This window comes from Bacillus rossius, chromosome 3, assembly GCF_032445375.1.
Source record: "Bacillus rossius redtenbacheri isolate Brsri chromosome 3, Brsri_v3, whole genome shotgun sequence".
Classification (NCBI taxonomy): Eukaryota; Metazoa; Arthropoda; class Insecta; order Phasmatodea; family Bacillidae; genus Bacillus; species Bacillus rossius.
In genome coordinates, this window is record NC_086332.1 from 7753199 (window position 1) to 7814146 (window position 60948).

General features: G+C 44.1%; 2 protein-coding genes across 6 annotated transcripts; both read right to left on the minus strand.

The window, feature by feature from the left end:
• Positions 1-3319: 3319 nt before the first annotated feature.
• LOC134530167 (uncharacterized oxidoreductase YjmC-like) lies at positions 3320-20694 on the minus strand. 2 transcript variants are annotated; one of them, XM_063364799.1, is made up of 9 exons: positions 20445-20694; positions 18220-18408; positions 13037-13098; positions 11140-11193; positions 9009-9107; positions 6821-7016; positions 6071-6231; positions 4684-4794; positions 3321-3716 (listed from the first exon to the last, which is right to left on the minus strand). In XM_063364799.1, the coding sequence occupies exons 1-9, from the start codon at positions 20677-20679 to the stop codon at positions 3669-3671; spliced, it is 1155 nt and encodes a 384-aa protein (XP_063220869.1). In that variant the 5' UTR covers positions 20680-20694; the 3' UTR covers positions 3321-3668. The 2 variants fall into 2 exon arrangements, with proteins under 2 accessions (XP_063220870.1, XP_063220869.1); XM_063364800.1 differs by lacking the exon at positions 11140-11193 and having other exon boundaries at positions 3320-3716.
• Positions 20695-23779: 3085 nt separating this feature from the next.
• LOC134530168 (uncharacterized oxidoreductase YjmC-like) lies at positions 23780-60660 on the minus strand. Of its 4 annotated transcripts, none has more exons than XM_063364803.1 (10): positions 60105-60660; positions 50592-50835; positions 35714-35902; positions 33440-33501; positions 33000-33053; positions 30836-30934; positions 27682-27877; positions 27310-27470; positions 24758-24868; positions 23780-24240 (listed from the first exon to the last, which is right to left on the minus strand). In XM_063364803.1, the coding sequence occupies exons 2-10, from the start codon at positions 50812-50814 to the stop codon at positions 24193-24195; spliced, it is 1143 nt and encodes a 380-aa protein (XP_063220873.1). In that variant the 5' UTR covers positions 50815-50835; positions 60105-60660; the 3' UTR covers positions 23780-24192. The 4 variants fall into 4 exon arrangements, with proteins under 4 accessions (XP_063220873.1, XP_063220874.1, XP_063220875.1 ...); XM_063364804.1 differs by having other exon boundaries at positions 50592-50755; positions 60105-60408; XM_063364805.1 differs by lacking the exon at positions 60105-60660 and adding an exon at positions 56925-57362 and having other exon boundaries at positions 50592-50755.
• Positions 60661-60948: the final 288 nt, after the last annotated feature.

Genomic DNA, 60948 nt, shown 5'->3' on the forward strand with positions numbered 1-60948 from the left:
ATATTCGTTTTATTGTATCGTTTTGTCAAAACAAGTGTATAACATTTCTTTTGTAACTTAATACCATTAAGTGAAGTTCCTGCCCGACAGCGTTGACTTTTTTTTTTGGCTGGCAAAACAGGCGACGCCGACTAAAAGATAGTTTGTTTTTTATTATTTTATTATTGTTAAATGCAGAACCCCTAACTCACAATTTAGAGTATTTTTGTATGTTAAATTAACGAAAATAAAAAAAACTATATTTTTTACGAAAAAAAATGCAAAAAAGAGTGAATGGCAGGAATAATTGTATTGTTGTGAAAATTGTTATTAATGATGCTTTACTTATGTAATCATAGGATTGTGAAAATTGTTTAGTTTGGATTTGTTAGGCTTGTAACTCAAATGTCAAGTATATAAAAATATTTTAGAAACACATTTAAACTTTTGCTTTTACAATACCATTGTGTACGAGATTTTTTTGTGTGTCGTACGAGAAGTTTCGCTCCTTGGTACGAGACATTGACATTTACAATCTGGCAACACTGGTGGTGAGAGCGGGAGTATCCTTCCGGAGCTCACAGAGGCCGGCAGCTTCCGTGCGACACGGGACCAGCATTTCTTATTTTCACTGATATGTAGTTTTCAATAGTTGTATAATTCCGTAAACCTTTTCTTCCAGTTCCGCGGAAGGCCTCGACTTACTGAGTGGTATGTAACCTAATTATTCAATACTCCAGGACGAGCGTTCGATGTGATACGTAAGTACTATGTGCGAACTGCGAGATGGTACGTCGGCGCTTCACACGATATCCTAGCCAATCGGCTAATTAGTTTCAGCCCGCACGGGGCAGCCAGTAGGCAACACATAACGAACAATCTTACTAACTCGTCAATTTCTGGGACAGTCCTAAGATTCATGTAGTGTCCACGGAGTTACGGGCATACGCGTTCTTAGCCCAGTGTACTACGTAATTATAATTGTGAAGCGTAATCTTGCTCAGGATTCTAGTGTGTTATGTTAGGGTTTGTTTTTGTAATCATCGCATCGTGTCTAAAGTGAATGACCTTACCAGGTAGTAAAATCGTGAGCCGCCACTGAGTGAGTGGTTGCGCGTGTGATGATTCGTTTCAGGACAACCGTTACGGCCAGGACAGGCAGCACTATGTACAGGGCTGTGCCAGAATAAAATAATAAGAAATCAGCATGTATTTTCTTGTTCTTTTCAGGCGTCCCGAGTGGCCGAAACAGCTCTGGGGACCCTACTGTGTCGAACCACTGTCTCTAGCCACAAGGCCGAACCTACCCTGAGATTCCGAACAATACTTAAGTCACTTAAATTCACATAGAGGTAGGGGGGCTAACGGAACGCACCCCTAGCCATGGCCCACCTGAGTCAGGCGAGCACCGGAGCAACAGGTAGAATCAAAGACCATGCCCTAATTAACCAGCCACCTCGAACCCAGTTAATTATAAATCAAACACAATTTAATGTACAGTCACTTTTTATTAAAAACCCCGTTCAAGGAAAGTGCGACGTAGGAGAGCCCGGGTCACTCACATGTGAATTTACGTCAATACAGTTAAGAGTGCGGCCTTCTGCCTAAATTAATTAGAGTATTGTGTAATGTAATTATGACCTCCCCATTTTTTTGTGTATAACTCGCCACTGGAGCAGTCAACAAATTACGAACAGTCTCCAGTATGACTTGTATTATTCAAACTTAATTAATGTAAACTTGTTAAATCTAATTCCTAGAGACTATCTGCAAATTAGGTTAACCTTTATTATTTAATGTATGAATTTAAAGCCACTTTCAATCACTTGTTAATTTAATAATTTCCCAATAACGGAACTTTAGGAACTTTGGCGCGAGAGAACGCTGAGGCCTCCCCTCGCGCCAAGGGCAAACGCCAGTACAGAGCGACTCGCGGACCGAGGCGGACGTGCGTCCCACGGGGAGTCCTCATCTTTTGTCTCCACTGAAATTCACTACTGGTAATTATAGTCATTCTTCAAAACCTTTTCGTACTTAAACTCCCCGTGTGCAACCGGTTCTTTTTACGGTGTAGGGCCCAACCCAGCCACTTAAACATAAACTCCTCGCACAAAGCATTACGCGGGGCAGTGCAGCATACGGCACGGGCCGACTCCCGCCACCATTGACTTTTGGATAATCACCGAGTACACAGGCACCAGTAACAACGACGTAAAGACTTGTAATAAATTTAATAGCGAGCCGCGGTCCACACAGGTGGATCCGGATATCGCCGTTGTACAATTTTCGGGATTGGCCGGCTCCAATCGACCTCCCTCTTAACCTCGACTGGCGTGAGGATTTAGGATTAGTGATGGCGCATCAGAGCGCCCAGTGTCAATTTAATGTAATTTTTTTAGGGAAATTTAATGTGCATCTTCTAACTGTAAACTGCAAGTGTAACTTTTTGATTAATTAAACGCCCACTCCGCACACTCCGTGCGCGACGTGTATACGACAGTGCAAAACCGAATCCGTGTATGTTATTGTGTGAACTTCCCTAACCCAGTCAGGAATCAGCGTGCTTTGCTGTGTAGGGCCCGTAACGTGTCAATAGCCAGGGATTCCTACAACCACGACCACCGCCGACGGTCCTTGCGGGCCACGCAGGGGCATTTGCACCCAATGACCCAACTCTTGGTTAGACATAGAGCTAGCCTGGCACCCTCCCGGATACACTTTCAGTAAAAAAACCAGCCGTCCTGCTAGGAACCCCGCCGGACCTCGAACACGAGAACCCGAACGACGGCACTACCTAATGATTTGCCAGAGTTAAGACACAGAATTGAAGACGCTACTGTCTCCATTACTCCGGACATGTTAACTAAAGCGTGGGAAGAAATGAATTTGTGCTGTATAATTAAAGGTGCACATATTGAACGTTTGTAAGAAAAACTAGGTTAGTTTAGCTTCCATTTAATTTATGATTTGTTGTAAATAGTCTATATTAAGCTGTTATTATATATTTTATATTAATACCATTGAAACTAGGACATTCTTTTATGAACATTCTGTAGAATTACATAGCAACTACATTCATGTTCTCGATTGTGTTATCAGAAATCTTACCCCTGCAGGCAGGGCTGAAGAGTGTAGTAAAGCAACTTGGCCAAACTCCCAAGACTGTTTTGTCAGAGCGTGGCTGGTGTGTTCCACAATGGCTGGTGGCTTCAAAATGTAATTGGAAGCAGTTAAAAAAAACAAAAAAACAGGGTTCTCCCTCCCCCTGATGGTATTTAAATAATTCGACACACAAGTTTTTAGTTTGTTTTAATAACTAAAAGTATTTTTTTTTAATATTTAAGTATGTAAATCTGGTGAACGATACATTTATTTGCAAAGGAAAATATATTCAAAAATAAAGCACTATACATAAAATAATATTATTTGTTCACACAGTTATAATTTCTCCTTTGCTTGAGTCCTTATTTGTTTATATGTGTAGTCATATATAATTCACTTAAATGTATAACCTGTTATTTTTTAAGTATTGTATTTGACACAGTTAGAAACTTTGTCATAGTAAAATTTCTTCAAATAACATGGTTTAATTTTTATAATAATAATAATAATTATTATAATTATTATAACAATAAAATACCAACAACTAAACAACATAAATATATACATTATCGACAAACTATTCAGTGTCAGTTCACTTTCATTGGTCGTATTCCCAGCGTCTCTGCTAGCACCGCCTGTAGATGAAAGAACATAGAATCTTATTTAAAATGTTCAACTTCAAATTATAAATATAAAACAACAGCTAAAATAATGTTTACTTAATACAAATCTCTAAAAAATTTGGGATAAGAATAAAAAGCAATGAAGTAAAAATGCACACAAGAATAACTTAGCTAGTTTTTTTTTAACTGTATAAACAACTCAAACTATAGCAAAAATGTGCACTCAAGAAAGGACAGAAAATAATTAACAAGCAATAAAGATTGGAAAAATAATTCTTATAAAATATGCATGAAAAAGTTAAAAACAATTGTTGGAATAATATAAAAACATCAAAAAAATTAGTATTAATGATCATCAACGGATATTAAACTTACGTAAGTGCATCTATTTTTCTATCTTTAATATAGTTTTGGGCTTAATGTGTAAAACGACTATATTTATGAGTTTAAAGTTTGTTTGTCAATAAGGCTGAATGTTGCACGGCTGTGCTGGGGGCTTAAAGAAACGGGGCCTTCAAGTTCACAGTGAACATCGAACCACTTGGGTATCTACTCGGTGCTCATAACTTCTCCCTCACGGAGTAACTCTTACACGATGATATGCCTCAGAGTGCGACTGGCCAGGTCTAGGCCTGATATATCAGAGGGATGACGTATCCTGTTTTTAGTCTGACTGTCTTGGAGCTTTACACTTCACACACTAGTTCAGACAAAACAACTTTTCACGCTATGAATTAAGTTTGAAAAAAAAAATATTAACTTGATCTTGGCTCGATTTAATATAATTTTTAAGTAAAATATATTTATTTATTTAAAACATACTTTATTCAGGACGTGATTCTCAGGCATTGCTGAAATGTAATGTTACTAGGTTCAGTACGTTGTGTTCTGTGCGATGATGAATCAATATGAAATAGAAATTGCTTTTATGAAGATACTGAAGTGGCCAGCCACTAATGCATAGAGAATGTGAACATACTGCTGCTGTTAGCTGGTTGTCATGGTAGAGTATACCGCCTTGTTCATCGACCATCTGATTGTGCATCCATTCTTTGTCTCCGGCAACCAGCACAGGCTTCTGCGGGTCAGTCTGGAAAATGTTAACAAAACCTTTTGTAAATAATTGGAGACACATTTACACTAACTGTTCATGTAAGGACATTAACGTTGAAACTATCATAGTCTAAGTAGTGTGTTCGTGACACACTGTGCACATACTATTAAAATGTTTTAAAATGGTTTTTAATTTTTTAAAAATTTTTGCAAGCAGTTCTGAAAATTCAGTAAGGATTATTGTTTCTGCCCAATGTTTAACTTTTGCCACACATTAACACAACCATAATCCTTGGCAGAATGGCAAGTGGATTATATATTTATATTCACTATAACTAGAATTAATAATAAAGCAAAGAAAGAACATTTCAATTAAATTTATTTAAAAATTTATAATTATTCAATTTTTTTCTATTTGTTTAGTGCTTATTTAACATGAGTCATCTTTTTGTAAGAGACCTTATATGTGTGTGTGTGTAATATACATTAGCTATACATATATTATATGTATGTGTGCGTATAAATATATAAAATATCCAGTTTTGTTTGAAAGAAAACTTCTATGAAGACTAAAATATATTTAGACTATAAACAAAGTTCATTACATGTTTGCCAATGCAAATTAACATTTAATGTACCTTATTTTTTTGGCCCTAGTGAAAAGAAAAATTAATTATTTTAATATTTTATTAATAATATAATTTTAAATCGACAGTTTGTAAAAGTAAACAAACATAACTGACAGATTTGTATGTCATATAGAAGAGTAAGAATTGGCTTATGAATGTGACAATTTTCTTCCGTGAATGAATAGGATGGGACCACAATAATAAATGCAACCATCACAAGAGACTAATATGAACTGAAAACCGTGTAGCTACTCACAACACAAATAAAACACCTTCCTGGTACAACCCACTGTTTCCTTTTCATGTCTTTCTTCTAGCCTACTGTTACGGTTGGTTTTCCTGCCTGCAACATAATGACGATTGTAACCAATGTTTTGCGAGTTAGCCCCCTGGGATGTGACACCACCGGCAGAACAGCGAGGCACTTCTGGTTGCCTACCCCTCAAGCATACTTCATACACAGCGACTCCAAGGTGCGGCTGAGGCGCGGAAGTGGAGGGTGAACCACGTTACTAGTCACCTGACCTCACCATACCCTGGAGGCGGGTAAGTGACTCCGTGTTCCTGGAGGGTTCTCCCACAAAGTAAACACCAGCCAGTGGCTGCGCTAGCGACACGTTCGGTGATGTCACAACACTCCAAAGGTGTGTCGGAAGCGGAAACCTGAAGGTGTGAGGTCCTCACCGGCTCCATGCCCCTGAGGTGCTGCAGCAGGTCGCTCATCCTGTCCTGGAAGCCGGGGGCGAAGCAGCCGGGGTCCAGGGCCACGAAGCTCTGGCCGAGGTCGGCCACTTTGGGGTTGTCCACCGGCGCCCACATGTGCACGTGCGGCCCGAACAGAGAACCTGCACCCACAACCTACTGCCTTGTCGCACTGGTCGTTTCCCCCTCATTCAACCCGTGGAAAACACAGGCAGTTGGAATCATTTTTCTACACATATATTTATGTTTTTGAAGTTATACTTCTTAAGGCACGTTATGAAAAAATGATTAGAATGAATTTTTATGTTGCACATGCACCATGCAACAGAATTATCACAGGGTGAAAAAAAAAGCTACTTACAAAAAAAACTAGGTTACATACAAATTAAAAATGATATGTATGTTTTTAAATCTACTAAATAATTAAAGTTAATGAATTAAAATAAATGTTCAGCTAATATATTGATTTTCATTACTAATTAAAATTTACCTCAATTTTTCTTTCCCCCAGATTTTCGTCAGTTTATTGTTATTCACTTTTCTTCGCTCCTTCACTGGCTCACTTGTACTATCTAATCAGGGGTCACCACCTAAGGAAACGTGGTTAGAATCCTACCAGATCGGGTTAGCAATTGTGAAACTTGGCAAACGCCCCCCCACAGTAACTAGTCTTCATTTTGTGGTCGAACGAAGGTAATTTGCGGAAGGCAGACGCACGCGGCGAGAGCTGACCTGAGAGAATCCCGCAGAAGGTCTCCACCATGAGCGAGAGACCGCTGCCCTTGTAGCCGGAGGTGCGCTCTTCCCCGCCGAGCGGCGAGAGACAGGCCGTCCTGATGGCCAGCCCCGGGTCCGTGGTGGGCCGACCGTCGGGTCCCTGGGCCCAGCCCTCCGGGATCGGCTCATTCTTCCTCAGCTGCATCTCTATCTGCAGCAGTCACACTGCGAGATCAGAGCAGCTTTGCGAAGCCGGGGCGAACCCCCTCCCTCACAGGATTTACACACCGAGAGAAAAAATTGTTTGCCTCAACAAAATATTTTGTTTGTATATGGCGAAATAAATATAATTTGTTAATTCAAGCAAATATTTTGTAGTAGGAAAGATTCTGTTGACCCAACAAAAAATTTTGTTTTCAACTCAACTCTATATTTGGTTAGGTGTAATAAATCATTTTTGTTACTTACCAAGTTTGGTTAAGCTAACAAAAGTATTTTGTTACAGCAAGTAAATATTTCTTTTGTCATATATAAACAAATATTTGTTTGATTCAAACAAACATTTTTCTCTGTGCAAGGAAAATAATCAAGCAAAGATTATTTTAGAAGAATTGATGTAATTGTGGGCTACTGTAATGTATTTCCTCGCCATTACAGCTTTTCCTGGCTCGTACACCGAAGCAACAGAAATAGAGTTCCAAAGTAGTCTGTATTTATTTTATGCCAGTTTTGCAAACGTGTTACTGTAAGCATGTCTTTCATTTTTCATACAAACGTAACATGTGTGTTTCCTGTATTTAATAACATTAATGAATGTGTAATTACAATCTGTTATAATGAAATCCTCAAATAATCGACAAAAGACCAAAGTATTAAAAAAAAAAACATTTAAAAGAAACAAAATTCTAAATGTTCAGTTTGCTTTCTTGAAGCAAAATATAACTTAAATTTATACTTGTAACAAGGGTTGGAGTTCTAAAAATATTCTATTCCCTGAGACTTGATTCTTTCAATTTTCTTTTAAAATTAAATTATATAGAAAACTTGTTCATACAAAATGAAATGATGGTTAAACGGGACCCTCTCCACAAGAACACAAGATCCGGGCTACGGGCCAAACACTGCACACAAGATATGTGCAAGCTGTGTGACCATTAGGTGACAGCTGTTGCAGCTTCACAAACAATAAATGCCCAAGTTTCTCAAATAAAAGTTTGGGAATTGTAATACCACACTTTGGTATTGTAAAGATGTAATTCTCTGACAGTATGATTAAAGGTATCACATTTGTTGTGCCTAACATGCCAGCCTCTTGATTTACTGAAATCTGTAAACCATGTCGTAAGTTTGACTACTGAAATATGTAGTCTACACTTACCTGAAGAGATCCAAGAAGATCGAAACATGGATGCTTACATTTCTGAACCTTGAGCAGCCTCACGGTATAGGTGCAGAATCTGGGTTGTAAAACCACATTCCCACGCATAGTCGTGAGTATCACACGGAGTGCATGCTCTAAATCAGCATCCTTTTGTGAACAACATCAATTGGCCTCCGGATCTCTTCAGGTAAGTGTAGACTACAGATTTCAGTAGTCAAACTTACGACATGGTTTACAGATTTCATTAAATCAAGAGGCTGGCGTGTTAGGCACAACAAATGTGATAACTTTGGTATTGGTTGGCTTTCTTCGAGGACAGCTTCACTTTTACGAGCGGGCAATCACCAGCACCAAGAGAAGCGCCACAACAACAAATAACACTGGGTCAGTTACGACTTTCGGTTGTCTTCTAATACACCCGGGAAGTGGAGGACGTCCCTGCAATGTCTGGCTGTCGTCGGATTTGAGGACGCAGGTTTCACCTATGTGGATACTGAACAACCTTTATGTTCGCAAAAAGCATGCTCCATCTCAATTTAATATTGCTAAGGTTAGAACAATGGGACTAAACTCTGAAAGAAACTGATGTTTATATTGAACAACTGTCACCAAACCTACATCAAATTCTTACACTGGCGTATGTTTTAATTCTAAACAGAGAAATGAGAAAAAATGAATTCAGCATAAGATTGAAAGTAGTCAGATGGTGAAAATACAATTTTTTTTCCTCCAAAATCTTATATAGTAAATCTTGTAGTACTTTAATTCAAGGAATTTCACATCTCCGAGTAATTATTCACTAATCCACGAGCATAGTCATACCTTGCCGATGGCCACTGCAGTAGTCGCCATGTCGAGCACGAAGCTGTCACCCTGGCTGGCCGGGGCGGCCACGGAGATTGGGTTCGTGCCGAGGGCAGCCTGGACAAAGTCATTATACGCCTTACAGTTACGTAAAAAGAGCAGGCGTAACTCAGTACGTGTGATAGAAGTGAAACTTCTTTGGCAATTCGAACCTCGACTTGTACGTATATCGTAAGAGGTAAAATGAGAGAGAGAGAGAGAGAAAGAAAGAGAGAGAAAGAGAGAGAGAAAAGACAAGTTTCTAAAAAAAAACTTAAAGTATTTAAAGGATCAAATAAAATCATTATAGTCAAAATATCAGTTAAATTTACGTATGTAGCATATTGCTCTCTTTACATCTCTTTGGCCAAGTACCTATTCTCTGTCCTTTATACATCGGACACATTTCTCAACAACCATTATAATCCTGCCTTAAAATTTTACTCTCTGTGCGCCCAAACAGGTTTTACTTCAAAAAACATTTATTGGAACAAATTAGAAATTTTCAACAAGAAAAAATGCAGGAAATATACAATTTGGTAATTTTAAGTATACCTACTAATTATTGTAATGGCAGTACGAGCGCAATCCAAATAAGCTTTAATTGCGATTCTACGGCGACACGTCTCCAAAAATGTCTCACTGTACGTAAGTGACATTGTGACACGAAGTACAATCATTAAGGATAAATTTGAAGCATTATTTTTATATATTATGTCTAAATCAATTTTATAAATTATTTACAATATCATGGTTTACATATTTACAATGTGATAGTTGATTAAATTATTTAAATAGTGGTAAATGTGCTGGTATAAAATGATAAATTAGGTCTTTAGAATATTTTTATGCTTTTTGTTACACATTAATAGAACTTACATAATCCTCCTACAATTACATGGTTCATAATGTATGCAACATAAACAACTTTCGAGGTAGAAATGTTTTCTCAAATCATTTTCGTCCCTGTCCCAGTCTTTCAGGACTGTTACAAACTTTAATACATCATGCTGGATGTGAAGCACTGCATTTTGAATGGCTTAACAAACTGCGTGTACTTTGAATCGCCTTACATAAGGGACTTCAGTGACCTTAATCGCTGAGGTTCGAGGATTATCCAATAAGAGTGGACGGTTCAATACCAACTATTTAATTGACGAGTCCCAAATGGTACCTATTGGCTCTGATCCCACTCTTGTTCCCGCAAATGACATCATGAGAGCTGTCCAGACTGAAAGTGAAGTATGCAAGCAGCAAGAAATGAATCTGTATACTTCACGTGTACTTTCAGGTAAAGAAACCTCAACATTTTGAAGAAAAAAATTTTGTAGGATATATTTGCTATCAAATTTCATTTAAGTCTCACAAAAAACATTTTCGTTTTATATTTTACTGCTATTAAAGAATTTAATGAAAAAAAAAAAAAATTTCAGCATGTTTATAAGAAAGTTTCAGCAAATACATGCACATACACATACATACATATCGTGACTACCGATCGAAGGTAGGATATCATAAAGTAAGTTGACGTAAAATCATGTCAGTGAAGAAAAATTACTAATTTATGTTATACACATTTTTGCAATAAAATTTATCTGTTGAAAAAAAAAAAAAATTAAAACCTGGCGGCTAGAAATGTTTGTATATTGTTGGTATCCTTTCGAGTTGCTCTAGTACACAACAAGAACAAGTGAAGTAAGCGAGGTCACAAACACCTAACTGAGCATTTGAATTCGGGAACGGCCACAGTTCACGTAAACCGTATGAATAACGGTGCGACATAGTATCCTATATTTTTTGTGAAATTGCCATTTTCACCATTACTTTGAGAAAATTCTTCGTCAGTTTTACCTTATGTAAATATTGTAGTGAAAAATTTATAAATAATCTTGGTTTGAAAAGAATTTTAGTAGTAAACTTTACTAAATTATCTCTAACACGCTGTAATAAAAAGAACATTAGTCACGTCTGTGGAAATGCCTTCTGGACTACATGAAACTGCAATAAAGAATGCCTTAACAACAGAATAATGTCCAGTTATTAGTCATCATAATTCAGTAAAACATCGCAGACTTGTAAAATAGTTACTAACTTATAAATGTTAACTTACTGATTTCGCTCTTGTGGGACTCATTACTGGAGAGGTGTTTGTGAAACTCATTCCCTGCAAAAACAAACTTCTGTCAACAGTTTCTACATGAATAAATAATTAAATAACTCAACACTCTCTTATAATCTACAGGCTGAAGAGCCCTGTGTAGACTGAGCTAAACACATAATAATATAAAGCTTGTAGGACATACACCTGAGAAATGGGAAATTTTGATTTTAAATTCCCATTGACTGGATAATCTCGGTTCATCAAGGCTACTCATCAGAAAAAAAAAAGATGCCAATCTTCAGCTTCATTTTGTGGGAAGTCAGGTAACACCTGGGCAATTCGTGGACATGCCGAACGATGGTGTATTACAAATTCAAGGCAATGCCATCCATTGACGAAGTTCTATAAGCAGAGACCTGAAAAATTCGCGGTTTCAATGGCCTTCAGGATAGACTGCAAATTCCCCCTGTACACTTGGGCAAGTAACGCAAGTTCATTGGCTGCTGACTTGTAAGACGTCTCATCTGGTTTGTCTGTTTCGATCCTTCTTTGGTTGAGGGTTTATAACTGGTTGAGATTCGTCCCCAGATGAACAGTAAGTCAATAGCAAAATCATCTAAGAGGCACATGTGTTTGAATTCTAGCCTATCGCCGAAGTACTAAACTCTTATAAGCGCTTTTAGTTTCCTAGAAGCTGCGAGCTTCACTAAGCTGATGTGTTTCGCCAAGGAGAAGGATGGGAAGTTGCCAGACCTTACTATATGACTGTGTGATGGACATATAAAAATGACACAAACTCACTGGTTGTATGTCTGTGACTACCTCCTATGATTTCCTATTATAAAAATTAATTAACCCCTTTTTCACTGCCTTAAGGAGGGAATTTCATAAATAAACGTAATCATTGTCACTCTTCGGCCCATAAACTATCTCCATACAAAAAAAAACCCTGTCGATCCATTTCTCTGTTGCTGTGAAAGAAGAACAAACACATTTTCACATCTATAATATTAGTATGGATGATACGAAAAACTATGTAAAACTATTCTGGAAGTTGCATGATGATAACGACTACATTAAGTAGTCTCTTTGAAATCTACATAAACATCATAAGTACTGACTATAAATAAGAATAAAAACTTTTGGCTATAAATAACTTCTTTTCGTTCTTACATAGTTTCCTTAAAAAGGATAACTGTAGTGAAACAGAAATAAAAAATAATTTTTATACTGTCCAGAGAATGTACCTTCAGGAACTTTGTTTCAGTGTGGGAAGTTCCGATAAAAAAATTTTTTTTGGCATCAATGTAACATGATGATTCATTTGTAAGAAAACACCAGCTTTCCTTGCTCCTATTCACATATATTTCTCTGCTGGATGCATGAAAAAAAAAAAAAAGACAGTTATACAACACTATTGCAAGATATGTTTCAAGTAAAATTGAAAAAAAAAACTAATGAGTTATGTGCATTTTAAAAAGAAAAATCGTAACATGAAAAAGGTTTCATATTGAAACTAAAGAAAAAAATAAGTTCATAATACTTTTATTATTTATATTTAGAAAACCTCTCAGTGAAACTAAGTCCATTAAAGTCAATTAATAAACTTCAATAATTTAGTTTTATATATATAGTAATATATATGTATAGTAATGTATATGTATAGTAATGTATATGTATAGTAATATAGTATATGTATAGTAATATATATATAAGTATAGTAGTGTGATTATGTAGGTCCAAGCGCAGAGGATTTTTGCCCTAAAAGAGAAATTTTGAGGGGGAAATGGTAAATTTGGGGAAGAGGTGACATCAGGCGTCAAAGGTCACACATCTGAAATCTGAATCCTCAATCCTCTGCGCTCGAACCTACACAATCATACTATGCACATGGAGTAGTACTCACGATAAGACCTTGTTTTGCCGCCATCATCGAGTACCAGCTGGCAATGCCGAAGTGATTGCTGCCTGTAATGTGAAAGGGAAATGGGTGATAGGACATGTGGCGAGAATGACATTAATTAATGACTAGCACTTCTGGTGGTCCGGATACATCAGTGGCGGCAGTCTAGTGAAGGGAGAGACAGCAGATGTTCCACCACCTCTTGGAAACAGAACAAACATTTATTTTAAAAATAAGCATCATTTATCACTAAAGAAAAGAAAAATAAAACTAATTGGATCAAGGTGAAGCATCCTAGAAATGAAAATATCCATCTTGGCATGGGCGTCGATTCCTTAGGAGGGGGGGGGGGGAATTTCTCCCGGTGTCATGGGGGGGGGGGGTTCCCCCTGGAATTAAGAAACCTCTCACTGATGGGGCCCGAAGGATTTTCGAAATGAAATGCAGAAAAATGTTTTCTCCTTTGGAAAGTGTGCCACAAAGCTTAGAGTTTAACTATCTTTAAAACATAATAAACAAAAGAACATAATATTCCGCACAGTCCTGTAAAAACCACAAACTTTCTTATTTATTAAATAATTTTTGCGACTGTGGAAAGGTGTTGTTAAACGTAGACGTAAAAACTATGTTTTGTGGAAACTTTATTTATATTTTAAAGTTTTCTGCTTTTTGAATGCATATAGCATATAGGACAAACATATGAGCAGTGTGCAACAAACGAGAACCCTATCCGGAGATAACTTGTGTCGGTTAAAAACCATGAGTAACACTCTTAGGCCTTGTGAATCCTATAGATTTGCGGTCCTGCATTTAGCATATCTTCATTAGTCCCATATACCAGGGGTCGGCAACCTTTTGAGTCAGAAGAGTCAAAAAATACAATTTACAAAATTTCAAAATTTTTAAAGAGCCACAAATATTTTTCTTGCCAACAATAAATAGGCTAGTACTTGCATAAATAAAGCTTTTTTTATGAAAAAACTAATCTATTGATTCATAAGAAAAATATATACTTATACATATATAAGTAGTGTTTTTTCACAACAAATTAGATAATATATATTGTATTATTAGATAATCACTTATTATTTAAGTAAGAATTTAAAACCATTAAATATTTACTTACAACACTAACTTGTACTTCAATAACAAACAATTGAGCAAACAAATTCAATTGGTGCGATGGCTTTGCATGGTTATTCAAGTAGAAAATTTAAATTTTACTAAACAATGTAACTTGTACAAAAAAACCAAAAGCATACATTTGAACAAACAAATTCAATGGGAGCGTTGGCTTTGCATGGTTTTAGAAAGTTTGGATAAATTTGGCTCATAACTTGTTGTTTTAAGTTTCAAACACGACTCTAAATTTTCATTTGTTAGTTGGCTTCTTAGTTTACTTTTAATTATATATTAATGCAAGAGAACGCTTGCTCGCACGAATATGTCGATCCAAAGATAGTCAGCATTCCATATGCCAACTTCATCTTACTGTAGCAATCTGGAAGACTATTCCATGCGTCGAATATAAGTGCCTCAACTCGCTGCATTTCTTTTAAAGCTGTCCACTTTTGTTGCGTTACGTACATACATTTCTGGACCTCCAACTCTTCCAACTGCTTTTCAATTCTGTAAATTTTCCACTCCACAAAGCTTTACTTTTTAAATCGATCAATTGCATTTATAGAGATCCAGTATCAACTCCAAATGGCTCAATGTGAATTTCGTTACTATTTGTGTTGAGAGGATTTACTATGAATGCTAGAGTGGTTTCGTTGGTTTTGAATTGCTGAAATCTGTCAGCAAATTCATTTTTAATTTTTTTATAACTGTGATGAAGTAATTCGTGTCAACAGTTGCACTGGTTTTATCGCGATATTGCTTTAGAAATTGAAAATGAAGTAATTTACCGTTCTGAATATCTTCTGCAAAAATAACTAATTTTTGTTACCTTTACTTCGGTTTTTTTATTATATATATATATATATATATATATATATATATATATATATATATATATATATATATATGTACATACATACCTCTGAGAAGATAATTCGCTTGTAACTCTTCTACTTGAAACAACAAACTATACGTCACAGCCAAAGCACTGGCGAAGACGCCAAACTGTCTTGTGTCGAAAGCTAATTCAAACCTACAGGGAAACATCCGACGACGGCGTCATTCGGAGCTTCCGCCGCACTGACGCCAGTGATGACGCGAGTCACGGGGGAGGGGTGCGGGGAAATGCGAGTGCAAGTGGCTGAGAGATAGAAATGGTGCCTAATCCTCGCTCATCGATTTAGAACGATATTAAAATGTTTTTTTATAAAATAAATAATATTTGCGTATGGAACTAAAGAGCCGCAGCTTCACATCGAAAGAGCCGCATGTGGCTCGCGAGCCGCAGGTTGCCGACCCCTGCCATATACCTACATGGAACCCAAAATCTAAAATCTCAGTTTTAAAGGAATTATTCTATTAATTTGATACGGAATTTTCATTGTCTAGGGCAGGGAATATGACGATTATCTTGCTTCGTTCCACGCAGAGACTGGGATTTGAGCATCAGCAGTTAGACGAGAAGCAGTTTTTACCCCTTTTTTTTTTCCTGATCATCACATACCAATATGGTGTATGCTGGTTTATATTTGTATCAGCTGTTCTAGCCTGCTTTTATTAACGACTGTAGTTAAGCTGCTCGGAAGAAAATTATATCAAAATATTACTGGTTAATATGTATATGATGTATATTAAAAATCCAGAAAGAATCTTCATAATAAAAATGTTAATGATATGAGTAGACATTTGTCTCCAATTTAACCTCCAATGCAGGTACAGCTGTATTGTGGTTGAACGTCGGCTTTGCGAGGGTTGAGCAGGGTGATGTGAAATTAGTCGGGTCGCTGCTGGCCGCTTGATGCCGCTGTCGCTAGACGGGTGGAACGATTCCTGCGGGAGCGAACTCTCGCAGGAACGAAGACAGAGGCAGACGAGAGACAGATTTTCACCGGCACAGATCTCTCCACCACAACGGTCTGGCATAGAATGTCCCGGTTATAAACTTTAATAATATCAACTTTAAGCGTTGTTATGTGTTGGTTCAAGGTCACAATTAAAGAGTTACTCAAACAGTCTTAGATAAGCGCATGTGCGAATACTGTTTGTTTGTTTTTTTTTCTCGTTTGCAGCGCGAAAGAAGGGCACTCCCCATAATTAGTAGAGGATGAACCTGTAAACTTTATTTGCCAACAAGATGGAGCTCCTCCAGATTGGAATATCTTTGTATGGGAGTGGTTGAACATCAAAATCCCTGACTGTTGGTTAAGACGACCTCCATAGCGTAGTCGGATGCACACCGGCTTACGATGCAAGGGGTTCTGGGTTCGAGTCCCGGGTAAGGCATGGTTGTTAATTTACATTAAGAGATTTGACTGCTACGATATGATCAAGATTCGAATAAGGGCATAGATCTGGTTGAGGGCGCAAGCCGTTAACCACACAAACAAATTTTAAATAATTTTTGGTTTGGTTATAATGGTCGAGACGACAGAGCTCTTTTTCGCTGGCCTACGCGTTCACCTGACATAACGCCATGCGATTTTTTTTCCCTTTTGGGCCTTATAAAAGATTTTTAAAATATACAGAATTGAAGAGGCTATTGCTTCCATTACTCCAGACGTGTTAACCAAAGTGTGGGAAGAATATTAGATTTTAGGTTGGATGTGTGTCGTACAGCTAAAGGTACACATATTGAACATTTGTAGAAATAAAAACCAAGTTAGCTTATCTTAAATTTGAAGTATGAATTGTAAATAGTCTAAATTAAACTGTTAGTATATTACACCATTGAAACTGGGACATTCTTTTATGGACTACTTGTATTCTGAATTAATAACTATAATTACTGTGCATATAAATTATTTATACACAAGCTAGTAATTCATACATTATGAAGTGAATGCAATTGTCAACGAGAGAGGAGAATGTGATTGTGAGCAAGAGAGGAGAATGTGGTTGTCAGCAAAAGAGGAGAATGTGATTGTCAGCAAGAGAGGAGAATGTGATTGTGAGCAAGAGAGGAGAATGTGGTTGTCAGCAAAAGAGGAGAATGTGATTGTCAGCAAGAGAGGAGAATGTGGTTGTGAGCGAGAGAGGAGAATGTGATTGTGAGCAAGAGAGGAGAATGTGACTGTCAGCAAGGGAGGAGAATGTGATTGTCAGCAAAAGAGGAGAATGTGATTGTGAGCGAAAGAGGAGAAAATGATTGTGAGCGAGAGAGGAGAATATGATTGTGAGCAAGAGAGGAGAATATGACTGTCAGCGAAAGAGGAGAATGTGACTGTCAGCGAAAGAGGAAAATGTGATTGTGAGCAAGAGAGGAGAATGTGGTTGTCAGCAAAAGAGGAGAATGTGATTGTCAGCAAGAGATTAGAATGTGGTTGTGAGCGGGAGAGGAGAATGTGATTGTGAGCAAGAGAGGAGAATGTGACTGTCAGCAAGGGAGGAGAATGTGATTGTCAGCAACAGAGGAGAATGTGATTGTGAGCGAAAGAGGAGAATATGATTGTGAGCGAGAGGAGAATATGATTGTGAGCAAGAGAGGAGAATGTGATTGTTGGCGAGAGAGGAGAATGTGGTTGTGAGCGGGAGAGGAGAATGTGGTTGTGAGCGGGAGAGGAGAATGTGATTGTGAGCAAGAGAGGAGAATGTGATTGTTGGCGAGAGAGGAGAATGTGACTGTCGGCGAGAGAGGAGAATGTGATTGTTGGCGAGAGAGGAGAATGTGGTTGTGAGCGGGAGAGGAGAATGTGGTTGTGAGCGGGAGAGGAGAATGTGATTGTGAGCGAGAGAGGAGAATGTGATTGTCGGCGAGAGAGGAGAATGTGATTGTTGGCGAGAGAGGAGAATGTGGTTGTGAGCGGGAGAGGAGAATGTGGTTGTGAGAGAGAGGAGAATGTGACTGTCAGAGAGAGAGGAGAATGTGACTGTCAGCGAGAGAGGAGAATGTGACTGTCAGCGACAGAGGACAATATAATTGTTGGCGAGAGGAGAATGTGACTGTCCACGAGAGAGGAGAATGTGACTGTCAGCGAGAGAGGAGAATGTGGTTGTGAGCGGGAGAGGAGAATGTGATTGTGAGCGGGAGAGGAGAAGGTGATTGTTGGTGAGAGAGGGGAGCTCACCCTTGGCGGAGACCCAGCCGACGCCCGTGGCGCGCGCCTTGTCCATGGCCAGCTGCATGCAGTAGTTGCCGACGACGGCGCCCAGGGAGTTGTTGCCGTCCACCCAGGCCGTGGATGGCGATTCCTTCAGCACGGCCGGCTTGTTGTTGCTCGCGCACATGCCGATCTTCACGTCCTCCAAATACAGTTCTGCGAGCGAATACTGAATACTAACGCTGCTGTTTGTTGTGCAACATGAGTGACAGATGTGTTGTATTCGCTATACAATTTTTTTAAGTGAATCATCCTTACGACCCATAAGGTTAGTTGAGATCATGTATAACAAAAAAAAAGAGCATATCTTACTCAGCGCACATGATAGAAGTGAAACTTCTTTAGCAATGAAAACCTCATAAGGGGTAAAACAGCAGAGAGAGAGAGTGAGAGAGAGAGAGAAAGAAGACAATTTTCTAAATAAACATGAATTAACAAAGTTATTACTACGAGGGTTATTTTTTTTTCAACCTCCGATCGGCTGTAATAAAAAAAACGGGAATGAATTGGGAAATTATTTTAATGTCAAACAAAACGTACATCTTTACTCTATTTTTTCACATAATCACCGTGCAGATTGAGGTATTTGTCGTACCGATGCACCAGCTTTCCAATACCCTCTGCATAAAATGATGCCTCCTGCCTATTCAGCCACGTAGGGCAGGAGGTAGTCACCTAGCCGGTTGAGGCCGTGGAGCAGGGCAGGAGATAGTTACCTAGCCGGTAGAGGCCGTGGAGCAGGGAAGGAGGTAGTCACCTAGCCGGTAGAGGCCGTGGAGCAGGGAAGGAGGTAGTTACCTAGCCGGTAGAGGCCGTGGAGCAGGGCAGGAGGTAGTTACCTAGCCGGTTGAGGCCGTGGAGCAGGGAAGGAGGTAGTTACCTAGCCGGTTGAGGCCGTGGAGCAGGGCAGGAGGTAGTTACCTAGCCGGTTGAGGCCGTGGAGCAGGGCAGGAGGTAGTTACCTAGCCGGTTGTGGCCGTGGAGCAGGGCAGGAGGTAGTTACCTAGCCGGTTGAGGCCGTGGAGCAGGGAAGGAGGTAGTCACCTAGCCGGTAGAGGCCGTGGAGCAGGGAAGGAGGTAGTTACCTAGCCGGTAGAGGCCGTGGAGCAGGGCAGGAGGTAGTTACCTAGCCGGTTGAGGCCGTGGAGCAGGGCAGGAGGTAGTTACCTAGCCGGTTGAGGCCGTGGAGCAGGGAAGGAGGTAGTCACCTAGCCGGTAGAGGCCGTGGAGCAGGGCAGGAGGTAGTTACCTAGCCGGTTGAGGCCGTGGAGCAGGGAAGGAGGTAGTTACCTAGCCGGTTGAGGCCGTGGAGCAGGGCAGGAGGTAGTTACCTAGCCGGTTGAGGCCGTGGAGCAGGGCAGGAGGTAGTTACCTAGCCGGTTGAGGCCGTGGAGCAGGGCAGGAGGTAGTTACCTAGCCGGTTGAGGCCGTGGAGCAGGGCAGGAGGTAGTTACCTAGCCGGTTGAGGCCGTGGAGCAGGGAAGGAGGTAGTCACCTAGCCGGTAGAGGCCGTGGAGCAGGGAAGGAGGTAGTTACCTAGCCGGTTGAGGCCGTGGAGCAGGGCAGGAGGTAGTTACCTAGCCGGTTGAGGCCGTGGAGCAGGAAAGGAGGTAGTTACCTAGCCGGTAGAGGCCGTGGAGCAGGGCAGGAGGTAGTTACCTAGCCGGTTGAGGCCGTGGAGCAGGGAAGGAGGTAGTTACCTAGCCGGTTGAGGCCGTGGTACAGGAAAGGAGGTAGTTACCTAGCCGGTTGTGGCCGTGGAGCAGGGCAGGAGGTAGTTACCTAGCCGGTTGAGGCCGTGGAGCAGGGCAGGAGGTAGTTACCTAGCCGGTTGAGGCCGTGGAGCAGGGAAGGAGGTAGTCACCTAGCCGGTAGAGGCCGTGGAGCAGGGAAGGAGGTAGTTACCTAGCCGGTTGAGGCCGTGGAGCAGGGCAGGAGGTAGTTACCTAGCCGGTTGAGGCCGTGGAGCAGGGAAGGAGGTAGTTACCTAGCCGGTAGAGGCCGTGGAGCAGGGCAGGAGGTAGTTACCTAGCCGGTTGAGGCCGTGGAGCAGGGAAGGAGGTAGTTACCTAGCCGGTTGAGGCCGTGGTACAGGAAAGGAGGTAGTTACCTAGCCTGTTGAGGCCGTGGAGCAGGGAAGGAGGTAGTCACCTAGCCGGTTGAGGCCGTGGAGCAGGGCAGGAGGTAGTCACCTAGCCGGTTGAGACCGTGGCTGTAGTGGCCTCGGCAGTCCGCCTCCACCAGCAGGTCGGCGAGGGCAGTGGCGTGCTCGCGGCACGTGCCCACCGCCTCCATGGCCTCCCGCACGAACCTCCGCGCCTCCGGCACAGCCACCAGCCTGGACGCCATGCCGCGACTAAGGCACACCGAGCAGCTGTGTATCCGCCCGAGCCGCAGCGACACCGCACGCTGGGAGGCAAAGTTCATTGCCACTGTTTACGTCACTTGCCCTTCTTTTCTCTTTCACTCTCTCTCATTGTGTTATCTTGGGTTATGTCAACAAGCATCTAGATAGCATTGTAGTCTTTCTAACGTGATATTTTTTATGCTATATTAATAATTGCATAACTTCTTAATCGAGTTTTATTTTTAGGTTTTTTTCAGTATTTTCTTGGTTTTATGTTCGCATTATAATTGCAGTATTTTTTTAACTGTATTATAAACTTATAGTTGTTTGAATAAGTATTACATCAGTTATTTATAAGAAATGGAAACATATTAAGTTAATCTTATTTAGAGAATATTTTCACGAGTACGAAAATATTATTAAATTTGGTACTTTACAATTTAATTTAGTCAAATAGGTAAATTTTTCAAAATAATATTTCAGGGTATTTTCATAGTACTATTTACTATGTCTAGGTTGGTTGTCTAATCACAAGTACAGAATCGTGCACGAATAAGGTGCGAGGATAGGACATGCTGATGCCTCAAATGTAATTTCCATAGAGGCACCCGAGTTAAATAGTCTAGCACCATCAGTATTCCTAATTAAAACCGCCAAAGTAGCCACGTTTCTGGTCAAGAAGAGGGGGGGGGGAGTGTTTCCTGATCTAGCCAAGGGAAAGCACAAGTAAACAAAAAGCTGGCCTGAAGACGAGATTCTTGGAGTCTCACACATACTGTATTCGTCAGAGCCATCATTTTCAAAAAATTGTAATCTGAGGGGGAGCCGGGAGATCATATTAGCAGAAGAACATGAAAATCCCATTGAAATTATGATTTATGCGAGCCACTAACAAGAACATATGCAGAATATCATTCCGGGAGGGGGGTGGGAAGGTAGAACTACCTTGCCCGCTGTTTGCTTTTAAACTCTTTCCATTTGTTGGAAGGAATGACACACAGGGACAGTTGTGCGACGAAGCGTGTTGGGGTTCCGTCCTCAGTTCCAAGACGGGCCCAGGATGATGGTCATGGGAGGACCAAATTAAATTTTCAAAAATAATTTTAATACATATATAAATTATTTAATTTATAATTACATTTAATTTGTGGTTCTAAAACGTCATAGCACTGCAATAATATAATACCTAGGTACTTAATTAAGTTAGGTTAGCTAAGATAAGGAATTAGAAGAAAATTTTAAAATTATTCATCCTTCGGATGCTGCTCCTCCCCCGGTACTAGGGCTGCAGTCCTTTATTGTTTCCAGGTGATGCCGAGGTTTCGTCGTTTGCTCTGTGGCACAGGTGCTGTGCTTAGGGGTCCCACACGAAGTTGTGTGGGGCAGCAACCTGGACTAGCTGCTTCGTCGCAGTTGATTTCTTGTTGTGCCTGGGACAGCTGTGGAGAGTGTGCGACTGGGAAACAAGTCCGCTCTCGCTTGTGACTAGGGCTCGAATGTGTGGAAAGTATCTTACAAGGCTGTCATTTTAGCCAGTTAGATTACTCCTGTCGTCGTCTTGAGTTGTGGGCTGTAAGGAAACTTGTAAATGCCCACACATTTTCGATGGTTTGAGCAGTTTATTTAAAATAATCTACTGACCTGGACCATGAATATAGTGTAATATTACGTGATGTAAGTTTATTCAGATAATAATTACGCGATATAATAATGTGGGTAAGCCTATTGTTTATTGTGTGTTATATTTTTTCAACATTTCAATTAATCCCAAATTAAAAAGGTAATTTATATAATCTTTGTATGTTGGTGGTAAAGGAATACGTGCAATTTACTTTATTTAGAATTTCAACATGAATTTCATTCAAACTAATCAAATTTGCTTATTTGTGAGAAATAGCTTCCAAGATACATTACACACTTCTATGATAAAGTGTAAGGGTTATAAAACCCTTGTTTCTGTGACTGGCAATGTAAAACAATTTCTTAAAAATTATTGAAATCACTACCTTTAATAATTTGCAATTTTACATTACTGTCTCAGAATTTACTCAACCTAGGGGTCTGCAGCCGAGAATCTGCCGAACGATCGACAGCCCAATTTGTGTCCCAACGCCGCCCTCCACCAAGACGTAGCCAGTCGCACCACGATTCGAAGTGTGCCTTCCCACCAAGGAAGAGGAAGACCAGTTGGCAACAGAAGACGGTGGAGCGTCTGTAACGGGGCGAGAAGCACGGAGAAGTCGGAGAAGCTGTCGACGTCTCCACAGGCAGACGCCACTCACGTCACTGCAAGGAAGCGGCCACGTGACTGCCACACCGCAGGTACACAGCAATGACGACCGACGCCAGATCAAACGGAACGAGTCAGTCGGTAACGACCACGGCCGGACACCGCCGATAAAGAGTCCAGTACACGACATACGGCCGCAGTGTAGCTAGTGTCTGCAGGGTGCAGCGCTCTGAGCCTCTGCTGACCAGCTGCTAGCGACCTGCATGATTTTTATTTGTTTCGTGTTAAAATTATTTTGAAAAATTAACCACAGTAATTAAAATACAGATTGTTTGCCACATGTCAGGCTCGAACCTTTTTTTTTTACTTACTTAATTTAACAAATTAATAGCAGTGCAAAGACACTGGAATTATGTCACTCTGGCAGTTCTTTACCCTAGTGTAAAATTCCTCACCTCTGAGGTCATTACTAATTGTTTAATAAGAAGCATTCTACTTGTTTACATATGAAGCCATTTGTTTACTTTGAGTCGTGAATTGCAGCACCAGCAGGATAGCAGAATAAATCATTACACTGATCCTTTTCATCACACTTCAAACAACCCATGCTAAACAAGGATGTTTATCAATTTTCATATGGATAATAAGCCTCCATACAACATAAACATCTTGTAACCTAGTCAAACTTTTGTACATTACAAAGCATTTTAACTTTTCTATGTAACAAACATTTCTCCTTTTGCCAAAAAATTCCTTATAGCAAATTCACTCAAAAATTTCAATTCAATTTTATTTATTTTAAATTTGTAAAATTTAAAAAATTAATTTAAAAAAAAACAATATTTTATAGTTTACAAAACAAACAAAATACAGACATATTTTTAGAAAATTTGAAAAAAAGGAACTAGTATGGATAAAACGTTTTAAAGAGCCATAACACACTGAAAGAATAGTTATAAGTTGTTTTATTTATCAACAATTTAAAATAAAACACACCCCCTTAGGGTTTCAGGTAGCATTTCTTCTAAATACAATATTTCTTTCTCGTCATCTACAAAGAAGTAGATGAAGCAGATGTTATTTTTTTAAAAAATGATATTACATAGTGTTTACTTGTTAAAGCAACTGCATTTGTAGTATGAACAATGTATACTATCAATTCACCATCTAAAAGCAAGTAATCAATACTGGCCTTTTCACAACACACTGTTTAAAACACTTTCTTTCTTATTTCTTCAATATTAATAATCTCGCTGTAACATGATAAACAGTATACAGTTTTCTAAAAATAATTCAAACCATTTTTTCATGACAGGAGAAATAAATTTTAAATTGATGATTGTTATAACCCATTGATTTGGCATTATTTTGTTTTCAGAGGCTGAATCTTAATTGTTTTGGCCAACTCCACCTGAAAGAAAAAAAAAACACAATAATATGAATATTACATGAATTTAAATGTACAAAAGAAGCAAAAAATTCCTAAATACAAAACATTCATGTATATTGTCTGAGAAAAAAAAAGACAAGAACGCCAACACAACGTAACTGCGAACGTTATGTACCTCCAATATATTGAATACACAGCGTTAGCCAGCACTAGCGTGTGGCGCTAGTGTTCTGGCACACTTACATTTAATTTTTCCGTACAATCCCATCCGAACAATCTACATCTATGGTATAGCAGTGATTGAGAACAAAGATTCACGTAAAGTATAAAGCAAACCTTTTAACATGTTAAACTTCACAGATGGGATAAGTGTTGGAATAGTTAGGTTTTTAAAACTTAATTTTGCATATATTGAAGTTTATAAAGCAAACATTGAAAGCAGGAACATTATAGCAGGGTTCTAATGTATCCACAATTTTTCACCTGAACTGAGCTTTCTCAGCCACACTGTGGTATCTCATAAAGCAAAGTTACGTACCGCAGCTTTGATCTGGTTCTCGTGATACGGTATGCCGCCCTGCTCTTCCACCAGCCGGGTGTGAATCCTCTCCGGGTCTCCCGGGGCCAACACGGGTTTCGACGGGTCAGCCTGAAACAATACATGTGCACGTGCAGGTTATAAGTTACATCGAAGACTGGGTCAGAACCATCCCTTCTTTTAATACACTTTTCCCCATTTGGACACACTGGAATGTTATTTAGTTGAGTATATAAGTACTTGTCAGTAACCTGGTGAAGAGAGCTGTAAGAATGTTTGTTACAAGAAATGTGCTACAATAATGCCTAAATGCTCCTAAAAAATAGACATGAGCTAAGAAGGGTATGCCACAAAGGATTATTGAAAACTGTCCACAACTGAACATCAATCAACTGCTTCCAGCCTGCGACTGGGTCAGCAAAGTAAAATTCCTCCGTCTCCCTCTGTCCCTCCGCCATTCATCCTCCTTCACTCTGTTCCATTCTTCTCCTCTCTCCCGCACTCACAACCATCTGTTCTTTCCACCTACTCCTCGGTCTCCCTTTTCCCAGGCCCACTCCACGTCTTAATGTACCATATTTACTCGCATAATGTACGCAGTAATTAAGCTACATTTTTGACAAAAAAAAATGGGGTGCGGACATTATGAGGTGGAGTCCAAAAAAAAATTTTACGTTTTGTGTAGAGTAAAAAAATTGTTCTCTCATAATTAGTTTACTAGCAGAGCGCTGGTGACTGGCGTCCCTCCGCAGCGGACGTGAGAAATGACAGGTGGCGAGATAATTGGGTGCCGGCGATAAGTGGAAGACGCCACTCATATTTTTTTTCGTCTCTCACTCGCATGTGCGCTCCTACGTTCAGAAGCCGCAGCCAGCCTACACAAAATAAACGCTTTGCGTTAAAAGATATTTTTTTAATCTTTCATTGAGATGGCCACTGACGGCACGGGGCAGATGTCTAATGTCTGCATTAGCCGGCACAGGCGAGCCTCCCTCCCTGTCCCTTGCCCACTGTGTGTATAAAAAAACTGTGTGCATGTACCCCCACCACATCTCCGCTACCTCCCCTACTTTGTGACGTAGTGTGAGTTGACGTCTACTGGCTTGTGCTATATATATATATATATATATATATATATATATATATATATATATATATATATATATATATATATATATATATATATATATATATATATATATATATATATATATATATATATATATATATATAGCCCATCCCCTTGCAACTCGCGTGACGTCGCAGGCAGCTGCGCAGTGGAATGCGAGTTTCTGAGTCCGGACGGTTTCACCACGCTACAAAACCCTCTCAGCGACCGCTCCGGAGAAATGAACAACTCAAGGTCAAAGCATTGTTGAAAGCGTCTGTAATTTTCCATCCTGTTACTTTGCCTTTCAGGGGTGGCCAAGGTTGCTTTGTCTGGTGCGGACTTTATGTGGATTTAAAAAAATTCCATTTCAAGTATTTAAAAAGAAAGGTGCGGACATTATGCGATGGCGGACATTATGCGATTAAATACAGTATTAGAATGTTACTTACGTAAGTATATAAGTACTTGTCAGTAACCTTGTGAAGAGAGCTGTAAGAATGTTTGTTACAAGAAATGTGCTACAATAATGCCTAAATGCTCCTAAAAAATAGACATGGCTAAGAAGGGTATGCCACAAAGGATTATTGAAAACTGTCCACAACTGAACATCAATCAACTGCTACCAGCCTGCGATTGGGTCAGCAAAGTAAAATTCCTCATTCTCCCTCTGTCCCTCCGTCATTCATCCTCCTTCACTCTGTTCCATTCTTCTCCTCTCTCCCGCACTCACAACCATCTGTTCTTTCCACCTCCTCCTCGGTCTCCCTCTTCCCAGGCCCACTCCACGTCTTAATGTATTAATGAGGATTGGCCCAATATTATATCTTCTTGCATCCGTACAATACAGCGGGGTTGCACGGTGGCGGTGCACTAGCTCACAGTCCAGAGGACCTGGGGTTACACCGCCTCCGGCCGTCCTGATTTCTGTTTCCCGTGGTTTCTCAACGTCACGTAAGACGAATGCTGGGATTATTCCTTACTACAGGCCATCGACGATTACCGTCTCTGTTACATCCTCCCTTCACAACTCCCAGCCTGCTGTTATTACTTCCCCCACTGTCCAACCTACTGTCCTGCAACTCCCGAACCAACTTGCAAGCTACCATCTTCACTCAGGTTCAACTGCAGGCTCACCACCCTCTGTACACCACACATTCTACACGACAGTCTCTTTGTCTCTTTCTTCATGTTCTTGATGTCAAGCAGACATTAAAGGCACAAAAAAATTTTTATAAATTAAAAATTTAGTTTTGTGGAAATCCACTTAGCCTTAACTATGATACTATTAAATATAATTATGAAGTTAAACAACAGGCATCTTTACACTCACGCACACACATAAACTCAGCAGTGATTCACTATCTCGCACTTTAGCCCTGCGATGAGGGGAAACAGGTAGAACCTCAACCAACCACGCGGAGAGCAGAGCCGGACGACCTACCGCCTCCATCCCCCTGAGGTGCTGCAGCATGTCGCTCATGCGGTCCTGGAAGCCGGGGGCGAAGCAGCCCGGGTCGACCGCGACGAAGCAGTGGCCCAGGTCGGCCACCGTGGCGCTGCCCGTGGTCTTCCACGTGCGCACGTGCTGGCCGTACAGCGCGCCTGCAGCACACACCGCGCTCCTAGAGCTCGCACGTCCGGTTTAAACTAAACGCACATTGAACTGAAATTGCAGATTCATTCTTTGCAAACTACAGAACACAAAATGTTTTATGCTCAGGAGTCACCATTTGGCATAAAACTTTTTAAATTCGGGAAGGGAGGGGTCCGGACCCCAGGTCCTCCCCCCTGGCCAAGTCCCCGAGACACCCACCGGACAGGATGCCGCAGAAGGTCTCGACGGCCAACGCCAGGCCGTAGCCCTTGTAGCCGGAGGTGTGTTCTTCTCCGCCGAGCGGCATCAGGCAGCCCGTGTCGAAGGCCAGCTCTGCGTCCGTGGTGGGCCGGCCGTCGGGTCCCTGGGCCCAGCCCTCCGGGATCGGCTCCTCCTTCCTCATCTGCATTTCTATCTGCGGCAAGCAGGCAGGATGTCTAGCCCGGCGCACAGTACTGTCGCCAATGTAGGGATTTCATGAAACTGCAAATTTACATTTACCCATTGTGAAAACAACTGCTATATTATACAGGTTGTCCGTAAAATAATATCCCAGTTTCAACGGTAAACTATAACAGTTTGATTTAGACTATTTACAACAAATTTTACATCAAATGGAAGGTAAACTAATCTAGTTTTTCTTACAAATGGTCAATGTATGCACCTTTAATTATACAGCACACATACATTTCTTCCCACACTTTGGTTAACATGTTCGGAGTAATGGATGCAATAGCCTCTTCAATTCTGTGTCTCAACTCTGGCAAATCATTAGGTAGTGGCGGAACTTAGACACAATCTTTTATTAAGCCCTAAAGGAAAAAATAGCATGGCGTTATGTCAGGGGTACGTGGAGGCTAGTGGAAAAGAGCCTTGTCTCTACCATTACGACCATCACACGATCAAGAAAGTCATATTCCCGCACTAAGTGCAAAGTTACAACATGCACCACAGTAATATGGTTTTAAAACATGTAGCAACTGTAACCGGTACCGTAACCAGTATGGACGCATGTGTAAATGTGTTCTTAAAACCTTCCACACGGTCATCTTTGGCAACTGAAGTTCAAGACTTGCTTTCCAAACAGATTTCTTAGAACTACGCAGGTAATACGCTCTGACACGGTCAACATCCTGTACAGTCACTTTTGGTCATCCCGTGCTTTACAAACACATCCGGTTGTTTCAAACTGCCTATACCATCGGCAGATGTTTCAGCCACATGGAGGATCACAATTAAGCTTTAAACGAAACACACGTTGAACTGAAATTACAGATTCATTCTTTGCAAACTGCAGAACACAAAACGCTTTACGCTCAGGAGTCACCATTTGGCGTAGGTAGCGCTGCAAGCAAGAAAAAACAATAAAGCAGTATTCACACACGCGCTTAACTAAAACTGTTTGAGATTCTCTTTAATTGTGACCTTGAACCAAAATTTGATAATACTTACAGTAAATACTATTAAAATTTATTACCGGGACATTCTTTTAAGCCAAAAATTTTGCAAACTGCCTGGAGATAGATTAAAATATATATTGTACACAGTATGTTTCTTCTTTACCTAAGAATAATTTTCAAGTCCCAAGTATGAGCCATATTGTTATATTAATGATTATTGCCCTTTATATTTGCTAAGTAATGCACCATGGGAATGACTGACAGAAAGACTGTCACTGAAAATAAAAGTATGTTCTCTGCCAACTGTCTGGCTGTTATCAACCAGACTTTGCAGAAGCATGTCCTATTTCTATCCAACGCTGTGTTTGGGAACCATCTTTATTACAAGGAAATAACTTTCCCTACCAGCAGGGGCATATGCAAGGGAGGGGGTGTGAGGGATACATCTTTCCCTCACATCATTTAAAAAAATACCTACCATTCCCACCAACAAATGGAAAGAATTTGAAACAGAGGCGGCGAGTTGGGCAACCACTCAGGTCCCCCGCGAACATTGGGGTCATCTGGTTGAAGCGTGTAGCTTCAGTGAGAGGGTTCTGGGTTCGAATACTCAGTAAAACATATTTATGTTGAGTTGAGCTTGTAAGCTACCTAGAAAAGAGCATAATTAAAATAAAAAAAATAGCATGTCAAGCCAGTGGAAGACCCCCAACTCCCCCCCCCCCCCCCCAGACCAAAAAAAAGCAAGACAAGTGAGGTTGAAAGGTAAGACGGTGATCATTGTCTTTTTCGATGTTGTGGAATTGTGCAACAGGAATTTGTTCCCCCAGCCAGACTTAACCAGCACCACTTTTATTTGGAAGTTTTAAGAAGTTTGCGAGAGTATGTGTGGAGGAAACGCCCGGAACTTTGGCGATCAGGTGACTGGTTCCTTCATCATAACAACGTCCCCACACACACGGACTTACGAGTGAACCGCTATTTGGCTTCTCAGGGGTGGTACGTTGTTTCCCACCCTCCATATTCACCAGACCTAGCTCCATACAAAATTTTCCTGTTCCCGAGAATGAAGAAAAATCTAAAAGGGAAGTGTATTGATGATGTGGAGGCGGTAAAAACAGCTTTACAAAGGGCACTGGAGGATATCAAAGTTGAAGAGTTCCAGAGGTGCTTCAAACAGTGGGAAAAAAGACTTGACAAGTGCATCACATCTAATGGAGATTAATTGTAAGGTGACTGAAGAAATTTTGTAAAAAAAGGTAATCAATAATTTTTTATGACAAAAATCTTCCCCCCCCCCCCCCCCCCCCACACACACACACACACACTGTATTTGACCTAACAAACATTTCTTTGATCTCTATTAAATGAATTACAAATTAAGTTTAATGATTTTTTTTGTATTACGTACTGATTTTTTTACTGTCTCAAAAAATATTATATAAAAATATTTTGTCTTCAATACTTTCATTTTTATTTTTATTATTCATTTAGTTTCCTGTAAATAATATCAAAAATTTTAGAAGAGAAAAAATAGGAAGAATTTAATTTAAGTGCTGGTCACACCCTTTCGGTTTTTATTGAGTTTACATGATTTCAGAGACTTTATTGTTTAATTTAATTGGCATTTATAAAACTAATCAGAGACATAGTTTTTATGAAAGAATATTAGTATTACTTAAGATAAATTATCAAAACCATCATATGAATATAAGTTAAAGTTCCAGGTTGGCTTAAAAATGTTGTTTTAGATAATTTTAAAAATTTTCCAGGGGAGGGCTCCTAGAGTCTCTATTAGGGCCCTGCAAATTCTTGACTGCCACTGATTTCAAAGCAAACAGCAGGAAAAGTAGTTCTATACACCCCCCCCCCTCCCCCACACTTTTTACTAACCCCATCCAGAAATTAAATTCTGCATGTGCTCCTGCAACTAAAAAGTTCCTTCAAATTTATTTATTTTTGTAATGTTGCACCTTGCCGACTGCCACTGCGGTAGTCGCCATGTCGAGCACGAAGCTGTCACCCTGGCTGGCCGGGGCGGCCACGGAGATTGGGTTCGTGCCGAGGGCAGCCTGGACAAAATACAGCAACGCATAACACTACACTTTGCTATGTATTTTCACAATGAGAGTTAGTGACATTTATTGCAGTTATACAGATTTAAAAGCAATATTACTAACCATTGTTCATGTGAGTGTAATTGGCTTGTATTATTTCTTCAAATTAATTCATTAGCATTGAAATAAATGGATAATTTCTCAGGATAACTGTAACTTTACCAAAAACAGATACTAATCAGTCTCTAAAGAAAATAATTTACAAATTATGTTCCATTGCTAGCAAAATCATTCTAAAAAATAAAACGAAAGGTATTTGAAAAAAAAAATGTATAAATTCCTAATGTCAACCAACTCTTGAGAATATTGTCTCTTTTGCTATTATTAAAATTTATCAATAGAATAACTATAGTAAAGACCCTTCAGTATGTTTTCTTTTCAAAAGTTGACTTGAATTATAAGTTTGCATAAATTCATATCTGATTAATAATAGTTGACAAGAACCTCGCTACCTCTATGTGAATTTAAGTGACTTAAGTATTGTTCGGAATCTCAGGGTAGATTCGGTCTTGTGGCTAGAGGCAGTGGTTCGACACACGCGCGACCACTCACTCAGTGGCGGCTCACGATTTGACTACCCGGTAAGGTCATTCACTTTGGACACGATGCGATGATTACAAAAACAAACCCTAACATAACACACTAGAATCCTGAGCAAGATTACACTTCACAATCATAATTAATTACTTAGTACACTGGGCTCAGAACGCGTAGGCCCGTAACTCCGGAGACGCTACATGAATCTTAGGACTGTCCCAGAAATTGATGCGTTAGTAAGATTGTGTTGCCTACTGGCTGCCCCGTGCGGGCTGAAACTAATTAGCCGACTGGCTAGGATATCGTGTGAAGCGGCGACGTACCATCTCGCAGTTCGTACATAGTACTTATGTATCACATTGAACGCTCGTCTTGGAGCACTGAATAATTAGGTAACATACCACTCGGTAAGTCGAGGCCGACCAAGGGACTGGAAGAAAAGGTTAACGGAATTATACAACTATTGAAAACTACATATCAGTAAATATAAGAAATGCTGGTCCCGTGTCGTGCGGAGGCTGCCGGCCTCTGTGAGCTCCGGAAGGATACTCCCGCTCTCACCACGCGCGAGCCCCCTCCCCGCCAGCCCTCCCGCGGAAAACGTGTGATTTTTGTGGGAAATTGAACCGGCCAGGTTCGGGACAAGGCGCACGGTGAAACATAATTTTGAAAGAAATAAAGTGTTAAACAATTAAAATAAAGTCTAATATGTTCCTGTGGAAAAATACATAAACATTTGTTGTAGTTTGGCGGAGGGATATGCCACACCCGGCTGGATCCTTCAGCCGACATGGCACTTGTTACATGGCGTTCGCCCTGTCGCACTTTCTACACTCCGGTGCGCGCCCGAGCGCGTTCGGTGCACACGCCTTCGTGAGACTTTGATGAGGCATAGCGGTCTATGCGACATAGAGGAGCATTGGCGGTCGGCGTCATAGTCACCTGCTAGAACCTTTCAGTGTTTTTTCCTTTTTCCTTACTGTCATTGAGCCTAAATTATACTCATTTTTATATGTTTTCCTTACAGGATTTTAATGAGAAAGATCACAGTTCTATTTACTTACAAATATACATTGTTATTTATAAGTGTTCCTAAGTAAGAATCATAGGCGGAACTGGTGCGCTTGAGCAAAATTACATTGTTTAAAACATTTTTGTGGGAAAACTAGGAAAAACATGCATAATCTAAAAACAGTTCACCCTAAGCATCCTTTCCAAGCTTCTGGATTTGCTACTGGTTAGAGTAAAGTCATCTAATTGTTATGATTGTTATTGTAAATAGCATGTGAGACATGTTTTAGAAGACAACTTCTATGTATCAATATCTGCCCTCACAAAAAATAGGATAAAATGTTTGTGTGATACAAAAAAGAACTCTATTTTCCAGACATTCACTGGTCACATAAGAATCTGGGAAAAAAGTACGCAGGCACTGTATATTACACATGACAGTAAATTAATTCAGTAAATTTACAGTACTTACTGATTTTGATCTGGTTGGACTCAACAGAGGAGATGTGTTGGTGAAGCTCATCCCCTGAAGAAAACATATTTAGGCTGGTAATTTTTTTATACACTAAAACATACCGAAATGTAATAAATTATGAACACGTAAAATGTACAATTCAAACAGCGTGAGCTCTGGGTGATATAAAAAAAAAACTACCAAATATACAGATAACATAAGCGTTACAGAAAAAATTATCCAAATATGAATGAAGTATTTGATAAATATGTACTTAAATAAACATTTAGTATATTTATTAAATTTTTACAGTTGTCCTGAACTTTTTTTTTGGTATCAATGACAAGGTCAATGGAGACAGATATAGTTAACACAACACAATTCAGGAGTGCCCAAGCATTTCATCCTTAACTTATCATGATCTGATATAGGTACACGTGAATATGTGGTATACTCACTATCAATCCTTGCTTAGCCGCCATCATTGTATACCACCCAGCGATGCCAAAATGATTGCTACCTGGAATGTAATGATTATCACTGAATAGCACCAACTGAATAGGATTAGACATGACTTACTTAAGTTATACCCCACTTTTTACACTTTGTAAGACAATCACTAATATGTTCCTAGTCCACTGGGATAAACAACAGACATCTTTCTAGAGTAAAAGAGCTTAAATGTAACAAATCTCTAATTTGATCATGGAGAAAACATTTTGTAGGAACTGGGTGTCAGTATCCGAAATGTGTTACCTCCTAACACCTGGACCTCCTGAAGTGGTACATTTTTACTGTTAACTCTCTCTCTCTCTCTCTCTAGCTGAAACTCTTTAGGTCGTCTGAGGTCTAGGAGAAAGAAGCAATAGTGGTGACAGTCGCACATGAAGCAAGTGCTTCTACACCTCTCCATGCAAGAGAATGAGTTTGCTTGATGTGCAGCATGCAGCCATGGGAAGTATTGCACTTTACACTATTTATTTATTGTACTTTGTTTTGTTTGTGTTAGATTGTATGTACAGTTGTTACAAAAAAACCATTAAGTGCTCTTATAAATTTTTGGTAGACAATGCCATAAAAAAGTATTCTCTGCTAAATTGATATCTCTATTGATATCTAATGTTCTGAAACCAGTAGTTTTCTACCCAAAAATCAAAGCACGATTTGGAGAGTAGCAACAATTTTAGCTTTTTGTTTACTTTACAGTTTCAGGCAATCAGCACACAACTGTAAGTCACCAGGCAAGTTTAAAGTGATTTAACGTGGAAAAATTAAACACTGAATTTAACCATGAAGCGTCTATTTGGCAATACTAGTGGATTTGAGAACTAGGGTGTTAACATTAGAAGATAAAAGTGCGTTGGTCCTGAGGAGAAAAACCTCAGAAGGAAGGAAGGAGGGGAGAGACAGATAGAGATAGAGAGAGAGAGAGAGAGAGAGAGAGAGAGAAATATAGAGAAAGTGACAGAGAAACAATGTGTGAGAGAGAATGAAAGTGACGCTGTGAGTGAGCAGGAGAACCGGACAATTTTGTTTGTCATATCTTTTGACTGCAAGGTCACTAGACAAGGAAATAGATGTAAATAAGGTATTGAATATAGGAGCACATGCCTCTTCTTTCTCCCAGACGACCATAAATACACCATGGTACCTAAAATTATTTCTTAAACCTTATGGTAGCTATGGTTCCCCTCCAGGGAATAACCCTGGACACACCTCTGCACGCAACAAACACAACGAAAGGAATCTGAGGCACGAAGCGGCTACTGCCTGTCCTGGTCTGCTCTCGGGGAACCATGCGAGACTGGAAACAGGAAGAGAGGAACATGATTCCAGCCTGTGCCTTCTCGACTGCGAGTCGACTGTATTTCCACTGCGCCACCTCTCTCGCTAGGAGGACTGAAAGAAGGAAACAAGGCCCAAGGTGTTGTCGACGTCAAGGCCGCTGGAGACGATGGTGTAGGGAACAACGTGTGTGAAGCGGCAACTGTGGGGGAAACTGGAGCAGGCTTCCAGGGGCGGCTCCACGCAGGGCAAGACGGGCAGTCGCCCAGGACACTGTTCTTCATTTTTATTTAGTTTTGTTCGTCTAGTGTTCACTTAAAAATATGGACATTAATGGTAAAAGGAAAATAAAATTTTTATTATCTTGTTAATTAATGTGCTGGTCGTTACCTATTTCAAACTTTTGAAGATGTTATTGCCATGTATCATGAAATGATTTTAACTGGAAATTGAATGTAAAGCATTTATAAAAATGACCCGAGCATAAATTACCAGTAAAATATATCAATAAATCATCAAAGAAATTAACAAAACATTCACCAAGAAAGCCATTGTCGGCAGGACAGGAGAATGTGATCGTGGACGAGAGAGCAGAAAGTGACTGTCAGCGACAGAGGAGAATATGATTGTCGGCGAGAGAGGAGAATGTAACTGTCGGCGAGAGAGGAGAATGTAACTGTCGGCGAGAGAGAGGAGAATGTGATTGTGAGCAAGAGGATAATGTAATTGTGAGAGAGAGGAGAATGTGATTGTGAGAGAGAGGAGAATGTGATTGTCGGCGAGAGAGAATAATGCGACTGTCAGTGAGAGAGGAGAATGTGATTGTGAGCGGGAGAGGAGAATGTGATTGTGAGCGGGAGAGGAGAATGTGATTGTGAGCGGGAGAGGAGAATGTGGTTGTGAGCGGGAGAGGAGAAGGTGATTGTGGGTGAGAGAGGGGAGCTCACCCTTGGCGGAGACCCAGCCGACGCCCGTGGCGCGCGCCTTGTCCATGGCCAGCTGCATGCAGTAGTTGCCGACGACGGCGCCCAGGGAGTTGTTGCCGTCCACCCAGGCCGTGGACGGCGACTCCTTCAGCACGGCCGGCTTGTTGTTGCTCGCGCACATGCCGTTCCTCACGTCTCCCACGTACAGCTCTGCGCACGTCACGGTGAATCTCACTCACCAGAGGGGCGAGGCAACTGACACTAAACACATGTTGCTTTACTTCCAGTTTGGACTCACGAGTGGCAGTGCCATTGTGAATTAGGGAGTCCAGTGTGGCCATAATCTCATTTCTTATGACTTAGTGTTCTTTTTAATTTGATTTTAAAAGAAAATTGATTATCATATTTAATTCACGTGGAATAGTGTATTTTAGAACTTCAACGTTTACATACTGAAATTCAAGTACTGATTTTGCTCGAAAACATAAAACTGAAACATTTTATATTTGGTTTTTATTTATTTATTTTTATTATTTGTTTCTTAAGCTAAATATTTGATGATATTAAAACAAATAATAAATACACGTATTAATTCTATAAATGCATAAAACATACGCTTCAGGTTTGTATGATACCTGCAAAAACCGGGATTAAATATAGACTACGTGAGAATACAATTCCTGCCGTCTCTGTGTGTGAGGCATATCGGTCTATAACGGAGAGGGAATATGTATTGTAGCCCACTAATGAGAACGATATCCTCCCCCAATTAATCTATCTGTAACATCCTGTAGCTAAATTACTGTAATTTTCATATTTTGTCTTCGCTTTTTTTTAATATTAAATCCGGGAAGGGAGGGGTCCTGACCCCCCCCCCCCCTGGCTACGACCCTGCGAGAGGTTATTCCGGTGAACATTCATCCTTAAACTCGCAATGAATTAACCCATAATCAAACAGTCATTAATTAACACTCCTTGCATTCGTATCTGTTTTATACTCTCTGTCCACCTTCTACCTTTCAGACTTTCCCACGCCAGTTTCATCACCAGCTCTGGAATAATAACAAAAAAAAACGCATTAAAATAATATTGTTGGACTACCTGTATAATTGCAAATAGTTTTGGGCATTTTCTGAAGCAAAAATAGAATCTAAAAGCTGTTGATTTTATCAAAGCGTAAAAAATTCCATTAACTTGTGGCACAAATGTTTGAATTAAGTATAAATGTAGACTTAAATAATTAAATGACAACTTCTAAAGGAAAGTAAGGACACTATTAGAAATCTTTCTTTGACAATAGGGTTTCAAAGGTCACATGTTCACAAGAACAGAAAGGTAATGTTTGGTTTTTCCTACACGACGCTTTTAAAACATTTAAAAATATGCTCAAGATGTTTTATTTTTAATTTGCTTGGACACCAATTTGTACAAATCTAAACAATACAACCTGGTGGTATATTTCTTTTCCAAAGAATTCAGAAACATGTCTCAGTAAACTTTGTTTTGGCTGGAAAATTCAAAAGGCCTGTCGCGAGAGACTGATTAGGCTCAGCTATATCGGATTCGTCAATATTTTCCCCCCTATTATTTCAATGTAAAGCTTCTTATCCAAATTTATGGCATGACAGGGAACAACAACAATACGCTGATATTTGTCTGTTAACAGGTTGGTTATGGTTATGCCCACGGGGGTGACAATCACCACCACCACCACCGTCCACGAAAGCTGCCGTACTGTACGAGTGTACGTAAATGCCTCAAGATAGGCTGCACGCCTCTATGTTGTGTGTTGCAAGCCGTGGCTTGGGACACCAAGATAGCGGGGCCTCGGGCGACCACGCTCTGAGGGAATAATTATTTTCACAGACGAGAGAGCCAAACGTCCTAACGTGCATCTTCGGTTTTTTTTTTGTTCATTGTAAATAAATATGGCGGTGTTGATAAAAGGATACTAATGGTCAATAACAAACATTATAAATACTTTAAATGTGGAGGGTTGATTTGGTTAGGATAGCTACATAAAAGATACGGAAAAAAAGCATGAACTTCGGGGAACTTCGGGTTTTGGCTCTCTCGTCTGTGAAATGAAGGCTTCCCGCGCTCCGAAGGAATGTGCGTCAGGCTCACCGAGTTTGGAGCTTGTTCTGGGAAGACAGAGGGACGAGGGCTGTGTGAATGCAAAGCAGTGTCGCTTGGCTCTCGGCGACCTCCTCTTACAGTCCGCTTGGCTTCAACCGGAGAGTTGGTCCCGTCGCGTGTTTGGACTTCCTGCAGGCTGAAGCCAGCATCTCCGCACAGAGCACAGAGGAGCACGGACTTCTGGGTTATCCCGTGCACAGTTCAGCACTCAAGGTCACGCACGGCGCGGAGAACACCAGTAAACAACAACTCTGTATTCACGAACTACTCAAGATTTCATTTCAGATCTTACTAGGAGATAGTTTTGACGTGAATACGCTTTTAAAATTGCTTCCATTGTGTATGTGGGAGGCAATTCGAAAAACGATTGATAAACAAAATCGGGGGAAACTGTTTGGTGTTGCAGCTACATATCTATCATCTCCATCCATCCAAAATTTAAATACACCACTAGATATCTAAATGATCAAAAAATTCGTTATGTACACTAGGTGAGGACTGTGACGCCGCCATTTTGAGGTCATTTTTGCTGCGTTTCGAGATTTCCATTTAGTATAACTTTTGACTCGGAGAAGTTACGACGTTCGTTTTAGTTTCAATCGTCAGCTCTCGTCAAAATCTTTCGATTGCAAATATAAAAAATTAATATAAAATAATTACAGTGAACATATATGTTGTTAAAATAATAAAAATTGTGAATTTTATATTTTGTATAGAAAAAATTACCTGTTACGTACACGTATTCACGTACAACACATGGCCGTGTCCATAACACAGCCACGCCCCGTATTTTTTTATAATTTAATAAAGTTTCAATATAATCTCCATCGCTTCAAAAGTTTGCGTTTTACGTTGCAAAGTATGTGTACGCTCGCTACAAGCGCTAAGTCGATGATTCATTTGAGTTCCCACGGCACGAAACCCGACGTTGAGCTCAGCCGCAGTGTCACCAAGGTGTCCCAGTCGCCCAAACTCGGGTGGAGGAGTGGTGGAGGGGTGTGACGTCACGGCGGACAAGCAAGGGCGCTGCTGCCCGGGAGACCACAGGAGCAGCTGTGGTACGTCGAGTCGCCCCGTGACAGCTCCGTGACGCAGGGAAAGAGGTAGTTACCTAGCCGGTTAAGACCGTGAAGCAGGGAAGGAGGTAGTTACCTAGCCGGTTGAGGCCGTGGAGCAGGGCAGGAGGTAGTCACCTAGCCTGTTGAGGCCGTGGAGCAGGGCAGGAGGTAGTTACCTAGCCGGTTGAGACCGTGGAGCAGGGAAGGAGGTAGTTACCTAGCCGGTTGAGGCCGTGGAGCAGGGCAGGAGGTAGTCACCTAGCCTGTTGAGGCCGTGGAGCAGGGCAGGAGGTAGTTACCTAGCCGGTTGAGGCTGTGGAGCAGGGCAGGAGGTAGTTACCTAGCCTGTTGAGGCCGTGGAGCAGGGAAGGAGGTAGTTACCTAGCCGGTTGAGACCGTGGAGCAGGGAAGGAGGTAGTTACCTAGCCGGTTGAGGCCGTGGAGCAGGGCAGGAGGTAGTCACCTAGCCTGTTGAGGCCGTGGAGCAGGGCAGGAGGTAGTTACCTAGCCGGTTGAGGCTGTGGAGCAGGGCAGGAGGTAGTTACCTAGCCTGTTGAGGCCGTGGAGCAGGGAAGGAGGTAGTTACCTAGCCGGTTGAGACCGTGGAGCAGAGAAGGAGGTAGTTACCTAGCCGGTTGAGACCGTGGAGCAGGGAAGGAGGTAGTTACCTAGCCGGTTGAGGCCGTGGAGCAGGGCAGGAGGTAGTCACCTAGCCTGTTGAGGCCGTGGAGCAGGGCAGGAGGTAGTTACCTAGCCGGTTGAGGCTGTGGAGCAGGGCAGGAGGTAGTTACCTAGCCTGTTGAGGCCGTGGAGCAGGGCAGGAGGTAGTTACCTAGCCGGTTGAGGCTGTGGAGCAGGGCAGGAGGTAGTTACCTAGCCTGTTGAGGCCGTGGAGCAGGGAAGGAGGTAGTTACCTAGCCGGTTGAGACCGTGGAGCAGGGCAGGAGGTAGTCACCTAGCCGGTTGAGGCCGTGGAGCAGAGCAGGAGGTAGTTACCTAGCCGGTTGAGGCCGTGGAGCAGGGCAGGAGGTAGTTACCTAGCCGGTTGAGGCCGTGGAGCAGGGAAGGAGGTAGTTACCTAGCCGGTTGAGACTGTGGAGCAGGGCAGGAGGTAGTCACCTAGCCGGTTGAGGCCGTGGAGCAGGGCAGGAGGTAGTCACCTAGCCGGTTGAGACCTTGGAGCAGGGCAGGAGGTAGTCACCTAGCCGGTTGAGACCGTGGAGCAGGGAAGGAGGTAGTTACCTAGCCGGTTGAGGCCGTGGAGCAGGGCAGGAGGTAGTCACCTAGCCGGTTGAGACCGTGGAGCAGGGCAGGAGGTAGTCACCTAGCCAGTTGAGGCCGTGGAGCAGAGCAGGAGGTAGTTACCTAGCCGGTTGAGACAGTGGAGCAGGGCAGGAGGTAGTCACCTAGCCGGTTGAGACCGTAGAGCAGGGAAGGAGGTAGTTACCTAGCCGGTTGAGGCCGTGGAGCAGGGCAGGAGGTAGTCACCTAGCCGGTTGAGGCCGAGGAGCAGGGCAGGAAATAGTCACCTAGCCGGTTGAGGTCGAGGAGCAGGGCAGGAGGTAGTCACCTAGCCGGTTGAGGCCGTGGAGCAGAGCAGGAGGTAGTTACCTAGCCGGTTGAGGCCGTGGAGCAGGGCAGGAGGTACTCACCTAGCCGGTTGAGGCCGAGGAGCAGGGCAGGAGGTAGTCACCTAGCCGGTTGAGGCCATGGAGCAGAGCAGGAGGTAGTTACCTAGCCGGTCGAGGCCGTGGAGCAGGGCAGGGGTAGTTACCTAGCCGGTTGAGGTCGAGGAGCAGGGCAGGAGGTAGTCACCTAGCCGGTTGAGACCGTGGAGCAGGGCAGGTTGTAGTTACCTAGCCGGTTGAGGTAGTAAAGCAGGGCAGGAGGTAGTTACCTAGCCGGTTGAGGTCGAGGAGCAGGGCAGGAGGTAGTCACCTAGCCGGTTGAGACCGTGGAGCAGGGCAGGTTGTAGTTACCTAGCCGGTTGAGGCCGTGGAGCAGGACAGGAGGTAGTTACCTAACCGGTTGAGGCCGTGGAGCAGGGCAGGAGGTAGTCACCTAGCCAGTTGAGGCCGTGGAGCAGGGCAGGAGGTAGTCACCTAGCCGGTTGAGGCCGTGGAGCAGGGCGAGAGGTAGTTACCTAGCCGGTTGAGGCCGTGGAGCAGGGAAGGAGGTAGTTACCTAGCCGGTTGAGACCGTGGAGCAGGGCAGGAGGTAGTTACCTAGCCGGTTGAGGCCGTGGAGCAGGGAAGGAGGTAGTTACCTAGCCGGTTGAGACCGTGGAGCAGGGCAGGAGGTAGTCACCTAGCCGGTTGAGGCCGTGGAGCAGGGCAGGAGGTAGTCACCTAGCCGGTTGAGGCCGTGGAGCAGGGCAGGAGGTAGTCACCTAGCCGGTTGAGGCCGTGGAGCAGGGCAGGAGGTAGTCACCTAGCCGGTTGAGGCCGTGGAGCAGGGAAAGAGGTAGTTACCTAGCCGGTTGAGGCCGTGGAGCAGGGAAGGAGGTAGTTACCTAGCCAATTGAGGCCGTGGAACAGGGCAGGAGGTAGTCACCTAGCCAGGTTGAGGCTGTGGAGCTGGGCAGTAGGTAGTCACCTAGCCGGATGAGGTCGAGGAGCAGGGCAGGAGGTAGTCTCCTAGCAGGTTGAGGTCGAGGAGCAGGGCAGGAGGTAGTCACCTAATAGGTTGAGACCGTGGAGCAGGGCAGGTTGTAGTTACCTAGCCGGTTGAGGTCGAGGAGCAGGGCAGGAGGTAGTCACCTAGCCGGTTGAGGCCGTGGAGCAGGGCAGGAGGTAGTTACCTAGCCGGTTGAGGTCGAGGAGCAGGGCAGGAGGTAGTCTCCTAGCAGGTTGAGACCGTGGAGCAGGGCAGGAGGTAGTCACCTAGCCGGTTGAGGTCGAGGAGCAGGGCAGGAGGTAGTCACCTAGCCGGTTGAGGCCGTGGAGCAGGGCAGGAGGTAGTTACCTAGCCGGTTGAGGCCGTGGAGCAGGGCAGGAGGTAGTTACCTAGCCGGTTGAGGCCGTGGAGCAGGGCATGAGGTAGTTACCTAGCCGGTTGAGGCCGTGGAGAAGGGCAGGTTGTAGTCACCTAGCCGGTTGAGGTCGAGGAGCAGGGAAGGAGGTAGTTACCTAGCTGGTTGAGGCCGTGGAGCAGGGCAGGAGGTAGTTACCTAGCCGGTTGAGGCCGTGGAGCAGGGCAGGAGGTAGTTACCTAGCCGGTTGAGGCCGTGGAGCAGGCCAGGAGGAAGTCACCTAGCCGGTTGAGGCCGTGGAGCAGGGAAGGAGGTAGTTACCTAGCCGGTTGAGACCGTGGAGCAGGGCAGGAGGTAGTCACCTAGCCGGTTGAGGCCGTGGAGCAGGGCAGGAGGTAGTCACCTAGCCGGTTGAGGCCGTGGAGCAGGGCAGGAGGTAGTCACCTAGCCGGTTGAGGCCGTGGAGCAGGGCAGGAGGTAGTCACCTAGCCGGTTGAGGCCGTGGAGCAGGGAAAGAGGTAGTTACCTAGCTGGTTGAGGCCGTGGAGCAGGGAAGGAGGTAGTTACCTAGCCAATTGAGGCCGTGGAACAGGGCAGGAGGTAGTCACCTAGCCAGGTTGAGGCTGTGGAGCTGGGCAGTAGGTAGTCACCTAGCCGGATGAGGTCGAGGAGCAGGGCAGGAGGTAGTCTCCTAGCAGGTTGAGGTCGAGGAGCAGGGCAGGAGGTAGTCACCTAATAGGTTGAGACCGTGGAGCAGGGCAGGTTGTAGTTACCTAGCCGGTTGAGGTCGAGGAGCAGGGCAGGAGGTAGTCACCTAGCCGGTTGAGGCCGTGGAGCAGGGCAGGAGGTAGTTACCTAGCCGGTTGAGGTCGAGGAGCAGGGCAGGAGGTAGTCTCCTAGCAGGTTGAGACCGTGGAGCAGGGCAGGAGGTAGTCACCTAGCCGGTTGAGGTCGAGGAGCAGGGCAGGAGGTAGTCACCTAGCCGGTTGAGGCCGTGGAGCAGGGCAGGAGGTAGTTACCTAGCCGGTTGAGGCCGTGGAGCAGGGCAGGAGGTAGTTACCTAGCCGGTTGAGGCCGTGGAGCAGGGCATGAGGTAGTTACCTAGCCGGTTGAGGCCGTGGAGAAGGGCAGGTTGTAGTCACCTAGCCGGTTGAGGTCGAGGAGCAGGGAAGGAGGTAGTTACCTAGCTGGTTGAGGCCGTGGAGCAGGGCAGGAGGTAGTTACCTAGCCGGTTGAGGCCGTGGAGCAGGGCAGGAGGTAGTTACCTAGCCGGTTGAGGCCGTGGAGCAGGCCAGGAGGAAGTCACCTAGCCGGTTGAGACCGTGGAGCAGGGCAGGTGGTAGTCACCTAGCCGGTTGAGGCCGTGGAGCAGGGCAGGTGGTAGTTACCTAGCCGGTAGAGGCCGTGGAGCAGGGCAGGAGGTAGTTACCTAGCCGGTTGAGGCCGTGGAGCAAGGAAGGAGGTAGTCACCTAGCCGGTTGAGACCGTGGAGCAGGGCATGAGGTAGTTACCTAGCCGGTTGAGGCCGTGGATCAGGGCAGGAGGTAGTTACCTAGCCGGTTGAGGCCGTGGAGCAGGGCAGGAGGTAGTCACCTAGCCGGTTGAGACCGTGGAGCAGGGCAGGAGGTAGTCAGCTAGCCGGTTGAGGCCGTGGAGCAGGGCAGAATGTAGTTACCTAGCCGGTTGAGGCCGTGGAGCAAGGAAGGAGGTAGTCACCTAGCCGGTTGAGGCCGTGGAGCAGGGCAGGAAGTAGTTACCTAGCCGGTTGAGGCTGTGCAGCAGGGCAGGAGGTAGTTACCTAGCCGGTTGAGGCTGTGCAGCAGGGCAGGAGGTAGTCACCTAGCCGGTTGAACCGTGGAGCAGGGCAGGAGGTAGTTACCTAGCCGGTTGAGGCCGTGGAGCAGGGCAGAATGTAGTTACATAGCCGGTTGAGGCCGTGGAGCAAGGAAGGAGGTAGTCACCTAGCCGGTTGAGGTCGAGGAGCAGGGCAGGAGGTAGTTACCTAGCCGGTTGAGGCCGTGCAGCAGGGAAGGAGGTAGTTACCTAGCCGGTTGAGGCCGTGGAGCAGGCCAGGAGGTAGTCACCTAGCCGGTTGAGACCGTGGAGCAGGGCAGGAGGTAGTTACCTAGCAGCCGGTTGAGGCCATGGAGCAGGGCAGGAGGTAGTTACCTAGCCGGTTGAGGCCGTGGAGCAGGGCAGGAGGTAGTTACCTAGCCGGTTGAGGCCGTGGAGCAGGGCAGGAGGTAGTCACCTAGCCGGTTGAGACAGTGGAGCAGGGCAGGAGGTAGTCACCTAGCCGGTTGAGACCGTGGAGCAGGCCAGGAGGTAGTCACCTAGCCGGTTGAGGCCGTGGAGCAAGGAAGGAGGTAGTTACCCTGCCGGTTGAGACCGTGGAGCAGGGCAGGAGGTAGTCACCTAGCAGCCGGTTGAGGCCGTGCAGCAGGGCAGGAGGTAGTTACCTAGCCGGTTGAGGCCGTGGAGCAGGGCAGGAGGTAGTTACCTAGCCGGTTGAACCTGTGCAGCAGGGCAGGAGGTAGTTACATAGCCGGTTGAGGCTGTGCAGCAGGGCAGGAGGTAGTCACCTAGCCGGTTGAACCGTGGAGCAGGGCAGGAGGTAGTTACCTAGCCGGTTGAGGCCGTGCAGCAGGGAAGGAGGTAGTTACCTAGCCGGTTGAGGCCGTGGAGCAGGCCAGGAGGTAGTCACCTAGCCGGTTGAGACCGTGGAGCAGTTTAGGAGGTAGTTACCTAGCAGCCGGTTGAGGCCGTGGAGCAGGGCAGGAGGTAGTTACCTAGCCGGTTGAGGCCGTGGAGCAGGGCAGGAGGTAGTTACCTAGCCGGTTGAGGCCGTGGAGCAGGGCAGGAGGTAGTCACCTAGCCGGTTGAGACAGTGGAGCAGGGCAGGAGGTAGTCACCTAGCCGGTTGAGACCGTGGAGCAGGCCAGGAGGTAGTCACCTAGCCGGTTGAGGCCGTGGAGCAAGGAAGGAGGTAGTTACCCTGCCGGTTGAGACCGTGGAGCAGGGCAGGAGGTAGTCACCTAGCAGCCGGTTGAGGCCGTGCAGCAGGGCAGGAGGTAGTTACCTAGCCGGTTGAGGCCGTGGAGCAGGGCAGGAGGTAGTTACCTAGCCGGTTGAACCTGTGCAGCAGGGCAGGAGGTAGTTACATAGCCGGTTGAGGCTGTGCAGCAGGGCAGGAGGTAGTCACCTAGCCGGTTGAACCGTGGAGCAGGGCAGGAGGTAGTTACCCTGCCGGTTGAGACCGTGGAGCAGGGCAGGAGGTAGTCACCTAGCCGGTTGAGACCGTGGAGCAGGGCAGGAGGTAGTTACCTAGCCGGTTGAGGCTGTGCAGCAGGGCAGGAGGTAGTCACCTAGCCGGTTGAGGCCGTGGAGCAGGGCAGGAGGTATTTACCTAGCCGGTTGAGGCCGTGGAGCAGGGCAGGAGTTAGTTACCTAGCCGGTTGAGGCTGTGCAGCAGGGCAGGAGGTATTTACCTAGCCGGTTGAGGCTGTGCAGCAGGGCAGGAGGTAGTCACCTAGCCGGTTGAACCGTGGAGCAGGGCAGGAGGTAGTTACCCTGCCGGTTGAGACCGTGGAGCAGGGCAGGAGGTAGTCACCTAGCCGGTTGAGGCCGTGGAGCAGGGAAGGAGGTAGTTACCTAGCCGGTTGAGACCGTGGAGCAGGGCAGGAGGTAGTCACCTAGCAGGTTGAGGCCGTGGAGCAGGGCAGGAGGTAGTCACCTAGCCGGTTGAGACCGTGGAGCAGGGCAGGAGGTAGTCACCTAGCCGGTTGAGACCGTGGAGCAGGGAAGGAGGTAGTTACCTAGCCGGTTGAGGCCGTGGAGCAGGGCAGGAGGTAGTCACCTAGCCGGTTGAGACCGTGGAGCAGGGCAGGAGGTAGTCACCTAGCCAGTTGAGGCCGTGGAGCAGAGCAGGAGGTAGTTACCTAGCCGGTTGAGACCGTGGAGCAGGGCAGGAGGTAGTCACCTAGCCGGTTGAGACCGTGGAGCAGGGAAGGAGGTAGTTACCTAGCCGGTTGAGGCCGTGGAGCAGGGCAGGAGGTAGTCACCTAGCCGGTTGAGGCCGAGGAGCAGGGCAGGAAATAGTCACCTAGCCGGTTGAGGTCGAGGAGCAGGGCAGGAGGTAGTCACCTAGCCGGTTGAGGCCGTGGAGCAGAGCAGGAGGTAGTTACCTAGCCGGTTGAGGCCGTGGAGCAGGGCAGGAGGTACTCACCTAGCCGGTTGAGGCCGAGGAGCAGGGCAGGAGGTAGTCACCTAGCCGGTTGAGGCCATGGAGCAGAGCAGGAGGTAGTTACCTAGCCGGTCGAGGCCGTGGAGCAGGGCAGGAGGTAGTTACCTAGCCGGTTGAGGTCGAGGAGCAGGGCAGGAGGTAGTCACCTAGCCGGTTGAGACCGTGGAGCAGGGCAGGTTGTAGTTACCTAGCCGGTTGAGGTAGTAAAGCAGGGCAGGAGGTAGTTACCTAGCCGGTTGAGGTCGAGGAGCAGGGCAGGAGGTAGTCACCTAGCCGGTTGAGACCGTGGAGCAGGGCAGGTTGTAGTTACCTAGCCGGTTGAGGCCGTGGAGCAGGACAGGAGGTAGTTACCTAGCCGTTTGAGGCCGTGGAGCAGGGAAGGAGGTAGTTACCTAGCCGGTTGAGACCGTGGAGCAGGGCAGGAGGTAGTTACCTAGCCGGTTGAGGCCGTGGAGCAGGGAAGGAGGTAGTTACCTAACCGGTTGAGGCCGTGGAGCAGGGCAGGAGGTAGTCACCTAGCCAGTTGAGGCCGTGGAGCAGGGCAGGAGGTAGTCACCTAGCCGGTTGAGGCCGTGGAGCAGGGCGAGAGGTAGTTACCTAGCCGGTTGAGGCCGTGGAGCAGGGAAGGAGGTAGTTACCTAGCCGGTTGAGACCGTGGAGCAGGGCAGGAGGTAGTTACCTAGCCGGTTGAGGCCGTGGAGCAGGGAAGGAGGTAGTTACCTAGCCGGTTGAGACCGTGGAGCAGGGCAGGAGGTAGTCACCTAGCCGGTTGAGGCCGTGGAGCAGGGCAGGAGGTAGTCACCTAGCCGGTTGAGGCCGTGGAGCAGGGCAGGAGGTAGTCACCTAGCCGGTTGAGGCCGTGGAGCAGGGCAGGAGGTAGTCACCTAGCCGGTTGAGGCCGTGGAGCAGGGAAAGAGGTAGTTACCTAGCCGGTTGAGGCCGTGGAGCAGGGAAGGAGGTAGTTACCTAGCCAATTGAGGCCGTGGAACAGGGCAGGAGGTAGTCACCTAGCCAGGTTGAGGCTGTGGAGCTGGGCAGTAGGTAGTCACCTAGCCGGTTGAGGTCGAGGAGCAGGGCAGGAGGTAGTCTCCTAGCAGGTTGAGGTCGAGGAGCAGGGCAGGAGGTAGTCACCTAATAGGTTGAGACCGTGGAGCAGGGCAGGTTGTAGTTACCTAGCCGGTTGAGGTCGAGGAGCAGGGCAGGAGGTAGTCACCTAGCCGGTTCAGGCCGTGGAGCAGGGCAGGAGGTAGTTACCTAGCCGGTTGAGGTCGAGGAGCAGGGCAGGAGGTAGTCTCCTAGCAGGTTGAGACCGTGGAGCAGGGCAGGAGGTAGTCACCTAGCCGGTTGAGGTCGAGGAGCAGGGCAGGAGGTAGTCACCTAGCCGGTTGAGGCCGTGGAGCAGGGCAGGAGTTAGTTACCTAGCCGGTTGAGGCCGTGGAGCAGGGCAGGAGGTAGTTACCTAGCCGGTTGAGGCCGTGGAGCAGGGCATGAGGTAGTTACCTAGCCGGTTGAGGCCGTGGAGCAGGGCAGGTTGTAGTCACCTAGCCGGTTGAGGTCGAGGAGCAGGGAAGGAGGTAGTTACCTAGCTGGTTGAGGCCGTGGAGCAGGGCAGGAGGTAGTTACCTAGCCGGTTGAGGCCGTGGAGCAGGGCAGGAGGTAGTTACCTAGCCGTTTGAGGCCGTGGAGCAGGGCAGGAGGTAGTTACCTAGCCGGTTGAGGCCGTGGAGCAGGCCAGGAGGAAGTCACCTAGCCGGTTGAGACCGTGGAGCAGGGCAGGTGGTAGTCACCTAGCCGGTTGAGGCCGTGGAGCAGGGCAGGTGGTAGTTACCTAGCCGGTAGAGGCCGTGGAGCAGGGCAGGAGGTAGTTACCTAGCCGGTTGAGGCCTTGGAGCAAGGAAGGAGGTAGTCACCTAGCCGGTTGAGACCGTGGAGCAGGGCATGAGGTAGTTACCTAGCCGGTTGAGGCCGTGGAGCAGGGCAGGAGGTAGTTACCTAGCCGGTTGAGGCCGTGGAGCAGGGCAGGAGGTAGTCACCTAGCCGGTTGAGACCGTGGAGCAGGGCAGGAGGTAGTCAGCTAGCCGGTTGAGGCCGTGGAGCAGGGCAGAATGTAGTTACCTAGCCGGTTGAGGCCGTGGAGCAAGGAAGGAGGTAGTCACCTAGCCGGTTGAGGCCGTGGAGCAGGGCAGGAGGTAGTTACCTAGCCGGTTGAGGCTGTGCAGCAGGGCAGGAGGTAGTTACCTAGCCGGTTGAGGCTGTGCAGCAGGGCAGGAGGTAGTCACCTAGCCGGTTGAACCGTGGAGCAGGGCAGGAGGTAGTTACCTAGCCGGTTGAGGCCGTGGAGCAGGGCAGAATGTAGTTACATAGCCGGTTGAGGCCGTGGAGCAAGGAAGGAGGTAGTCACCTAGCCGGTTGAGGTCGAGGAGCAGGGCAGGAGGTAGTTACCTAGCCGGTTGAGGCCGTGCAGCAGGGAAGGAGGTAGTTACCTAGCCGGTTGAGGCCGTGGAGCAGGCCAGGAGGTAGTCACCTAGCCGGTTGAGACCGTGGAGCAGGGCAGGAGGTAGTTACCTAGCAGCCGGTTGAGGCCGTGGAGCAGGGCAGGAGGTAGTTACCTAGCCGGTTGAGGCCGTGGAGCAGGGCAGGAGGTAGTTACCTAGCCGGTTGAGGCCGTGGAGCAGGGCAGGAGGTAGTCACCTAGCCGGTTGAGACAGTGGAGCAGGGCAGGAGGTAGTCACCTAGCCGGTTGAGACCGTGGAGCAGGCCAGGAGGTAGTCACCTAGCCGGTTGAGGCCGTGGAGCAAGGAAGGAGGTAGTTACCCTGCCGGTTGAGACCGTGGAGCAGGGCAAGAGGTAGTCACCTAGCAGCCGGTTGAGGCCGTGCAGCAGGGCAGGAGGTAGTTACCTAGCCGGTTGAGGCCGTGGAGCAGGGCAGGAGGTAGTTACCTAGCCGGTTGAACCTGTGCAGCAGGGCAGGAGGTAGTTACATAGCCGGTTGAGGCTGTGCAGCAGGGCAGGAGGTAGTCACCTAGCCGGTTGAACCGTGGAGCAGGGCAGGAGGTAGTTACCCTGCCGGTTGAGACCGTGGAGCAGGGCAGGAGGTAGTCACCTAGCCGGTTGAGACCGTGGAGCAGGGCAGGAGGTAGTTACCTAGCCGGTTGAGGCTGTGCAGCAGGGCAGGAGGTAGTCACCTAGCCGGTTGAGGCCGTGGAGCAGGGCAGGAGGTATTTACCTAGCCGGTTGAGGCCGTGGAGCAGGGCAGGAGGTAGTTACCTAGCCGGGTGAGGCTGTGCAGCAGGGCAGGAGGTATTTACCTAGCCGGTTGAGGCTGTGCAGCAGGGCAGGAGGTAGTCACCTAGCCGGTTGAACTGTGGAGCAGGGCAGGAGGTAGTTACCCTGCCGGTTGAGACCGTGGAGCAGGGCAGGAGGTAGTCACCTAGCCGGTTGAGACCGTGGAGCAGGGCAGGAGGTAGTTACCTAGCCGGTTGAGGCCGTGGAGCAGGGCAGGAGGTAGTTACCTAGCCAGTTGAGACCGTGGATCAGGGCAGGAGGTAGTTACCTAGCCGGTTGAGGCCGTGGAGCAGGGCAGGAGGTAGTTACCTAGCCGGTTGAGGCCGTGGAGCAGGGCAGGATGTAGTTACCTAGCCGGTTGAGGCCGTGGAGCAGGGCAGGAGGTAGTTACCTAGCCGGTTGAGGCCGTGGAGCAGGGCATGAGGTAGTTACCTAGCCGGTTGAGGCCGTGGAGCAGGGCAGGAGGTAGTTACCTAGCCGGTTGAGACCGTGGAGCAGGGCAGGAGGTAGTTACCTAGCCGGTTGAGGCCGTGGAGCAGGGCAGGAGGTAGTTACCTAGCCGGTTGAAGCCGTGGAGCAAGGAAGGAGGTAGTTACCTAGCCGGTTGAGGCCGTGGAGCAGGGAAGGAGGTAGTTACCTAGCCGGTTGAGGCCGTGGAGCAGGGAAGGAGGTAGTTACCTAGCCGGTTGAGGCCATGGAGCAGGGAAGGAGGTAGTCACCTAGCCGGTAGAGGCCGTGGAGCAGGGAAGGAGGTAGTCACCTAGCCGGTTGAGGCCGTGGAGCAGGGCAGGAGGTAGTTACCTAGCCGGTTGAGGCCGTGGAGCAGGGCAGGAGGTAGTTACCTAGCCGGTTGACGCCGTGCTGCAGGGCAGGAGGTAGTTACCTAGCCGGTTGAAGCCATGGAGCAAGGAAGGAGGTAGTTACCTAGCCGGTTGAGGCCGTGGAGCAGGGAAGGAGGTAGTTACCTAGCCGGTTGAGGCCGTGGAGCAGGGCAGGAGGTAGTTACCTAGCCGGTTGAGGCCGTGGAGCAGGGCAGGAGGTAGTTACCTAGCCGGTTGAGGCCGTGGTGCAGGGCAGGAGGTAGTTACCTAGCCGGTTGAGGCCGTGGAGAAGGGCAGGAGGTAGCCGGTTGAGGCCGTGTAGCAGGGAAGGAGGAAGTTACCTAGCCGGTTGAGGCCGTGGAGCAGGGCAGGAGGTAGTTACCTAGCCGGTTGAGGCCGTGGCTGTAGTGGCCCCGGCAGTCCGCCTCCACCAGCAGGTCGGCGAGGGCAGTGGCGTGCTCGCGGCACGTGCCCACCGCCTCCATGGCCTCCCGCACGAACCTCCGCGCCTCGGGCACAGCCACCAGCCTGGACGCCATGCCGCGACTGTGGCACACCGAGCAGCTGTGTATCCACCCGAGCCGCAGCCGTCCTAGCGAGGCCATGCCTGCCCCCTCCCTGCCGCCCTGCGGACAAGCGCCCCGCCTCTTATCGCCGCACGCTCCGGGTGGAGGTGGGGACACGGGTCTGGTCTCGATAACCCACGCCCGCTCCGCTGCGCTGCTCCTAGCGCTTACAAGTATACAAGAAAGAGTCTCTCTCACGCCATACGTACATAACACGTGCTTTTCGTGGTCATTATCTAATAAGTTATCTGGGCTTTTGTTGGGCGTGTCGCAGCGGTAGTGTTTCCAACGTTCCGCTCGGTTTGTGCCTAAAGGCGTGAACAGATCTCAGTTTCCCAACAGTTGGAACTGTTGTCTTAGGAAAAATACTGTGTTCATCTGTGCTGACAACGTGATATCTGTTTGTCATATCGCTGGTTCACCTATTTGTCTGTCTGTGTTGTCGTCGTTTCGCCCATATTATTATTATTATTTTTTTTTACTGTCGTGGGGTTAATCTGTATGTGACTATGTTGTCAAAGGTCGTTTTTTGTCTTTATTTTAAATTTTTGTTGCAAATGTATATTCGTTGTTAGTCCACTGTGTTTGTCTTTACTTATTTTTTTTTAATACTTACTTTCACGGAAGGTTCTGTGCTGTCTATGTTTTAACATTTTTGACATCGCCTGAATTCGGATTGTGTTCTGAGTGTTCATGCATAATAATATTTTTTCTGTCCGGTATTGAGGTTTCTTATGAGATAAAGTGTAGTCAGCAATGGCGTAGATACGTCTAAAACAACATCTTAAATCAATCTTCCCCGTTGCAAGAAACATTCAATGAACGTAACGTTCCGCTCAGGTTCGCAGCGAGCATTTTTAGGGGAGCTGGCCTCCATCTTGCTGTCATCCGGGGCATTAGTTACATTTGCCAGAAGCTGCTAGACATGTACAACGTTGAAGGTTGACAACATTATTAAAACTTTTTTTTTGTGTATTGTATTCCAGAAAGCAGTATTTTTTCCTTTAACGTTTATCAATTGTTGCAGGAATTCTGACTAATGGCGATTGTTATGGGATGATTTTTTTTTGGTAGACTTTATATGAAACAAACGAAGTCGTTACTGAAATGTTTATTTCGTCGATGAATAAGTTATCTGGTTTTTGAAAATATTTATGTTCAACACATGTGCCCTACTGCAACGAAAGTCGATCCCAAACATTTAAGTTAATCTACCTATTTATTTACAAACTTTTGAAAACCGCCGCTATTAAAAGCTTACAGCCCAAAATTTGACCTCAGTTTACTTGATTGACGGCCACGACGTAAACAAAATAATTATTAAATAACTATTACATGTGGATATCACAGAGATTTACAGCTTTCCAGGAAATGTCTTGATGGTGGGGTTTCTAGTGCTACTAACACTTCCGCCAAGTCCAGAATTTATGAAAATTTTATTCTATATTGGAAAAAGTTAAAATTAAAATGATATTTTCGGATTCAAAGTGGCAATAGTTGTCATTGATCGCTGAGGCGTCAAGTTACAGTCATAGCCATTGCGTCAAGGTTCAGTCAAAGCACAGGAGTCAAGGTTCAGTCAAAGCACAGGAGTCAAGGTTCAGTCAAACCACAGGAGTCAAGGTTCATGCAAAGCACAGGGACTATCTGGTCATATACTGCAGTCACAGGGTAAATAAACTCTGCTGTTATCTGGAAACTGCTTACCCGTTATCAGTGTAAAAAACAGACACACACACACACACACGTCCTTTTATCTTAACTGTTTTTATTGTGTAAATAACGTATACAATCTGTAAAAATATGGCAAAAGAGCACTGGGTGCTATGTAATGCGTCTACTTAATCCCTACGAACTTTGTAAAGTGTAATAACATGTGAAATCAAAATCTATTGAATTGTCATACGTTCAGAGTTCTCTGTGGCCGAGAGATAGTGGCTCGAACCCAACCGTCAATTTTTCTTCGAACCCTTTTCATTTAATATTAATGACGCCAATTGATTCGCTAAGTTAAAAGAAACATTATATGCTGTACGTTCAACATTCCTTTGTTTTTTCTGTTTTATTTTATTATGCAGGCACTTGATTTTTATTTAATGATTTATTAAAAACAAAAATTTTAAAAAAGTTAACCTTCTCACACAATAAAAGAAAAATTCAACTTAAGAGGGTATTTTTAATGTACTGAAGTTTACAATATACATTACAGTCTTGATTTACACCTTTATAATTTACTAGCTGTGGTATCCGACAGTTTGGATTGCTTTTCAGCCGCAAAGCTTTTTGGTGCACTCAGATACATACATACATACATACATACATACATACATACATACATACATACATACATACATACATACATACATACATACATACATACATACACACATACATACATACATACACACATACATACATACATACATAAGATATGATATAGCACTAGCAAAATAATTGGTACCGGCAGTATAATCACCATATATAGGCAAACAAAGATAAAGTTTCAAATCTGATTCTTTGTTACAAAATTTAAACAAAATAATCATGCAAACTGAATGTTTACTGGAAATTTAATAAACGCAATATGTTATAGAGGTATGTACATAAATAAGCTAATAAATACTCGCTCACCACCTACAGGGGCGCACGCAGGGAGGGCTGGGGGGATGCGCCCCCCCCCCCTTCCCAAATGAAATTCTGAGTACGCCCTTGCTCACAACCTAGTTAATGCAATCCACGCTGCTAAAGTGTTCTCCGTGAATGAATTTTAATTGCTATTTCTAAAGGGACTGTGGTATTTTATGAGCTGAAAAGCACCTATTTTTTAATCCAATAGTATTCGGGTTCATAGGCTTTATTCCATAAATTTATTAATGAATTAAGAAACATGCATTTAAACGTCCGAACTTGTGCGTTTTTAGTAGGGTATAGTTAATCCAAAACAACCATAATAGTACTTACCGCTCTTTTATTATAAGACACAACATAAACCATTTCACCACCTTAGCAGACAAATTAAAAATTAAAAAAAAAAAAATCTAACTACATTACTGTTTGTGTATGTTTTTTTTCTTAACTCTCGCGTGATTAGCTTCGGGATTTATTTTTTTGTTACTAAAACAGACTTAATCCCTCGGAATTTTAGGAAATGATTAAGAGATGTTTGCAGTTTAGTATGTTTATTTTACAAGCGCTGTTCCTGAACATCAGCTTGGTTCGTTATTTGAACGGTTCTTTCAATAAGGAAAATTGATTTAAGATTTTTTTTTGAACCTACTGCATTGCTGGTTACACTGTTTGTCTTAAAGAAACCTCATTAATGGACAAATAATGAATATGTAAGCACGTAGGAAACAAGCCAAAATCAACCCTTGTCAAAAAATCAAATACATAGGCAGGTCAGAAAATTCTGACGAAAGAATTAGACAAATATTTTTGTGTTGTCATCATTTGTGGTTTTTTTTTCGTTCTCTTAGTCCATTTTTCTTTGTTTTTCTTTGTTTGTTGACCATATTCCTGTTATGGAATATTATGTGGTGTTTATTTTATTTTTATTTATTTATTGATTTTACGATGTTCCAGAGAGCATAGCTATGTTTTGGAACTATTCACGTCACTTTGGCACATTATGACACATCATTTTTCAGAACACAATGCATACAGATATAATACGTTTCATAGGTAATAGCATTACAGCTGTACATTTAACACTTAAAATATTTATCATACATTTAACAATAAGTGTTGACAACAACATTTTTTTGCTTAATTTGTATTTTTGTCTTTTGGGTATTTTTTAGTTTTCTTCTACAGACATACATGTGTTTAGCAATGGCGTATGTCCAAAAGCTTACATCAAGACAAATATAAAAGCAGAGACTGACACAGTGTGTTAACAACGACGAGACAGTTGCAAAAAGGAACAGATCATAAAGACAACACAGCGACAGACTAACCCAACGATGATATTAAACAGATAAACAACACAACACCAGAGACGCCCAGGCAAATCCAGCAATGTGGAATTTTTTTTAACGTGACGTCTAATAAATCGATGAACGCCGGCTGCACGCACGAAAAAGTGTCCCGTTACGCAAATTGTTCCGTTACGCTGTGTCCCGTTAAGCTCATTGTTCCGTTACGCTGTGTCCCGTTACGCTCATTGTTCCGTTACGCTGTGTTACGTTACGCTGTCGGCGAGTGCAGTAATAATAGGTTATGTTACAATTGACTAAAAAAATATGGCGATTCATATAATTGATGATAGATATTTGATTACAGTTTATTTATACGAAAACTTGTTCATAATTATATTTGAACTTTATAGCTAAACGCCAGTTTTTAAAATCAATTACAAGTCATCTACACGTGAACTGTTTCGTAGACTGTTTATAAAGTGAAGTGAAAAGTTAATGTGGTTTTCATTGCTTATTACAACAATTTCGGCAATAAATGTTCATTATTCTTGCATTTTAAAAATCTGATTACTAGTATAATTTCAAGTATTTATTATTTTATTATTAAAATAAAAATGATTCAATTTTATTCATAAAAGTATGCAATCATTTCATCAATGTTTTGTTATGACGTCACGTTAAACTATCGTCCGTAAACCGACTTTACAGACAACCAATTTTTGTTTGATATTCTGGACTTCATAACGACGACATCACAGACAAACGCCGCTGGCAACTGTTTCTTAGGTAGCCTACTGTGTTCGTCTGTGCTGTCATCGCGATGTTCATATGTTTACGTTCTTCTTCTTTCCACACGTCACTGGGTCCGCCTGTGCTTCTCTGTGCCTTTGAATATATATACTGTATAGAAGTCGCCAGCCCAGGTTAAAATTTCTAATACGGTTTTGAGGTAGTTGGTTAATTCACCGCCGCAATCGCCACCATCTCTAGGGCATCGACTTGTGGTGGTCCCAAGCGGACAAGTGTCGAACTCTTCAAACACCCCTTCCCCCTCCGGTTGAACGTCCTCGAGCTGCAGTGAATGATGGGTGGGGGGTGCGGGGTATGACAGCAGGCGACAGCGCTGCGCTCTAACGTGTAAATAACAACTAAGACGATACAGGGCGTTACGACAGCGCACTGCAGCGGTGAAGTTCCCAAGCTGCTCATCATACGATTCTGAAAAACGTAGAGTAAATCCTATCCACTCGCGACTTCTATACAGTATATATATTCAAAGTCTGTGCTGTCGTGTTGTCCACATTACCTGTTCAGAATCATCGTTGGATTCATCTGTCTGTCACTGTATGGTAAAAGGTCGTTTTCTTTTGGTCGTTATTTTCTCTTCTTGTTGAAACTGTTTCGTCGTTGTTGGGCCACTGTGTCCGATGCGCTGTGCTGTAATATTTATTTTGTTTGTAATTATATCCACGGAATTTTCTGTGCTATGTAATTAATTTTTTTTTGATATCGGCTGTTTTTGACTTGTTTTCTGTGTGTTTGTATATTCATATTTTTTTGTCCGTTGATGGGGTTTCTTATGACATACAGTGTAACTATCAAAGCCTGTGTAACAAAAAAAAAATCTTAAATCGGAGTAATTATTTTCAATGATATTACTTGTTTCTAATAAAATTAAACTAACCCTTTATTCGCCATTACTGGCCTGATCACCCTGACGTATGACGCTGCGAATCCAAGTCACTAGCGGTTACACTGCGCGCCCGCCCGTGGCACGAAGAGGGACAAGGGACTTAAGTTCAGTCTTTATCGCGTATTGGGATTTATAAAATAAATTATATATATAATATATATTAATGTCAACAACATAGTCTTTAAACAGTTACATTATCATTCTCAACATGCTTCACTGCCTTTGAGGTTTGTTACTTATGACTCCAGTTTTTTTAACAGCTCACTTTGCATCGCCCGAAATTACCACTGACTTCTCGGATATCCCCCTTTTTTTCTTCTTCTTCTTCATAATTTCGAGAAGGGGGGAAATATATACTCTCCCCTCCCCTGGAAATCCTAAATTAAAAAAAAATCATGCACACAGACAAAAAGAAAGAAAATTTGAAAGAAAACAGTGGACAAAGTCATAACCCCCCCCCCCACACACACACACACACACAAACGCACAAACACACACAAATTAAATTCAGCGTGCGTTAAGCAGACCAGAGTACTTACGTCTAGATAGAGAGATAAAAGACCAGTAGCGTGTTATGCTGTTCTGAAGCTTGGTGCGATCACGACAAATCTCCGGCGGGAAGCCTACGATTTACAAGAGTAATGGACCATGCCCGAACACACCCGAAGGATTCACTTCGGCCAACGTCGGGATGTTGTTTTTTATTTTTTTATTTTGACCTCAAAATATAAACACGGTCATCGTCCGCCATTTTGGCAGTTATCAAATACTAAGGGGGGAAAAAAATACTCGTGATAAAAGAATTTTCAGGCAAGTGATCGCTACCAGTCCCTGGCGTCGCCCCGCTCGTGTGACACGGGCGCGGCTCGGCACGCGGCAAGCATCCAAACAACGCCGGCGGCAGTCCGGTCGTGACGCAACACGGCCAAGGACGCGCGCGCGAAGCGGACAACCCACGCGCGCGTCGCATCTACGACATACGCACCACTGCATGCGGGGGATAGCGGGGCATACGCCCCGGGCGCACAGCTGTGGGGGAGCCGAAATAGCTTGCATTGTAATTCCTACTACAACTGGTAACTGGTAAAAAGTTTTTTAACTTGCATGCCAGGAATGTCTAATCTGATTTACAATATAACGTCTCAACATATTTATTTTAAAATCCTCTGAGAAAAATGTTAAGTTCATCATTAACATAAAAAAATTGTAAAGGGAGAAGTTAGAGAGTTTTAATGTGTCTTCTATACGAATACAGTGCAATGTACTGGCTGTGAGGAAGAGCATCCTCTATTTGCTATGATGATATCATCAAAATCTTTGCTGCAAAAAGGTCTCCCAAGCTGAATTTGAATCTTTAAAAAACATTTATGACGGCAATTTAATGAACAAGTCTAGTGATTATACGGACTACTTTATGGGCATAGTGGGTTCATGCATGGAAGTTACATTAGCACAGAAACTGTTACATGTAGGTATGGAAAATGCTTAAATAGCACCATTTTTCCGTGGGAGGGCCCCCGGACCCCCCCACTTTATTGGTGTGGTATGTGCAAAAAAAGAGGGGGGGGGGCATAAATCCATTCATGCCCCGGGTGCCAGAGACTCTAGTTGCGGCCCTGACTGCATGCTCAACAATTATTATCATTGTCATGGGAGCAAGTTGGGAACTACAATGTGCAGAGGTTGGCAATAAAAGGAAGTGGGCCACATTGGAGTGCAGGTAATGTAGTGATGGCGAAGGACAGATAATAAAGGAATCTAAGTAATCCTTAGTGTTCTTATTTAATACAATTACAATCATCAAATTTATTCAGATAAGTAACTCATGAAAAGAAAAAGTATATAAAAATATTATTATTTTAGGTTTCCTGAATATTTTTTACTAAATTTTTAGTTACCCAATATAACCTAATAAAATTTATGAGTTGAAAAATAGCGCTTATACAGGCTGCTGGTCAGCTGTTTTGGAATAGTCATACTGAAAATATTTAGTTACTAGCATTGCCAAAAGAGGTTACTTGCATTGGCTAAAATTAATACATAAGAATTCAATAATGAACCTATTTCGCATAGGTCGTTTCCAAGGTCCTCTATGCCCTCGCTTATGTTTTTTAAGTTGTGAACCAAGCCTTAATACCGTAGCGATATGTGGAAGCTGTATCGATATTTGTGCGATACATCGCTCTTTGAAATACGTAGGTACCTTACGTATCACTAAGGCCATGTCCAAATTCGCCTGAAGTAGGTATATGATTACTTCTATGACATTTAATTAATTTGAAAAACTCGTAAAATCATTTTTATTTTACATTTTTCTGATAAAATTTTTTAATGAAAATAAATATAATAAAAGTTTATAAGGACATGTTAACATATGCACATACAAGCTGATCGTAGCTGAATAGTATTTGGTTCTATTGGCAAATAAGCCGGTCTGTGATATCCTGGAAATGCTTCTACTGCGCGGCTAGTACGCGCAGGGATGTTAGACGTACCAACTTGTTGGTACACATACCATTTTTCAGGGTCTTGTACCATGTACCAAGTATAAATTGTGCTGGTATGCAGAAATACCAACTTTGAACATCGACCATACGCGATGCGCCATGCATTAACAATTAACATTAGGCGTGGACGAATAATTCGAATAGTTGCGTTTTAATAATTCCATCTGTATACGTTTAATAAAACTGCATTTTAAGAGAAATTTTTAAGTGCTAATTTAATTGAAACCATGCATACTAGGTGCTAAAGTTTTTATGGCCATCTTATAATTTCAGAAGCTAGTTCTGTAGAAATTGATCACAGCGCCATGCCGTATTGCCGTCATGGCGTGCGGATTGAATAAAAAATAGGTTACCAACCTTATCATACTTTATTTGTTGACAATTGTGTAACCTTTTATGTTTCCATAGTATATATCGTATTAAAGCAGTTTATATAAATATCATTATATATATATATATATATATATATATATATAATCTATGAAACAAAACCTACAGGATCTTTGTCAGTGTAAGATCTTGGAGTGTACCAGTTTTTTTTCTTCAGATACCAGCTTTTAGTGACATCTGTACCAGGTTCGTTGAGCCACTGTCTAACATCCCTGAGTACGCGGGGTCTATATACAAATCTAGTCTATGGTTCACACGTAGCGTAGGCCAGCGTGTAGTCATGTCCGTAATTTTCATGTGATAAGAGTGGTGTGCGGAAACAATTTGCACAGCAACACATATTTTGATCAGATTTTGAGTGGTTCACTTGTCAATAGAATCTATATGCTCAGTAAATAAAATCGTCAGAATTTAAAATTTTTAATATAGGTTTGGTTTGTTTGAATGACTAAAGTAAACAAACGCATGTGCCATTGTTTACATAAACTGAATTTGAATTTTTTTTTTTTTTTTTTTTTAACAAACTGTATGATGGGATTTATACCATGAGTGGTTAATAGCGGGATGAGCATTACAGTCGCAGAACTTAACTCTATACAGGTCAAATTAGCGTATTTTTATTGAGTTTTAGACACAACTGGAAGAGGCCGGCGTGAGTAGAAAACAACAATTTTAAGAAGTGACGCATGGTGAATGGTTAATGTGAAATTCACTTTTAAATCTTTGCTACGAAATTTTAGAGGAGTTCCTTCTGTGCCTGTGCAATAAACAAGAAAAATACACTTCAACTTAATTCCTACGACCAATTTAAGTGGCACTTACCTGAAATTACTAGTGTACTTCTCACGCAGTCAGCAGCACTAGAGGGCCGCGTCGTGTCTGGTTGGTTGTAGAGACTGCAAATCGCCGCGGAGTGAAGACAGACACATTATCAGCTGGCCGGTTGCGAAATGCAGGCGCGAACACTCCACGCCGCCGCCATGACACACTAACCTTGGCACCTTGCTCACCTGCAGCCTTGTAGCACTTCAGGAATTGGCCGCAGACTCGCTGCGCGCCAAATCGATTGCAGCGCACCTGGCGGCGGTGAGAGAAAATAAGTCGTAATTGCAGTGTCGCCAACAACAGAATAAGTACCCTGAGCCTGAGCTTGTGACTGCCAGTATCTACCCACGTTATCTACTACAGAGTAGATATGGGTGCAGACCGAGCGCGCAAGCTGTGCAAGGCAAATATATTTATTCCATTAGTAGAACTGTTAGTAAAATATCTAGCGTCATAGTGTAAGACAGTTGTGTCGTTTAGTGTATAAAATCTCGTGTCATTTTGTACGTCAAAAGTTTCAAAAAACCACGTGCAGCTCTGTTAGAAAAATAGGATATTTACTTGCGATGGCCGCTGGCCATGAAACACTTAACAAGGTCAAACGTAGTAGTACTAATAGTACTTAGTAGAAAAGGTAGTAGTAGTAGTAGTAGAAATAGTAGTAGTAGTAGTAGTAGTAGTAGTAGTAGTAAGTATTTCACTGGCTTGTTTTTCTATTCGATTCGAGCACACGGAATTTGGAAATTCAGCTGATAAAAGTTTGTTATTGGTAAACTATTGTAAAAATGTCTTCTAATCTTAATAATAACAATAAATAAAATGGATACCCTCTCCCTCCTTC

What these genes read in the sequence shown, in the direction of transcription:
- LOC134530167 (XM_063364799.1), bottom strand. Translation starts at nt 20,679, where the DNA reads ATGAACTTTGCCTCCCAGCGTGCGGTGTCGCTGCGGCTCGGGCGGATA. An exon ending in GTCCCACAAGAGCGAAATCA is followed by an intron (nt 9,108 to 11,139) that starts GTAAGTTAACAT and finishes GACTTTGTCCAG; the next exon opens with GCTGCCCTCGGCACGAACCC. An exon ending in ACAACCAGCTAACAGCAGCA is followed by an intron (nt 3,717 to 4,683) that starts GTATGTTCACAT and finishes TTTCATCTACAG; the next exon opens with GCGGTGCTAGCAGAGACGCT.
- LOC134530168 (XM_063364803.1), bottom strand. Translation starts at nt 50,814, where the DNA reads ATGGCCTCGCTAGGACGGCTGCGGCTCGGGTGGATACACAGCTGCTCG. An exon ending in ACCTCAGGGGGATGGAGGCG is followed by an intron (nt 24,869 to 27,309) that starts GTAGGTCGTCCG and finishes GTATTGTTTCAG; the next exon opens with GCTGACCCGTCGAAACCCGT. An exon ending in AGAACCAGATCAAAGCTGCG is followed by an intron (nt 24,241 to 24,757) that starts GTACGTAACTTT and finishes TTTTTCTTTCAG; the next exon opens with GTGGAGTTGGCCAAAACAAT.